Source organism: Myotis yumanensis, unplaced genomic scaffold (assembly GCF_028538775.1).
Source record: "Myotis yumanensis isolate MYYU_CA2020_CCGP unplaced genomic scaffold, mMyoYum1.0.hap1 SCAF_13, whole genome shotgun sequence".
Taxonomy (NCBI): Eukaryota; Metazoa; Chordata; class Mammalia; order Chiroptera; family Vespertilionidae; genus Myotis; species Myotis yumanensis.
The window spans coordinates 32,604,574-32,676,662 of record NW_027223764.1 but is presented as its reverse complement, the minus strand read 5'-3'; the positions used below and the strand labels follow the sequence as shown (position 1 = coordinate 32,676,662).

The 72,089-nt window shown below is 38.9% G+C and overlaps 2 protein-coding genes and 2 pseudogenes across 2 annotated transcripts; 1 reads left to right on the top strand and 3 right to left on the bottom strand.

The window, feature by feature from the left end:
* Nucleotides 1–8,917: 8,917 nt before the first annotated feature.
* Nucleotides 8,918–23,533, bottom strand: TFAM (transcription factor A, mitochondrial). The gene is made up of 7 exons (XM_070432790.1): nucleotides 23,303–23,533; nucleotides 22,573–22,691; nucleotides 20,569–20,639; nucleotides 20,021–20,170; nucleotides 17,341–17,436; nucleotides 12,547–12,603; nucleotides 8,918–11,872 (listed from the first exon to the last, which is right to left on the bottom strand). The coding sequence occupies exons 1-7, from the start codon at nucleotides 23,401–23,403 to the stop codon at nucleotides 11,729–11,731; spliced, it is 738 nt and encodes a 245-aa protein (XP_070288891.1). The 5' UTR covers nucleotides 23,404–23,533; the 3' UTR covers nucleotides 8,918–11,728.
* Nucleotides 23,534–36,997: 13,464 nt separating this feature from the next.
* UBE2D1 (ubiquitin conjugating enzyme E2 D1) lies at nucleotides 36,998–71,845 on the bottom strand. The gene is made up of 7 exons (XM_070432789.1): nucleotides 71,603–71,845; nucleotides 48,081–48,144; nucleotides 47,956–47,987; nucleotides 45,606–45,683; nucleotides 44,206–44,311; nucleotides 39,187–39,280; nucleotides 36,998–38,498 (listed from the first exon to the last, which is right to left on the bottom strand). Exons 1-7 carry the CDS (start codon nucleotides 71,624–71,626, stop codon nucleotides 38,453–38,455), a joined length of 444 nt encoding a protein of 147 aa, XP_070288890.1. The 5' UTR covers nucleotides 71,627–71,845; the 3' UTR covers nucleotides 36,998–38,452.
* Nucleotides 39,305–41,407, bottom strand: LOC139021931 (mitochondrial import inner membrane translocase subunit TIM14 pseudogene; annotated as a pseudogene).
* Nucleotides 48,470–48,880, top strand: LOC139022132 (phosphatidylinositol N-acetylglucosaminyltransferase subunit P pseudogene; annotated as a pseudogene).
* Nucleotides 71,846–72,089: the final 244 nt, after the last annotated feature.

Genomic DNA, 72,089 nt, shown 5'->3' with positions numbered 1-72,089 from the left:
ATACTAACTTTAAAAGTTTTCCGTTTTAGCCCTGGCCGGTATGACTCAGTAGTTAAGTGTTGGCCCACACACCAAAGGGTCACGGGTTCAATTCCTGGTCAAGGGCACGTACCTGGGTTGGGGGTTCCCTCCCCACACCTTAGTTGGGGTGTGTGTGGGAGGCAATCAAGTAATGTGTCTCTCTCACATTGATATTTCTCTCTGCCTCTCTTTCTCTCTCTCTAGCTCTCGCACTCGCTTTCTCTCTCTCTCTCTCTCTCTCTCCGTCCCTCCCTTCCACTCTCTCTGAAAAGCAATGGAAAAAAATATTCTCTGGTGAAGGTTAACAAAATAAAATAAAAATTAAATTTAAAAAAATTCGTCAAGTCTACTTGCATTCATTCCTTTTCAACATTTACTGAGTGCTGAGTGTGTGCCAGGTACAACAGGAAACCAAACAAAGCAGACCTGGTGGAGTTTATACCTAATGGCAATAAATACTAAACATAATGAGCAAATGACACAGTATTTAAAAGGTGTTAAGATCTACGGAATAAAGAAAAAGAAGAGTGAGCAGACGAGATGGGAGCATGAGGATGGAGGTTCATGTTACCATTTTAAAGGGTGTCAGGGAGGGCTTCACTGGAAAGATGACATTTGGGAAAAGACTTAAAGAAGAGAGAAGCATGCTGCAGGAGTGGGCACATGGCCTGGCAAGTGAGAAGTGGGTAAAATGAGCCGAGTAGAATAGGAAATGAAGTCAGACATGGGGGTGGAGGGGCGAGCCTACAGCAGCCCTATTATCTTTGGTTCGAAATTGAGAGATTTTTACTATTTTGAGTAGGGATTTATTCTTGTTCATATTTCCAATAAAATTTTGCTTTTTAGTACTTATAAAAACTTGGAACGTATTTTACTGACTTTATTGACATCAAAGGGTGGAGCAAAAGTGGGTTTACAATTGTGAATACATGAAACAGAGTTTATTCTTGTATTATTATCAATTATTGTATTATTTTCCATGCAAACAACTGCAAACCTGCTTTTGCCCCACTCTATATGTAATAATTCTATGAATTTTGATAAATGACTAAACCTATAAACTCACCATCTCATTGAAGTTATAGGACATTTTCATCGTCCGTAAGAGTTTTCTTATAACCTTTTGCAGTCTGTCCCTCCCTCCACTGCCAGTCCGTCAACGACCAGTCTGCTTTTTGTCACTATAGATTGGTTTGCATTTTCTAGGGTTTTTATATAAATGGGATCATATAGTATATACTCTTTTATGCCTGGCTTATTTCACTCAAATGATGCTTTTCAAATCCATCCGTGCTAATGTATATATATTTCATTCCGTTTTTTGTTGCTGTACATTCTATCATATAAATATACCATATTTAGTTTATTTTTCACTCATTGATGAAAATTTAGACTTTGGTCCCTCAAAATTATAATATATTAATGTTGTTTTTAATAATTGTGTTCTAATAGTTATTATACTGATCACACAATCTAGAAATTTTCAGTTCCTAAAGCCTCGAGGCCACAGGAAATTTTAAAATTTAAATATATTTTTGCTGCAGAGAATTATGAATGGTAATTATGAATGGTAACAAATAAAAGACAGTTAAGCATGAGAACATCTGACATTGGTAGGATAAAATTTTACAGGGGAAGTGGAATGGAGAAGAACGATGGGAAATGTCGCAGTGCTAAGAAGTTACATGGTAACACCGTGGTATTTACAGCCCATTACATACATTTAAAGAAGTCATGTGACTTTTATCTTTTTAAGTCAATGTGTACAATATGCTAGGAATTTAATGCTTTACAACTCATTAAAATTAAATTATTTTACACGTCAATTTTAAAGTGTGAATGTGAAAAATAAAAAATGAAAGGAGAAATGCTGGCGTATCCCTTTTCTCAGGCCCCACTCCCAGAGGCTGTTCTTTAATTGTTCTGGGGGAGGGGGAGCAGGAACATTATGGTGTTAAAAGTTCCCCAGATAATTCCAATGTGCAGCCAAAGTTCAGAACAGCTGGTCTAGCAACAGTAGTCACTCTCAACAGAATGACACTTGAAAAAACAACAAGCATGACACTTACCAAGGAGTAGAAAAAAAATGAAAGCGGAGTTGTTTACCACTTGCCTGGGAGTGTCAGGGATCTAGCAAGCAACTATTCGAAAGGTTTATAAAAACATCAACAGTCCTTATAGAAGTTAAGCACAAAAAACATGAACTGGAAACCATGGCTGGTCACTATGATGCCTTCCAATGATGAAATGCTATTATTTGCAAGGCACTGTGACAGTTGTTGTAAGCACATGGAATTATCTTCCTTGTAGATTGTTTCAGGCCTGGAACACTAAACCACAGAGTATGGTAACAAAGAAAGACCTCAGAAGGGTGTAATTATTAACTGGTAATTGCCCCTGGACTGTTCTATCGGCCTCCTTTCACAGCGGTATTTCTTTTTGCTTACTGTCAGAAGGTCGTCTGCAATTTAATTTTGTTTTCTACTTCCCTATTTCTCCTCTATTCTGTTTTTGTGCCTTAGCTATTTTTTCCTCTCACTCTTGTTTTCTGTTATGATTTATAGTATAGTGATAAAAGATGGGACGAGGATTTGGGCTCAAGGACAAATTTCACAATTAATTACACAGTGACCTGGTAAAATGCGGGTCATTGTGATACCATTGTAATTAGCTAGTTATTAATAATAAGAAGGAGCAAAGGGAAGGCCAGACATTATAGAAGAGAGACCAGACATGTCATTTGGAAGCTGCAACTTTGCACTCCCCGGGGAAACCACTGGCCCATTCCCTGCAGAATTACTGGGGGAAGGGGTCCAACAAAAAGGAGAGAGATGCATGTGCAGTGAAGCTGGGGTGACTAGGGAAGTTACTTGCCTGTCAGTCAAGCCTGGGGAACCATGCATTGGCCAGAATGGGCAAAGCCATTGCAAACCCGAGAAAATTTGTGACTACATAATAGTTCACTCTCTTGTTACTCTGGGCTCCCTCTTGGCTCCTCTCCTGTTGTCCTCTTGTGTGGCTCTTGGCTTGTGGGTCTCTCTTGTACCTGTTTCCTTATATTTGCCCCTATGGCCATCTGGACCGCACATGCAATGGACTAACGGACTGCAGCTAAGCTAGCCTGATGCTGGACTGGAGTGTGCAAATATGGAATGAAAATTCTGGACATTGGCTCCGATTTTAGCCCTGCTAACGGCAAAAAAGGACTATTTCCTTGGCGGGACTGGGGGAAATGAAACCTTTGAAACTCAGGGATTTGACACCACAGAAATAAAACTCTCCACTATATCTCATCCTCCTGTGCAGGTCTCAGGAATTTCTTTTTCTCAGGCTATCGCAAGAAATCCACCCCCACTAGCAACCGGTGTGTTGAAGGGCTCTTTTATCCTGTGTAGTGGGCCGACTGGTACCTCTAGAAGGAAATGTTCATCCTAATCCCTGTGAATAGTACCTTTTCCAGCAAAAGATGTGATTACATTAAGGATCTTGAGAGGAGAGCCTTATCCTGGGTTATCAGCGTGGACCCTAAATACAATCACATGAGAAAGGTGGAGGGAGTTTTGAGGCACAGACACAGAAGAGAAGGTGATGGGAAGACAGCACAAAGAGATGCAGCCACCACATGCAAGGAATGCCGACAGCCAACAGAAGCTGGAAGAAGCAAAGAACAGATTCTCCACTGAATCCTTGTCGTCAGACTTCTGGCCACCAGTACTATTATAGAGCAGATTTCTATGTGTAAAGTCACCAAGTTTGTAGTAGTTGTTACAGCAACGACAAGAAATGAATACTCTGGTAATCTCTCCAGGCAAAGAATAAGCTAAGGAATGTGCAAGCGCTTTGTAAACAGAAGTGCTACACAGATACAATCTCTCTTTACTGCTCTCTTTCTACATGGACCTCTAAGACCATGCAAATAGCCATCATGAATCAGTCTTCATGGAACAGATGGAAGGGGAGTTCCCAATGTTGGTGCTCCTTCTCCAACATTTCCCATCTTGTTGTCCAAAGAAATCTGGGAATAATTTTTTATATTTTTCTCCGTCTTCTCTCTCACACTCCATCAATTATCAAGTCCTGTGGATTCAACTTCATATGCATCTCTTGAATTAAGTTTATTCTTGCCACCCTAAACATAAGGCCTTTGAATGTGCTGTTTCCTTGGCCTTCCTACCAAACAGATTAGCTGCATAGTGGACATTTCACTGTTAGGTTAATCCATAATCATGCTTCAATTATGTAGATAACAAGTTTATATATCTGCCAGGTGCAAGTTAATATAAAGATGGCACTGATGACACAGAATAATAGAAACTAATATCAAAAAGCACCTATTTTACTGCAGAATCAATGAAATCCCTATCAGAATCCCAGCTGGCTTCTTTGCAGAAATTGACAAGCTGACCTTAACATATGGAAACACAAAAGATCCAGAATAGCCCAAACAATCTTGAAAACGCAGAACTAAGTTGGAGAACTCTCACTGCCAGTTACAAAACTTACTACACAAAGCTACAGTGTGACGACAATGTGGTACTGGCATAAAGACAGACATATAGGTCAGCCTAATAGAATTAGACTTCAAAAAATATACCTATGGTTAACTGATTTTTTTACAGAGGTAGCAACAAATGGTGCTCGGACAACAAATATCCGTATTTGAGAGAAAGGAGATGTACCCCTACCTTACACCATATATAAAAATTAACTCAAATGGATTATCAAACACTTAGAAGAAAACGGGGTAAATCTTCATGAACTTAAATTTGGCAACTGTTTCTTAGATATGACATCAAAAACATAAGCAACAACAAAAATATAACATCAAAATTAAAACTTTTGTGCTGCAAAATGATACCATTGAGTGGAAATGGGCTTAGTCTCACTATTTTCAAACTTTTTTTTCTCATCACTTGGTCTTTATAGAGAACAATGGCTAGTTCTAATTTATTTTTGTTCTTACATTTTCTTGTTTTTACTATTCAGCAACAAATTGAATCAACAATCAATTCCCATTTTTCATAAAAAAGGGGAATACTTCCCTTCTGAATCCAATATAACGCTTCAATAATAGTATTGGCTAAGGGTTGTGACATGTCTCATTCAAAGACATTCAGGTTCTTATTACAAATGCAAAGTAGAAGCCCTACAAAAGCAAAAACTGAGGGCTAGGAGATAGCTTTGGGGAAATATCCTGATGTTTTTTTTTCTGTTTCTTTTTTTTTCTCTTGATTCTAAAGAGAGAGGGAGAGGGATAGAGGAACATTGATCGGTTGCTTCCCACACATAATATCCTGAGTTTTTTAGGTCAAAGTAATATTTGATACTGTTTATATAAATTCAGATGTTATTCAAAATTAAGATAAAATTTCTACACTTTTAACAAATCTCCACTATCCTCACCTAAGTAGTCTTATAGTCAGGGTATAAATTCCAGCTTGGAAAAAACTACTGGGCATCGGTATGTACCAGTAAAATTCCTATTCATTTTAGTTACACAAGTATTGAGGATCTGTTCTGACTGGTGACCAAGGAGAAAAAATCCAAAATTGAGTAGAATGGTCCTAAGGCTTCAACAATTTCTGAATAATTAATTTTAAAAATTTGGAGCCCTGGCCAGTGTTGCTCAGTGGTTAGAGTGCAGGGCCATGCACCAAAAAGGGCCAAGGGTTCAATTCCCGGTCAAGGGCATGTACCTAGGTGCAGGTTGGATCCCCAGCCCAGTAGGGGCACATTTGGGAGGCAACCAATTGATGTCTCTCTCACATTGATGTTTCTCTCTCCTCCCCTTAAAAATCAATGGAAAAGAATCCTCAGGTGAGGATTAATAAAAAATAACTTGGAGCCCTCTTTTCATCACATAATCCTACTCATGATTCAATGCACAAAATTTCTAATAAATATACAACCTTAAAGATGGGTATAACCAAATCAAGTTTAATGTGAAGGCCAGTAGCTGACTAGATGGTAAGGTCAAAATTATGTATTCCCTTCTTCCCCTATCTTTTATACATGATGAGTGTGGGAGGAGGAATGAAATGGGCCAAACTTTAAATTAATACAGGCAAAAAAATAATAAATTCAAATATTTTCTTACACACCACTTATATAAATCAGAAACCATTATATAAGGATGATTTAAATATTAGGGCGATTTTTAAATGTTTATTTAAAATCCTTATTTAGGGCTAATTGTATTTAGCTCCTTAGCCAGTAAAATATATATATTCATATGTTTTAATGTAGTAGGCCCTCCATTATCTGTGGATTCTACATGCATGGACTAACTGCATTAAAAATATTTGAAAAGTTCTTGTTGCTGATGTTGTACTATGCAGTTATAGGCCTAGATGGGTGTGTATACTAAATATGTACAAATTTTTTGTCATTATTCCCTAAACAATACATTATAACAACTATTGAGTATAACTATTTTATATAAGGGACTTAAGCATCTACAGGTTTTGGTGTCATGGTGAGAGGTCCTGGAACCAATTCCCCACAGATATGGAGGGTCAACTCTCCTAGAAAATGTTTTGTTTCACGTATTTTCCATTAAATATAATTAATGATTTAATCAATTACCAAAAGTACTTTATTTGAGAACAATGTGAAAAGTAATGATACTAGCTTTGTACAGTTTTACTTTGTTTGCAAAGTCTTACAAATTCAAAGTGATAATAAATATGTTCATTTTCTTAGCCTTTCCTTCCCAAAGGTTCAATTTTAAAAAGAACATTACTGCTTTAAAACTTCAATAATCTGTGCTTATAATATTTTCAAATTTGTCTGTAAGAGCTTGGTGCTATAAAAAGAAGGGAGAGTGGCTGTGAGAGAGAAAGAACAGAAGAGAATATTCTCACAGTTAATATTGATAAAATTATGAAAATCAATGGGTACTGGGAGAGACCAAGATGGTGGCATAGGTAAACACCAGAGATTGCTGCCGCAAACAACCACTTCAAAAATACAACCAAAAGACGGAACGGACATCACCCAGAACCACAGGAAGGCTGGCTGAGGAAAGACTCTTCAACTAGAAGGAAAGACAACAGCATACCGAGGCTCAGAGGAGGCGCAGTGTGGAAAATATAAAGGTGCGGAGGTGCACGCGCAAAGCGGGCTGGTGGCTGAGGGCGCGGTTGTCGTTTTCAATCAGGAGGGAGTCTCAGACTCTGAGCTCCAGATCCGGGCGAGTCTCTAGGGACTCAGACTCAAACGGGAGAAGCGGGATTGTCTGGCATCAGTTGGAACGTGAGGGCAGTTTTCTCTCCGAGGTTTGCAGCAGTTGCTGGGGTTCTGAGAAGCAGAGCCTCTGGGAATGGGACTGAGAGCAGCCATAACTGCTCCCTCCGCCCGCCCTGTTGATCCCGTGCGACCCGCCCCGCCCAAGCCCTGCGCAGAGCCATTTGCCGGATAGCCTCAGGCAAAGGCTAGATTAGCACCTCTTCAGAGGAAGTTTTCCCGCGGCAGACAAAGCTGATTCTCACAGCCAGTCGGCCTGGTGGTCAAATCCCTCTAGTATCAACTACAACAATCAAGGCTTAACTAGAACAAGACTGCGCACAAAGACCACAAGGGGGTGCACCAAGAAAGCATAAAAAATGCGGAGACAAAAAAACATGACAGAAATGGAGGATATAGAGCTAAAAAACGCAATTTTGAGGGCTTGCAATAATGTGCTACAAGCTGCCAATAAACTTGATGAGAGCCTCACGAAATCTAATGAGACCCTTGATGGGTCTCAAAAAAACAACTAGAAATTAAGCATACACTGACTGAAATAAAGAATATTATACAGACTCCCAACAGCAGACCAGAGGAGCGCAAGAATCAAGTCAAAGATTTGAAATGCGAAGAAGCAAAAAACACCCAACCGGAAAAGCAAAATGAAAAAAGAATCCAAAAATACCAAGATAGTGTAAGGAGCCTCTGGGACAGCTTCAAGCGTACAAACATCAGAATAATAGGGGTGCCAGAAGATGAGAGACAGCAAGTTATTGAAAACCTATCTGAAGAAATAATGGCAGAAAACTTCCCCCACCTGGTGAAAGAAATGGACTTACAGGTCCAAGAAGCGCAGAGAACCCCAAACAAAAGGAATCCAAAGAGGACCACACCAAGACACATCATCATTAAAATGCCAAGAGCAAAAGACAAAGAGAGAATCTTAAAAGCAGCAAGAGAAAGAGACTCAATTACCTACAAGGGAATACCCATACGACTGTCAGCTGATTTCTCAACAGAAACTTTGCAGGCCAGAAGGGAATGGCAAGAAATATCAAAGTGATGAATACCAAGAACCTACAACCAAGATTACTTTATCCAGCAAAGCTATCATTCAGAATTGAAGGTCAGATAAAGAGCTTCACAGATAAGGAAAAGCTAAAGGAGTTCATCACCACTAAACCAGTATTATACGAAATGCTGAAAGGTATCCTTTAAGAAGAGGAAGAAGAAAAAGGTAAAGATACAAATTGTGAACAACAAACATGCATCTATCAACAAGTGAATCTAAGAATCAAGTGAATAAATAATCTGATGTACAGAATGAACTGGTGATTATAATGAATCAGGGACATAGAAAGGGAATGGCCTGACTATCCTTGAGGGGGGGAAGGGGGAATGGGAGATGCGGGAAGAGACTGGACAAAAATGGTGCACCTATGGATGAGGACAGTGGGTGGGGAGTGAGGGCGGAGGGTGGGGGCGGGGACTGGGAGGAGGGGAGTTATGGGGGGAAAAAAAAGAGGAACAAATGTAATCTGAACAATAAAGATTTAATTAAAAAAAAAAGAAAATCAATGGGTACTATCACTTAATATATAAAAACTTCCTGGTGGTGACTAATTTTATGTAAGGTAAATGTCAGAAAAAAATCAGTAAAATTTGCTAGTTACTTTAAATCAACTTATATTTTAATTCAGAATTTTAAATACACACATTTGTAACAACTATAAAAAATACACCTTGTTTTTTAAAAATGGCATTTTCAAGAAGGGAGTTTTAGCCAAAAGCAATAGCAAAATTTACATGATTACAGTAGGCTGAATCTTCACACAATATCCTTTAAACATCAGTAAGTAGAATTATCACACAACCCTCTCCTGCCATTAAATTATTTCAAACCTAATACTAGTCTAATGAACAAAAGTATAGAAATCTCTTTATGTCTCTGAACAGCATATGCTCAGAAAAGCATAAACACCACTTTCAATTCTTCAGCATCTTTCCCCGTAGCACACTCTTCTTTTAGCTCCTACAGCAATTACTCTGTTAAGTCAACTTAGGTCTAAAAAGTAAGGCTTTAGATGAGTGGCCACTGGTTATTGACCTAATTTCTTATTCTTCATAATAGAAAATTTGGACATACTGTTAAACTGGAAGTCATTTGGTATACACATACCCGTCTTCAACATGTACTTAAATTTACTAAGCAAGGCGTGGACTCGGATTATCTTAATATTTAAAGCATTAAAACTGACATTCTTTTAGAAAGAAAGGAAACCAAATAAAATTTGATGTTATCATAAAATGGTTTTGCTCTAGCTCTTTTCACACTTTTTTTAACTCATTTCTCAACCTCATCCATCCTACATCACAAACACTGACTCCCACATGCTCCTTGGGCTCATCTGAAGCACAGAACACAATATATGACTTGAATGATTTCTCCATTCTCTAAATATGGTACATAATCAGTACCATTCTATATGCCACAGGGAATTAGGGCTTAATCTCTCCCGGAAACCCCGTTGAGGAAGGCTATGATAGACACTAGCACAACTCTTCTTCTCCAACTCCTCTCCCCACGGTATCTATTTAACTCGTAGCCAACTTTGTCCTGTATTCATAACCACAGGAGAAAATTGTTTAAAAAACACCTAACTTCAAATATTTAAATCTTAAGCTTCCTCTTAAATTATATTTCTCTTCAGTACATACTTTTGTCAAGTTCAGTATAGAACAAGTCATGACTTTTTACTTATTTTCTATCCACAAAGAACAAAAATCCTCAAAATTTTTCTGTAGATCTAGAATCCAGAATTCCTAAATAGTTTGCATAATATAAGATACGTATAAATTTTGGGTTATCCTATTCTTACGAACTAATGATGAAAGATGAATTGTTTTGCTCAAAAAGGAAGTGTGAATTTTGAAAACTTTTGCTGACTCTCAAGAGGATAAACAAGTGGTAAAAGATGGAAAGGTTTTTGTGATATGTGCTAAATGGAAAACTCTTAAGATTCACTTACTAAGTCACTGGAAATAATTGAAGAGAATCTCATTCACACTAAATGGAACTCCATTATCATACAAAATAATTTGAAACAAGATTATTTTCCTTGCTAACACTGTGGAGCAACAGTTTGTTTAGCTTCTTCTGTGACTTGACCTTTTTCCTCTTAAGACAATGGTGACAAAGATTCTAAAACAAGAACCTCACAATCAGTTAAAAAACCTATCCCAACATATTATCATACTACACTATACTGTAGATCATGGGTTGGCAAACTTGTTCTGTAAAGAATCACACAGTAAAAATTTTAGGGTTTGCAAACTAGTTTTTGAAGTAACTCCTCAACTCGGTCACTGTTGCACAAAAGCAGCCATAAACAACAGATAAATTAATGAGTACGGCTGTATTTCATACTCATTCATTATTTATGAACATTGAACATATTAATTTTCATGTGTCTTGAAATATTCTTTTTTTAAAATGGCCAACACCATTCTTAGCTCATAGGCCATGAAAAGCAGGCAGTGGGCTGGATTTGGCCCATGGGCAGAGTTAGTTGTCCCTTAAATAGTCTTTTATCTTATATAAAATGTTTTAAAATTACAGGTTCTAAGTCTAAAGACTTTGGAAACTTGTTTCTGGATCTCTCATTTTAAAACTTACCAGACAAGTTCTCTCTGGATAAATATACTCACATGAGAGAGAAAATATAATTCAGAATATAAATCCCTACTTTAAAAAAAAAAAAAACAGAAAGAAGCTGTAAAACAAATGTTTTACCTTAAACATATAATTAGGAAACAAAAATTGTATTCTATGAAATATAAAACAATATGTATTGATTTAGTATATACTTCTTAGTTTTTTTTTACTTTAGAAAAAAAGACAATGAAGAAAAGGTTCACAAATCTCTCCATCTTTTGTACAAAAAATTACAACTGAAACCAGCAAGCCCTTGCCTGTAGAACCATCAGCTCTGAATATAAAGTACACCTAGGGATTGGAGCTTACCTAAATGAGCTCTGGGTGCTCTTTAAAAAATGCACAATTAGTCATAGAACACTCTGGCTCTAAAACTTGGGAAACTTCTGAATAGGAAACCCTGCCTCCAAAATATAAGGAAACAAGAATACTTTCCACAATCATCAAATACTATAAAAAAACTTCACAGTCTGACTCACCTTTATCAAAGGTAAAATGTTACTGATACATTTCATGATTATTTTGATCCTCAGTAGTTGCTAAACACAAAATAAATTTTGGATGAACTTTTCTATGTTTCAGTTTTCCAAAGCAAGATACCAATACAAAATGTACTGAACTGGCAGAAGTCCATGGGCTAAAGAAAAAAGAATTAATTATAAAATGTTGACCAGCTTTATCCTTTTAATTTTATAACCGTTTCAGATACTGAGACCTAATTGGTTTCTGGTGTCTATCCATTATGGACATAACTCAACCTTCTATTTAGTATTTCTCAGTGCTTTTTGATTGGGGTTTCACTTTGCGACGAAGAAGATCTTCACGTCCAACTTCAACCATTTGTTCTTCCCAAGATTTGATTTCACTGTAATAACGAGCTTTATCATCTTCAGCAAGTTGAATATATACCTGAGAAAAAGTGTAATTGTTAAAATAATTTCTTCAGAAGAATCTTCGCCATTGATTTCTGAAATGCTTCCATATATACTATAAAAATTACCTTCTTCTTCTACATGTGTAAAGGGGGACTGGAGAAGGAATGTTTTTGTGAGATAAGGTAAGAGATAAAGATTTGTATTAATTAAATTGTTACAATTTTAGGGCTTGAGATGTGGGGAACGAGCAGAGGCACAGTGTGACTGTCACTGCATACACTGGACACTGAATTTGGTGTGACATTGTTTTAAATATCAATTTTATTTGCAGTTAAAAACTACCAAAAGAAAAAAGGCAAATTGATTCTAGGAATATGAAATTATTTAAAAATACTTTAACTGTATTATAAGTAATATAAGGTCGTTTTCACATGAATCAAGCCTTGCCCTAATACAGCGGTTCTCAACCTGTGGGTCGCGACCATCAGAAAAACACATATAGCATATCAGATATTTACATTACGATTCATAACAGTAGCAAAATTACAGTAATGAAGTAGCAGCGAAAATAATTTTATGGTTGGGTGTCACCACAACATGAGGAACTGTATTAAAGGGTCGCAGCATTAGCAAGGTTGAGAACCACTGCTTTAATACATTCTCTCACAGATATTCTAACTAGATATCTGAGACTAAAACCATACTTACTTGCTTTTCAGCACTGGAGAGATTTTTCCAGCTTTCATGTATAGATTTCAGCCTTACCTGTAAAACAATATATGTTTAAATAACAGATCCAGGGACTTAAGTGATTAAAGAAAAATTTTTTTTTTATTACTCATTTCAAAAAAACTCAGATACTAAAAATCATCATTTTTACATCATTTCATACTCAGATATTAATGCCTTATCAATATCTTCTTTCTAAATTAAACTTAAAATATACAAAATGACTGGAATAAAGATACTTATCTTTTTTACTGAGATATAATTTTCATATAACATTGTATTAGTTTCAGGTGTACATGATTCAATATTTGTATATATTCTAAAATGATCAACACAGTAAGTCGTTAACATTTGTCACCATAATTTTTTTTTTCTTATGAGAACTTTTAAGATCTACTCTTTGAGCAACTATCAAATTTATTAACTCTAGTCACCATGCTGTACATTGCATCTCCAAGACATTTTTATAAGTGGAAGTTTGTACCTTCTAACCACCTTTACCCATCTCATCCACCCCCATGCCTGGCAATCACCAATCTGTTTCCTTATCTATGAGCTCAGTTATTTTTTTAGATTCCACATATAAGTAAGATCATACGGTATTTGTCTTTCTCTGGTCTGATTTATTTCATCCTATATAAGAAAAGCCTAATATGCTAAGTGTCTGGTTGACCAGTCGGCTGTTCAACCAATCAAAGCATAATATGCTAATGATATGCTAAGGTCACTCAACTGCTCGCTATGAGTGCACTGACCACCAGGAGGCAGACAGTCCATCGGTCGACCAGTCGCTATGATGTGCACTGACCACCAGGGGGCAGACGGTCAATTGGTCAACCAGTTGCTATGACGTGCACTGACCACCAGGAGGCACACACTCCAACTGCTAGATTAGCTTGCTGCTGGGGTCCGGCTGAGAGGAAGATGGTCCAGACATGCAAGCCCTGGAGCCTTCCCATGATCCCTCCCCAACTGGCCAACCTCCCGCATCCCTCCCCGACCCCGACTGTACACCGTGGGGTCCCTCAGCCTGGCCTGCACCCTCTCGCAATCCAGGATCCCTCGGGGGATGTCGGAGAGCCGGTTTCAGCCCGATCCTACAGGCCAGGACTAGGGACTCCACTGGTGCATGAATTCGTACATTGGGCCTCTAGCTTAGTATAATGTTTTCAGGATCAATCCATGTTGTTGCAAATGGCAAGATTTCTTTCTTTTTTTATGGCTAAATTACATGTCAGTATCTTTATCCATTCATCTAATGAACATTTAGATTGCTTCCACATCTTGGCTGTTGTAAATCACGCTGCAATGAACATGGGGGGTTCAGGTATTTTTTCAAGTTAGTGTTTTATTTTTTCATTGGATACATACCCAGAAGTAATATTGCTGGACATATGATATTTCTAATTTTAAGTTTTTCAGGAACTCTTTTGTCTTCCATAGAGGGCTGCAGCAACTCACATTCCCACCAACTATGCACAAGGGTTTCCTTTTCTCCATATCCACACCAACACATTACTTTTATCTTTGACAGCAGTCATTCCAACAGGTGTGAGGTGAACTGTGGTTTTGATTTGCAATTCCTTGATAATTAGTGATGTTGAACATCTTTTTCATATACCTGTTAGCCATCTTTATGTCTTCTTTGGAAAGATGTCTATTCAGATCCTTTGCCCGTCTTTAATCAGATTTTTTTTTTTGCTGAGTTGAATTCTTTATATATTTTGGGTGTTAACCACTTATCACATATATAATATGCAAATACAGTAGAACCCACCTACATAAGCACCTACACCACTCACGTGGAGCACATACACAGCAGTAATGAAATGAAACAGTAAAAAAATTTAAAAGATAACAATTCCTGACCTTTACTTGTGGTAAATAAATAATAAAAAACATAAAGCACATTATGTGCATACATCAAAATGATGGCATATTTCTTTTTATAAATAAATGGGAGATGGCAACGTAACCACAAAACGACATACATCAAGTCCGATGTAACCTGAGGACTGCCTGTATTTACTCCCATTCGATAGATTGCTTTGCATTTTGTTGATGATTTCCTTTACTGTGCAGATAAAATTTATCTTTTTTTAAATTCAGAAATACTAATATTCAAGTATATTATGTTGTAGTCTAACTTCTTATAGCTTAATGTTTTGTTCTAAAATGGGTGCCAAAGTGTTTAGGTGTGAATTCAAAAGAACAATGCAACACCAGTCTTCAATTCTACTTAGCTGAATTTAATTAAGTGACTCAGAAAAAAAAGACCTATTACCTCTCTTAGGCTTGGTTCTTCTATAAAATTAAAGGGATACAGGGACCCCATGGCTGGAAGAGAGGCAGAGACAGTCAGAGTCAGCGCACATCACGCTGCCTATGCTGTTGCTCCCAGAGCGCAGAGAATAAAGGGAAGGTGGGTGGGTGGCAAATGAGGGGCAGAAGAAGGGGAGTGTGAAGGAGAGAGGGCCATTATTTCTGAGCAGAACTTTGAATGAATTTTATTTTCCTATTGACAAAAACAGAGGTAACCTGCCCTGACCAGTTTGGCTCAGTGGATAGAGCGTCGGCCTGCAGACTGAAGGGTCCCAGGTTCGATTCCGGTCAGGGGCATGTGCCTTGGTTGTGGGCACATCCCCAGTGGGGGTTGTGTAGGAGGCAGCTGATCGATGTTTCTAGCTCTCTATCCCTCTCCCTTTCCCTATGTAAAAAATCAATAAAATATATCTAACAAAAATGAAAAATAAAACAAACAAAAAAAACCAGAGGTACCAGATAGTACCTCAGACTACATAACCATTATGTTTTGAACATTTTTAACTGATCTTCATAAACATTTATAATATTCAAGGACAGTTAATCATTAAATAACTGCTCTGACCCTTAGATTTGGAAGGAATTACTTTAATGCTTTCAATTTTTTCATAATCTTTTTCTTTTAAAAATTTTTTAAAGTTTTATATATATATATTTTATTAATTCTCACCCAAGGATATTTTTCCATTGAGTTTTAGAGAAAGTGGAAGGGAGGGGGAGATACAGAGAGAAACATCAATGTGAGAGAGACACATCAATCAGTTGCCTCCCCCATGAGTCTGGATCAAACCTGCAACAGAAGTATGAGTCCTTGACCAGAAGTGAACCCGGGACCCTTCTGTACACGGGCACTCTATCCACTGAGCCAAACTGGCTAGGGATATATATTAATTTTTTTTAATTGATTTCAGAGAGGACAGGAGAGGGAGAAAGAGATAGATACATCAATGATGAGAGAGAATCATCAATCAGCTCCTCCTGCACACTCCCTACTGGGGTTCAAGCCCGCAACCCAGGCATATGCCCTTGACCATATCGAACCTTCCTAAACCCCATTAAATGAGCCCTTCCACCACGTGAGGACACACTGAGAAGGCACCAGCCAGGAACCAGGAAGAGGGTTCTCATCAGTAGGCAACTGTGATGGCACCTTGACCTTGGATTTCCCAGCCTCCAAAACTGTGAGCAATAAATTTGTTATCTACACTAATAAAAGAGAAACATGCAAATTGGTGTCACTCCACTACACCCACCAGCCAATTAGAGCAACTATGCAAATTAACCCAACAAAGATGGCGGTTAATTTGCATATGCAAGCACGGAGCGAAGACTGAAGGCTCTGGCTGGAGTGAAGACTGAAGACTGAAGAGGCTTGGCTTCTCCGCTGCGGCCGGAGGGGAGAAGCCAAGCCTCACTGCAGCGGGAGGGGAGAAGCCAAGCCTTGCTGTGGGGCCGGACCAAAGGCCTGGGTCCCAGGTGCCGAAGGAAAACTGGTGCCAGCAGCCAGGGGAAAGGTCTATTGCACGAATCTTCGTGCAACAGGCCTCTAGTTTTAAAATAAAAAACATTAAATGAATAAACAAAAAAATTTAAGGCATAAACTCACACAGACAAAGAAAACAGGAGAGAGCACCATCAACACAAAAGTTTGGAAGCTGAAAAGCAGATGCAGCCATGGTTCCTGGCTTACCTAACTCATGAAAGCTATTCCCAAACCAGCAGTGGGGAAGCCAAAAATGCAAAGTGTTTTACAACATAGAATTCTGAGGTGGCTCAGGAATTGGCAGCACCAGATAGGTACAAAATAGAAGTACGGTTAGGAGGCCTGATAGAAAGTGTTTATAAAGAGGTTAAATTCCCACAGATTCTAGGACATTTATCCTCTCACAACAGTAAAATAAGAGTTACTCAGTGGATACCAGGTATAGTAGGGGTGGTGATACCATGCTGGAAACCGGGAGATTACATGAAAATGTATGCTGTATCCCAGAAAGAAGGGCAAAAAAGGCTAAGAAAAAACAATACAGAGAAGACAAGAAAATTAGAGTATCAATTCAGAAGATGCATAAACAAACAATAAAAGTTCTAGAGTCAGAACAGAGAAAAAAACAAAACAAAACAGATCACATTCAAAAGAACAATAATCAAAATGGCTTTATACTTCTCAAAAGCAATACAGAAGTTATAAAAGGAGTATTTTTTTTAAGTTTTCAAAGAACATGAAACAATTCTATGCCCAAACTATCAAGTGTGAAAATATAGACATTTTCAGACATGCAAGAACTCTAAAAACTAATCTCCCATGTATCCTCACTGGGGAAGACTCTATAACAGAATCAGTAAACCAAGAAAGACAATGATAGAAGAAGCAAAAGCACCCCTAACATTTCCTGTCTAATTATTTCTAAAACTAAAATAAACATTTAAAAAATAAATGCAGATCTATTTTACCTGTGATGAACCATTCTTAGCTCCCTGGAAGCATTCAGATATAAAAATGTTATAAGCTGAGCGAGGTCTTTTTGGTTTTCCAAGCAATGTTAACTCCTGAGGAGTGAAAATGGAAGAGTTAGATACAGTTTTAACATCTCTGAGACTTAATTTTACTTACAGAAACTGTATTCACTACTATGCATTATGCAGAATGTTCTTTAATGTGGATGTTCCGGTTCTTATATAAAGTATGCGATTATTCCCTCGTGAGGTCAGAATTTGATAGCATTATTTTGAAAAACATAATAGATTTTGAGTTATTTTCCCTACATTTCATATACATATTATTTTCATGGTCTCCATGAACTGAATAACTGAGCACATATGTACAAATCTTTTTTAAAAAATAAGACAATCCCAGTTTCATTCTTACAGGGCACTACCATTTCCTTGGCCAAACTACTACATGCTTCCACCACAGCTTGTGAAAACTAGACTATCTGTTTAATAATCTCTCATTTCATTTCCTTCCCTGAATGTCTCTCAATCTTTAACCCCCAAAGATGGGCTAAGAGAGAAACATGGATGTAAGAGAGACACATGGATCAGTTGCCTCCCAAACACACCCCGACCAGGCTGGGAACGAATCTGCAACCCAGGCCTATGATCACATTTAAGTATGATATTGGGAGATGTGGGAGAAACTGTTACTACTATAGAAATTGATGAAGAAATATATGAAGAGATATATAAATCAACAAAACGGAATATTCCAATGCTTTTTGCCCGGGGAGATGGTGTTGTGCTAGTTGCCCCTCCATTGAGAGTTGGTTGAAACAAAGAATATATCCTGTGTGGAAATTAGGACTTTATATGATTGTGTCTTTAAAGGTATAAGATATTCAAAGAGAAACCTGTATAAAATTTGATATTAAAAAATGACCAAGGATTCTTCTGCTCCTGAAATGAGTTTATTTGTACATAACTCATAAATTCTTAAGCTAAATGGCATTTTTAATTTTCTCTAACCCTTCCAATAAATGTGATCACCAAAACGCAAAAAAAAAAAAAAAAAAAAGAAAGAGAGACATGGGCTAAATTCTTTTTACTCAGTATCTAAAGTAGAGGAAGAAGCCCAGCAGACATGGTTGAGCATTGACCTATGAGCCAGGAGGTCATGGTTCAATTCAGCTAATGGGCTTGATCCCAGGTGTGGGGCATGCAGGAGGCAGCCAATCAATGATTCTCTCTCATCACTGATGTTTCTATCTTTCTCTCCCTCTCTCTTCCTCTCTAAAAATCAATAAAAATATATTCTAGAAAGCAAAAACACTGTAGCTGAAATAAAGGATGCCTTTGATGTGCTTATTAGACTGAACACAGCTGACCAAAGAACCTGAGCTACAAGACATATTAATAGAATCCTTGAAAACCCAAAAATAAAGAGAACAAAGATGACGTTAAAAAACCCAGAACACTCAGGACTATGGGACAACTAAAATAGGTGTAACAAAAACATAATGGGAATGCCAGAAGAGAGAAAGGAAGACAAGAAATATTTGAAAGGGAAACCCCTTCTGTCTAATCCTCATTCTGGTGTTCTCCACTCAGCATTGGCTGCATGCATTAAGAAGAAAGGGAGAGTAAACTTTAGTACTCACCCCTCCAAATACCATCCCTAAGGCAGAGGCTGTATTTCTCTCTATTGGTACTTTACTCAATCCTTTTACTAACTGGATCAGCAACCGTAGATTACTGACTTGAAATTGGCTGAGTCCTTAGGGGGACTTAAAACATTAGGATCAGGAATATATATCTTGGCATCTGACATTAAAGGTTCTAACCTACTTTTTCAGAGAAATAGTTTTAATTCTGATGACCATTTTCTATACTATATGAACTAGATAGCAAGCTGACCACTTCAAATCTAATACTGGTTTTATACAAAAATGTCTAATTTTCAAATGATGAAATTTATGTGGATTAATACTTAAGTTAGGAACCACAAAATTTGAACTATATGGGTTTTTTGGGGTTTTTTTTACTGATTTGAGAGAGAGAAAGAAACATCGATTTGTTGTTCCTCTTATTTTATGCATTCATTGGCTGCTTCTTATTTCAATTCCCAGTCAATGTGCCCTGACCAGGAATTGAATCCACAACCTTGGTGTATCAGGACAATGCTCTATCCAACTGAGCTATCCGGCCAGGGCCCTATGTAGGGTTTTTAATGAGAAAAAGTAGTATTTCATCTTAAAGGGACTTATTTGATTAGCTACAATAGGGACTTTTCCCTGACGTGCTAATAAATTTAGTCTATTCAGCAATATATAGAATCACATTCACTATTACCTTTAGAACAATTCAAATCAGTAGGCTATTCTAGACCAAACTCAGAAACAGAGATTTTTACTATCCAAGATTTGGCTGTTCCTACAGCTTTCATGCCAGTCCTAACTATGTATTTTAAAATCAGATACATCCCCAAGTGGCAACAAGAGTTCCCAAGACAGGCTCAATGACAAATGGTCCTAGTGGCGGAAGAGGATGATCCCATGGTTCCTAATTAGAGTACACCTGACATTCTACCATATAGGACCACACACATCATCAAAATAAAAGAAAGCTCCCTATATTCATATAGTTATGTAAATTTCAGTTCTTTGTTAAAGGAAAAGAATATTTCAATGATACTCACTCTCTTTTTTAATATCGATTTCTTTTTTAAACGTTTTTGCATCATTTCTTTTTCCAAAGACACTTTCTGACTTGGAGTTAGCTGTTCTTGAATTCTGTTTAGCTCTTCTTTGTATGCCTGCCAGTCTGCCTTGTAAGCATCTTCATATATCTATAAATAAAAACAGTAAGTCAATAAACTGTTGCTACCAAGGAAAGACAATTGCATGACTTCAGATAAAGACAGGCTGAACTATCATGTGGAAAATGTGCTCTGGAATCACATTATATGGACCAAAAACATGTTTTTTTCATCATCTACATGCTAACCAACTTGAGAGTCTAGCAAGTAGCCTTCAATTTCACATTGCTGCCAACCCTTCATCACCACCCCACACATCCATATTATCATCATTTATGTAGATCAGAAGGTATGAAGTTCCTTTGTTTATAATAGATATTTAAAAAACAAACAACAACAAAAAATCATCTCTGGGTCATCTGGTCCTTTAAAGGGCATTAACAACTGCAGAGTAACTGGCCAGCAATGTTGAAAACCTATATGCTTACCTTTTTCTCTGATTCAGGAAGTTCCCTCCATACCTCCGCGATTTTTTTAATTAGTTCTGAATTTTTCGCTTCTACAGATTGGAATGAGAAACGATGTCACAACTTTATGTCTCATGAATAACTCCTAAAGATTTCCAGGAAATCATAACACATCAGCTCTAAAAGTAAGTTTTATTAGACAACTCTATACCCCACACAACTTAATACAATGATTTAGCTTTTCTTTAACCAATTTAAATAACTTTAACCCTAGCCAGTTTGGCTCAGTGGATAAGCATCAATGCAAGGACTGAAGGGTCTCGGGTTCGATTCTGATCAAGGGCAATACCTCAGTTGCAGGCTAGATCCCCATCCCTGACTCTAGGTCGGGGCACCTGCAGGAGGCAAACAACTGATGTTCTCTCTCACATTGATGCTTCTCTCTCTGTGTCTCTCCCCCTTCCTTCCACTCTAAAAATCAATGGAAAAATATCCTCAGGTTAAGAATAACAAAAAATAAATATATAACTTTAGTACTTTATCCAAATTGTTAAAGTCTTTTATCTAATAACCAAGGAGTGTATCACATATCACCAAAACAGTCCTCAGAACTTGATTGCTAGTTTAAGCAGTTCAGTAATCAATTTCTTCACTTAATATTTCAATCAAACATTTTTTTCGAGCCTTTTAGGAATTAAGTTCATAACATCTGAATAAAGAACAAAATACAGTCTTGATTCATATACCACCACCTTGGATTTGAATTACAGAAATACCAGTTGCAAACAAACTAAACTTTTCTAAAATCAAGTCATTATTCCCCATGTCCTTCCTCATCTTAACTAAAAAGGGTACAAATGCTTTAACAAACCACTTATTAACTTCAACTCCTACATTTTAAAAAGGTGTGAGCACTGAATTATGTCTCATAAACCAATTCTTTATGAGAATTTTTATATCTCACTTGATTTTCAGAAGTGCCCTGTGATGTATTGTTTGTGAATGGGCTTTAGAAATCATAAGCAAAAGTTACCTATTATTAATTTAGTTATTATCCTTACACTACAACCTCAAATGAAGGCCCTATAGCCTTTCTAGGGAGTCGTCAAACATCCTACCTGGAAATCTTTCAGTACAAAAGCTCTTGCGTTAGCAGTGATTTGTATAGATCTTTACAGTTTACAGAACACTTCCACAGAAGTTATTTCACTGTCACTCCCATTAAAAATTCCCTGTGGCAGAAGGGGCTAGGCAAGAGATAAAATGATTCATGGTGGTCCTCTAAGCCAATGGCAACTAGGCCCAAAATTAAGCTTTCTCATAACTTCTTCCCTGGTTGCTTTGTATTCTACATGCTGCTATTTTTAAAATATCTTTCATTAGTGCCTTTTTTAAAAAATATTTTTTTATTGATTTCAGAGAGGAAGAGAGATACAAACATCAATGATGAGAATCACCTATAGGCTGCCGAAATTCTGGAATGTGCCCTTAACCAGAATCGAACCCGGGACCCTTCAGTCCGCAGACCAATGCTCTATCCACTAAGCCAAACCAGCTATGGCATTAGTTCTTAATTATATTTAAAATATTTCTGCCCTGCTGGGTTGGCTCAGTGGATAGAGCGTAGGCCCTGGGACTGAAAGGTCGTGGGTTCAATTCCGGTCAAGGGCACAGACCTAGGTTGCAGCCTCCATCCTGGCCCTGGTTGGGGGCGTGTGGGAGGCAACCAACCAATGTGTCTCTGATCTTCCTCTCTCTCTGTCTCTCCCCCTCCCTTCCACTCTCCCTAAAATAACAACAACAACAACAAAATCAATGGAAAAATATCTTCAGGTGAGGATTAATAACAACAACATTTCTACTTGGTGAAAAATATGTTAGACCTGCTATTTCACAGACCCTGAAATAGAAGGTTATGTTCCTGCAGTCAAGGGATGGTTGGCAGTGTACATCAAATTTACGGCTTAACTGCTCAGTGAGCTCTTCATTGCATCAGAGAAGGGCACAAGCCCCCCAACTCCTTACCTGGGTTCCGAGCTTTATATATGGCTAGCTGTTCTTTAGAAAATCGAACGTAAGAAGTCATTGGCTTCTTTGGATAACTACTCAAAGTGGATGAAAACCATCTGGGTATATACACAAATCTGCATGTAAGTAAAAAAAGAAAAGAACCAATGTCAAGAATTTAAGCGCCAATCGTATTAACATGTCTATCAATCAATAGGCCCCAAATAAGAGGTGATCAAGATGCTATATATCTGACACTTTCGACAAGACCCAGAGAGCTAGTGACATTGACAATCGTGCCCTAATCAGAGGGAAGAGCCTGCAAAACTGAAGTCCCTCCCCTCACCCCCCACCCCACCACGAAGGGCAGAGAGCGCAGAAAACATGTACTTCAGCTCCGGGGCCCCGCCTCCTCAATGCCTAGAAGAAGGCGGGAGACTGTCGGCGCGACTTTACAAAGAGCGGCCTGGGAACCAGGTGCTCGGCCGGGGAACCAGGTGCGCCGAGGCCGCATGGAGGGGGGAGGGCGACCAGGGGGGAGGGCGACCAGGGGGGAGGGCGCCGGAAGCAAGGCGCGGGGTGCTCCTCCTGGAGTCGGGCCTGCAAAGGCACCCTTCCCTTGGCAAGGTCGAGGTCTGACCACAGGGTCTGAGCGTCCCTGACCTCCTGGGAGGGACAGAAGGGGGGAGACACCGTCTGCATCCCGGCCCCAGGGCGCCCGGCCGCCGGGTCCAGGCGAGGGTCCTACCTGAAGGGTGCGCACAGCCGAGTCCCGCAGTCCGCGCAGAGCTCTGCTCCGGACTTCCCCAGGGCGCTCAGCACTCCCCACACGCCCCGAAGAAGCGGCATGGCACCCCGCGAGGCCGTGGCCGGACCCCAAGCTCGCAGAGCAACCTGGCACAACAGAGCCACCCCGACAAAGGCAACCCGTGTCCAACCTTCCCAGCTTGTTATCAAACCCCGACTCGCGAGGCACTATGGGAAGTTTACTCCGGTTGGTAGGTAGGGGACCGGGTGAGGCAGCATCGGCGCAGGCGCCGTAGTGACTTCCGCCGGGGGGCGGGGCTCCAGGAAAGGGGGAGGTGCCCGGAAGCGGAGCGGGGAAGCCGCAGCCCGGCGCGCCTGCCGGGGGCCTCGCCTCTAAGGGGCGCCGCTGAGCCGCCTCGGCCCCGGCCCCCGCCTCCGCAGTCGGCTCCGCAGCGGGGCCAGGAGGTGGTGGAGCGACGGCGGCGGCCTCACGCGGACTGGGCACCGCCGTGCGGCCGCCAGCGCCTGCCTCGGCTCGTGCGTAACAGACGGCTGTGCCCAGACTGCACGGCCTGCGCCCACGCTGCTCTGAGGTCAGATGGGCGGGCGTCGAGCGCCCTGCGGAGCCGCTCGGGGCCAGCAGGAGCCAAAAGTGCCGCGGAGGAGTGGAGGGGAGCGTGTTTTCCAACCTAAAAATGCGTGCTTCCGGACCGACCGACCGCAGCGCCTGACTCAGGGTGCCTGTGTGGTGCCCGTGAATCTGCGTTTTGTTTTGAAGATTTATGATTTATTGACCTTAGGAAGTCGGGGGAGAGGGGCATCGATGGGAGAGAGAAACACCGAATGGTTGCCTCCCGTGCACCCCGGGGATGGAGCCCGCAACGTAGGCGTGTGCCCTGAGCCGAACAGGCAGCCTCTGGTGCAGGGGAACCGCTCCAGCCCACGGAGCCACACCACACCGGCCAGGGCCGAATCTGCGTTTTTAGCCCGCACCCCAAGGTTTGACAAGTTCTGGTGCAGTGGTCACGGGACCACATTTGAAAGCCACGCTGGTCTAGACCGGCGTCCCATGTATGCGGTTAATGCAGACCTAGTCCTCCAGCCTGGCAGGCCACCTGCTGACTCTGTGGGGAGGCGGCTGGCCAGTTGACGGAAGATGCGAGTTCTAGCCCCAGCATTAACTCTTGGTCCAGGAGTGCCGCACCCCTGCTCTGAGATTCAGTCCCCCCCCCCCCCCCCCCCCCCACTGCAGATGAGGATCTGTACTAGGTCAGTTTTCCCAACCAAAGCCCCGAGAACTTGGGACAAGGACACTTGGAGATATTGATGGATGTGCTGTACTGTCTTGGCCTGTGTTGTTCAATGGTTAGAGTGTTGGCCCATGCACCAAAGGGTCTCAGGTTCGAATCCTAGTTAAGGGCATGTACTTGGGTTGCAGGCTTGATCCCCGGCCCAGGTTGGAGCACATGCAGAAAGCAACCAATCAATGTTCCTCTCTCTCTCTCTGTGTGTTCTCTCTCTCTCACTCCCCCTCCCTCCCTTCCTCCCTTCCACTCTAAAAAAAAAATATCAATGGAAAAAATATCCTCGGTTGAGGATTAACAAAATAAAAATAAATACTATGGTTTGGCTCAGTGGATAGAGCGTCAGCCTGTGGACTCAAGGGTCCCAGATTCGATTCCCGTCAAGGGCATGTACCTTAGTTGCGGGCACATCCCCAATAGGGGGTGTGCAGGAGGCAGCTAATTGAAGTTTCTCTCTCATCGATGTTTCTAACTCTATCCCTCTCCCTTCATCTCTGTAAAAAATCAATAAAATGTATTTTTAAAAAAAATAAATACTATGGTATGTAATGAAAAATTAAAACAACACATCCTTAGGTTGTAATCATATTTTAATGTTTTCAGAAGATTTTATATCATTTTATTTTATGATTTACATATTGAAGTAAAGCAGAAAAGATATCATCATCATGGTTCCCAATTTACATCTGAGAAAAATTAACTTCAGAAAGCCCAAGTCATAAGGTTACAATAGTTAGCATGGGGTGGTACTGAAAACCTGGTCTTCCAATTCATTGTCTTGCACTTTTCCCATTATATCAAACTATCCCTCAGACTCAGTCAAGAAACCACATGATTCCAGTCCATAATATCTTCCTTGGATCTTCTATAGTGTGTAAGCTTGTATTATTTACTTGTGATATATCATATACCACTTTGGGTTATAATGCTTTTTTAAAAATATAGTTTTATTGATTTCAGAGAGGAAGGGAGAGGGAGAGATAGAAACATCAATGTGAAAGAGAATCATTGATCAGCTGCCTCCTGCATGCACCTTACTGGGAATCGATCCCACAACCGGGCATGTGCCCTTGACTGGAATCGAACCTGGGACTCTTCAGTCCGCAGGCTGATGCTTTATGCACTGAGCCAGACCGGCTAGGGCTGTAATGCTTTTTTATGTGTACATATTTTTTCTCAATAGATGGTAAACTACTTGAGGACAAGACCAAGTGTTTTATTTCTTTCTTTCCCCTATAATACCTACCATGCGACATTGAGCATGACAGATGGAGAGAGGGAGGGAGGGAAAGAAAATATGAAAAAACTAGTGGCCCAGTGCACAAAATTCATGCATATTAAAAGGGAATTAATTAGAGGAAGTATTTTAATATTGCTATTTGCCCTTTCTCTATAATAGAAGTGTCAGAGATGAAAGAAAATTAGTAAAATGTATATGAAAATCTCCCTCCTGTCAGAGTCTGGGGTGTGCCGTGGGACCCAGAGACAAGTCCCCGCCCACCCGCACGCACCTAGAAATTACGTGAGACCCAGACCCCGCCGGTCCCACCCCCTTCAAGCCCTGCAGGGTGGGGAGCGCAGCCTCAGGTTCCCCGTCAAGCCCTGTTGGGTAGGGGGCGCAGCCTCAGGCCCTCCAGCCCAGTGCTGGGTGGGGGGTGCAGCTTCAGGTCCCTCAGTGCAGTCTCAGGTCCCCCGGCCCTGGCTGGGGCGGGGGTTGCAGCCTCAGGCCCCCTGGCCCCGGTGCAAGGGCGTGAGGACCATTTGCATATTAGGTCTTTATTATATAGAATTGGTTTCTGCACAAATTAGTTATGTACAAATTTGACCCCACAGAAAATAGCAACTATCTATTAAAAGTGTTATTTGCCCATAGAAAGCACAGTTATGTATGAAGATGGGAACCATGTGAATTTTTGGAATATACATATGAAAGTAATGAGCATGGTTTATTGATACTTGCACATTAGTAAAGCCGAAGGTAGCACCAATAAATAGCAGCAGCAGTCAGAGACCAAGGTAATTCCCTGCTGAACAAAGGAGTTTGGTACATAGATGCATAGCTATCACTGGGAGAAAAAACATTCCTAAAAGAAACCAGTAATGCTTTTGTAATTACAATGGATAAATAATTCAGCTATAATTGAAGCAATCACCTAATAGGTTTAACATGAGGAATATATGTAATTCTGAACTCCTAAGTAAAATATATTTCTAGAAATAAGATTATACTGAAAACACCATATTTAAAGACAATTTACACATCAGCAATTAAGTAGTACTGTGATAGGCACTGAATAAGCACAAAAAAGTAAGACATTGTTCCTGTGGGAACAAAGAATAAACATGCAAAAAATTACAAAAGTATAATAATTTATTGCAATAATAGAGGAAAAAATTTATAATCTGAATATTTCCTACCTTATCTTTCCTGTAAATTTTACTAAAATGTATGATTTTTTTCCCCTTCACTTAAGGTCTGTTATCACGGCCCCCGTGAGGTAGGGACGACCCCGGTCAGGTTGAAACGGCCCCGGTGTGGTAGGGACAACCCCGGTCAGGTTGAAACGGCCCCCGTGAGGTAGGGACGACCCCCGTGAGGTTGAAACGGCCCCCGTGAGGTAGGGACGACCCCGGTGAGGTTGAAACGGCCCCCGTGAGGTAGGGACGACCCCGGTCAGGTTGAAACGGCCCCCGTGAGGTAGGGACGGCCCCGGTGAGGTTGAAACGGCCCTGGTGAGGCTCAGACGGCCCTGGTGAGGTTGAGACTACTCCAGTGAGGTTGGGACAAATAAAGGGGACCAGTATGGACTGATGAACAGGGGTAGATACAGAAGCAGAGCAACATTGAACAGAATGTTAAACTACAGTGGGAAGCCTGGGGAGGGTTGGGGGGAGGGGATTAAGAGACCAACTGAAGGACTTATATGCATGCATATAAGATTAACCAATGGACACAAGACACGGGGCGGGGGAGGCGGGGGGTAGGGGCCGGGGGAATGTCAAGGGGGAGAAAAAAGGAGACATATGTAATACTCTTTGTAATACTTTAAGAAATAAAAATTATTAAAATATTAAAAAAATAATAATAATAAAATAAAAAAAAATAAAAACAAACAAACAAAAAAAAGTCTGTTATCACTTCATTGGAGTTTGCCTTTTAAATCAGTATACAAAATAGAGGGGGGAGGGGAAGAAAAGAAATAAAATCCATATACAAAAGGATGGAAGGGAGAGAAAAATTAGAGCTATCAGATGTTAATAGTTCCCAGATATTCAAATTAGTTTGAGTGATTTCTCAATTAGAACAAGTCTGCATGCAGCCTTAATTATTAAGAGCATGTCAGTTATTTTTAGACATTGCTGTAGCAGCATTATGCAAAATAAATATAGCTCTCTATTTTAAAGCTGATTCTATGAGTCAGCAGGAGGTAGGACAAGCAAAAAGGATAGCTATAATTTTATGCAAATTTATAAAACCCAAATTCATGTTGCTGGATATTCCTGAAAGCTGACTTAAAGAATGGAGAAATCCAGAATTATATTGATGGAATAATGCTATTAATAAACAGTATAACCTACAGTGTTTGCCCTCATGTTACTGTAAAACACCTGATCAATACAAATAATAAACTATATTTTATTGCTCAATTGCATGCCAAACATTTTAGTACATTACCTTTAATCCTTTTACACATCCTATGAGGATAAATTATTTCTATTGTAGAGATATGAAAACTGATATTCAGAGAGATGTAGAGGAAGAAGTAACTTTGTTGCATCTTGTTAAAAATATTTACCTATGAATCCAGTTTGCAGCCTTGAAATTATATTTAACTCTATGTAAGCATAGCATAGAGAAATCAGCCATGAAGTTGCAGTTTTGTTTTTCTAACACTTGCTCACATTATATTATTACTTTTCTATTCCTATAAAGACTCTTTCTTGACTTTAATGAGTGGATTGTTTAAATAACATCTTAAGTTCCTTTGTTCATTCATTCATTCAAACACTTAGGCTTAAGTTTTTAAAAATTACACTCACATATGCATGGGTGTGCTTGCATAAAAAGTGGGCAAGGTAATACACACAAAATTAGGTTTAATGGTAATTATACCTGAGTATTTCAGGAGTGACAGATGGTACTCATCTTTTACTTTATATAGATCTGTATTGTTTTATTTTTTTTTCTAAAATAAAACAATAATATTCATCTTTTGTCATAAATTTTAAAAACTCAGCTCCTAGTAGAAGCCAGCACAATAGTGTAATACTGTTCTAAAAATACAAGAATGACTAAGGTCTGATCCATCTGCTTGAACCTGCCTAGGAGAGTAGAGGGTGTCTTCATAGAGTAGGTAACATTTGAACTGGTTTGTGGTTTTTCTCAAATGGGGAAGGGTGGAGGTGTTTTCCAGAAAAAGGGAACAATATGTGCACGTCATAGATAGATATAAGAACAAGGTGTACATATACATATATGTACATATATTCATGTGAAAAGGAGTGATATAAGACAAATCCAAACAGGTTGGGTGGCATTAGGTCGTGAAAGGCCTTGTATAACATGCCAAGGAGTTAGCCAAGACCAGCAACTTTTTAGGCAGGCTAAACTTGTTTTTAGAAAAATCTGGTAGGAGCACAAAGAGTGGGGGCGGAGGAGACTATTAAGCTGAGTTAGGCTACGGCTATAATACAGGGAAGAGAGGCTGAAAATATGAACTAAGATACTGGTTCACACTCCAAAAGCCTTTCTAATTTTAATCAGCAGAATTTCATTGACCAGTTCAGCACATGGAAGCCAAGAATGACTCTGAGGATTTCTAGCATGACAGATTATTTCCATTCAAATTCTCTGCTGAACAAATATCCCTAAACAAATGCTTTCCTCACATCACTTTGCTGGTTAAAAACTTACTCTGAGAAAGTAGAGGCTATCAAATCAAGATTTCACACCCAGTAGATCTGCCTTTTCCACCTAATCTTTTCTTTCATTAATTGCACACAGACCTACCAAGGCTATTTTTACTTTTCTTCTACTTTATTATCTTTGTGTGGTTTCTCTCATTTTAATTAATGTCTTCCCACTTCAGATCCTTTTTTTCCAAGGCCTAGATCATTCACTTATTTATTCAATAAATACTTGAGTTCTTATGTGCCAAATACTGTGCTAAGTCCTAGGGAGTCAAAAACAGGAAATGCAAAGGATCTCACAATTAACGATACTGACAATACAGCATGGAAAGGGCAATTACACACACTGGGGGTAGAGTGACATCAGTGTTATGAGAGAATAAGCTACCCCTCGTTCATGCTCCGCTCCCAACAACCTGGCATCCATCCTCAGACACAAATGCCCTGTGAGAGCCATGGAATCTAGCACCAGATGCCAAGGACCCCAGAGTCTTGCCCACCCACGCATTTGGTAATAGGCATACAGGTTTTGGTCCTGCAGTGGCCCGTAAACCAGCTCCAGTTCCCTCTTGTCCAAAGTCCAGGAACCCCTGCAAAACACTCACTGTCTTAGACAATCATTTACAGATGAAAGAGCCATTGTGGAAGTCCATGTTTCCAGCAGAGAACTCCAGGGCAATGCTGAAGCAAACTTAAGTGTAGACACACTGGAGAAGGTAAGACGAACAGTTTGACGTTACCCATATCACCCATCTGCCAAGATGGCACAGCTTAAGGCCGAGAGACGATCTGAGCCTGTGATTTCTCCAATGAGGAAAAGTGAGAGCGTGGGAGTGAGCACCCAGCTTCCCCAGCTGTGGGGAACACTGCAAAAGGGGCTCATTTCTCTCTTAGCCCATCCAGAATGTCAGGAAACGGTTCTAAGAGGGAATTTTATAGTGATAAATGCATATATTAAGACAACAGAAAGACTTCAAATAAACAACCGATCTCAGGGAACTACAAAAAGAGGAACAAACTAAGTCCAATCAAGATACACTGTCAACACTCAACCTAATGAGGATAGAGAGAAGGCATACGAGCTTAAGAATTCTGCCACAAGAGGGAGCAAGAAGCATGGAGCAGGTGTGCCCAGAAGGTCTGAGAAAGCCTCAGAATCCCTAGCAGAGCTGATGGAAGTTTCCTCTCTCCTGAAGGCAACTAGTCAAGACTAGAGGTGCTACTTTAAATCAAGGAAACATGATGCCATCAAGGATCACATTCTTCCAGGAACCCATCTCCAAACATAGAGATCTGAAATTTATCTGATAAAAAATTCAAAATAGCTGTTTTAAGAGAACTCAGTGTGCTACAAGACAATTCAATAAAACCAGAAAAACAATACATTTTCAAAACAAACAGCTTAACATAGAAATACAAATATTAAAAAAGACTAAAATTCAGAGCTAAAGAACTCAACGAATAAAATACAAAATGCAATAGAGAGCATCAAGACAATGGAACAAGCTGAAAAAAGAATCTGTGAGTTAGAAGACAAGAACTTTGATATTATCCAATCAGAAGAGAATAAAAAAAGAGAATGAAAAAAGGAGTAAAGAAAGCCTATGTGATCTACAGGATAACACAAAAATAAACCATATTAAATTATTAAGTTCTCTCCCCCCCCCTCCCACTCTCTCTGAAAAATAAATGGAAAAAAAATATCCTCAGGTGAGGATTAAAAATAAATAAACACTCTAAATATAAATGGATTACATCCAATTACGAGTAAAAGACATAGAGTGGCTCAGCCAGTGTGGCTCAAAGGTTGAGCATTGACCCATGCACCAGGAGATTGTTGGTTTGATTCTGGGTTAGGGCACATGCCCAGGTTGCAGACTCGATCACCAGTAGGGGTTGTGCAGAAGGCAGCCAATTGATGATTCTCTCATCATTGATGTTTCCATCTCTCTCTTTCCCTCTCCCTTCCTTTCTGAAATCAATAAACATTTTAAAAATAAAATACATAGAATGGTTAGATGAATTTTTTTTTAAAAAAAGACCCTATTATATGCTGCCTAAAGAGACTCACTTCAGCCATAAGGATGTACATAGGCTCAAAGTGAAGGGATCAAAAAAGATATTCTGTGCAAGTAAAAACCAAAAGAAAGCAGGGTAGCTAGTTATATCAGAGAGAAACTTTAAGCTAAAAACTGTAACAAGAGACAAGGTCATTGTATAATGATAAAGGGGTAAATTCATCAAGAATATATAACAATCTGAAATATATATGCTCCAAACACTGGAGTATATAAATATATTAAGCAAACACTAACAGATCTGAAGGGAGAAATGGACAATACAAAGATGGTAGAGGAATTCAAAACACCACTTTCAACATAATAAATAGATCTTCCAGACAGAACATCGTCCAGAATAGATCACATGATAGGTCACACGATAAATCTTAGCAGATTTCAGAAGACTGAAATTTTACCCAGGATCTTAGACCACAATAGTATGAAACTAGAAATCAATAACAGGAAGAAAGCTAGAAAATTCACAAAGATTTATAAATAAACAACACACTCCTGAAAAACCAAGGGTCAAAAAAAAACCAAACGTGAAATTTTAAAATATCTGAAGTTAACAAAAATGGAAACAGTTCTAAGAGGGGATTTTATAGTGATAAATGTGTATATTTACACAATAGAAAGACTTCAAATAAACAACTCATCTTTACACCTCAAGAAACTACAAAAAGAGGAACTAAGTCCAAAGTTAGCAGAAGGAAGGAAGTAACAAAGACTAGAAGTAAATGAAATACAGACCAGAAAATAATTTTTTTTAAATCAATGAAACTAAAAGCTGCTTTTTAAGAAGATATTAAAAAATGACAAACTGGCTTGGCCAATGTGGCTCAGTGGTTGAGTGTCGAGCTATGAACCAGGAGGTCACGGTTTGATGCCTGGTTGGGGCACATGCCCAGATGTGGGCTCGATCCCGTGTGGGACGTGCAGGAGGAGCTGATCAATGATTCTCGCTCATCACTGATGTTTCCATCTCCCTCTCTGAAATCAATAAAAAATATACATCTATTTTTTAAAGAAGCATTCATGACCATGTGTGGCTAAGGGAAATAATCAAGACACAAAGTATCCCGAGAATGTTAAACTGCCCAGAAGCAGCCTCTTTGAGCCTCTAAGTATGTCTGGATGATCAGGTTCAATGGAAGGAAATGCCCATAATTATTACTGTACATGATATTGAGTTAATTCAGCTTTCATTTGGTGGGCACCACAATCCAAATATTTGCACTGTGGGTCATACCACTTCTCTCATGAACATAGATGCAAAAATCCTCAACGAAGTATTAGCAAATGCAATCCTAAAATACATTTGGAATCGTCGACACAATATCGTAAAAGGAACAAAGTTGGAACACCCACCCCTTCCGATTTCAAAAGTCACTACAAAGCTACAATAATCAGTGCCAGCTTGGTACTGGCATAAGGTGTAGAAATCAAGAGAACTGAGAGTCCAGAGATAAACCTCTATGGTTAGTTGATTTTGAAGGGGGGTACCAAGACCTTTCAGGGGGGGAAATTTGTCTTTTCAACAAATGTTGCAGACCTGACCTTTAGAAGACTTTGCTTCCCAGGTGGGCCCTCAGCTGGAATCTAGAAACTTGGCTTTTGTCACTTTCCCTATGTGACATTGTGTCTGCTGTGCTGACTATAGACGTTTTAAATAATGTGACTTATGAGGAACACTTACTTTTCTTCTGAAAGATTAGAATTTTGAAGGGCACAGTATCTACATGATTTAGTCCCTCCTTGCCCCAAACCACCCCCTCTCCCCCCCAAAAAAAACACCAAAAAACAAAACCTGGACTTAGCATCTCAAACAGACTTTCCTGGACAGAAACAGTGTGCTGTGTTATTGCATTTCAGAGTCACTCTCTGTGCCTCTTCAGAGAGAACATAGGAAGCCTGCACATGGATTCCTCCAGACTCTGCCTTATCTCTGTCCCCGTTACTGATCCATCCAGCTGTGTGTCTTTGCTGTGTCACTACAATAAATAAAACTGTGAGTGCGACCATATGCTTAGTCTTTCGAATTCTTCTACGGACATAACGAATGCATAGGTGGTTGTGGGACGGCCAAAACAAGTGTATCTGAAGTGATAACACAAGTGGTGGTATCTGTTCCTCACTTTACATATAAAATATTTCATACAAACTTACAATGATCTTTTGCACTAGAGGGCTTAAACAATCATGTACATGATATGGGGAAAGCATAGCTCGGACCTTGTGCCAATAAAAACAACTTCCTCCCGAGGTAAGAAAGGCACGTCCCTCCCTCTAGAACAGTAGAACCTAAGGGAGTGTTAAAATAAATTTTGAAAGAAATGTATCTTATTATACAAAAAAAACCCCAAATGCTAGTAATTTGGGATGAATATTCCCTCTTCTTATTAGTTCAGTTCATTTTATACCTTAAAACCACATTCCTAACATAACAGGACAATGGGAGCAGAAATTTCCGTGCGACATAAAACCACCACGACTAATACATTACAATTTCTTTCTACAACCAAAAATATCAGCTGCCCACTCATGTCCAGTTACCAACACTCCCAAAAAAACTCCTGGTGAAAGTGCATCAATTACAGTTTAAGGGAAGTTTATAGCTATCATTCCATGTCAAAAAGAGTAGAAATGACAATGCATAGGATTTTTCACAAGTGAAATGAGATGAATCTCTACCTGCTGCCTTACATTTGTATCATACAACTGTCATAACAGTAAAAGGGAAGCCCTATAAAAAACAAGAACTTTCACAAATAACCTGCATTACACTTTAGGGCTTTTAAATTGCAATTAAACTTCTGCTTTAAAGAAAATATTTTTGAAAGTTCTAGTTTACAGTTAATAGTTATAGAACTGAACTCTAAAAATTCAGATGTTATTGTTTTAATAATCACTTGAAAGTTGTAAATAAACTTTTTTTTAAAAAAAGCAGTGCTCTGTTATATCTTAACAGACCAAGGTCAACAGTTTGAGTCCACTGAAGCCCTGTTTATATGGTCATGGCTAAAGCATTAACCACATTTTCCGTGGTTGGTCCTAATAAGAATAAGAATAGGACTGATGATTCTACTGCAGAACTCAAATTTTAAATCATTCACTGGACTGGATTTTGAGTCTATTTCAAGTTGACTACTAATAAATAAACATGATATAAATAGCCTGAAGACCAGGAATTTCTTTTAATCTTAGAGAAAGGAATTTGCCTGTTTCCTTTTTCTTTTCTAATCCTCGCCCGAGGATATTTTTCCATTGATTTTTGAGAGCATGGAAGGGATGGGGAGAGACAGAGAGAAACATCGATGTGAGAGAGATGCATTGATTGGTTGCCTCCTGCATGCACCCCGACTGGGGATTTAGCCTGGGAGCGGGGATTGAGCCTGGGAGCGAGGTATGTGCCCTAATGTTTCCATTTTAAAATGGTGTCAGATAGGTACTAGATTTACTGGAGTGATCACTTCATAAGTTATTTAAATGTCTAATAACCGGGCTAAACATCTGAAAATAATATAGTAGTGTATGTCAACGGTAATTGAAAAATAAAAACGTTATTTAAAAAAATACAGAACTGTGAGAGGGCAGGATCCTGTGAAATATCAATGACTGAATAATGTACAAAGATAAATGGATCATCCTATCTAATAATAGACAAACATGGTAATTGACCATACCTTCACTATGCTTCCCATTGGCTAATCAGCGTGATATGCAAATTAACCGCCGACAAAGATGGCGGCTAATTTGCATACTGCAGACAGGGCAGGCCAGTGTGAGCCGCCATCTGGGCCCCCGTGTGCCGCCTAAGCCCCGCCCCCAGCCGGGACCCCCGTGTAAGGCCCTGGGCGGACGGGACCCCCGTCTGCGGCCCTGGGTGGCGGGGCTTGGCGGAGTGATCGGCGAGAGGAAGCCCTATTCTTGCAGGAGTCCTCCTGCAACAGGCTTCTAGTTGTAATAATAAGAGCAATGAAAACAATATGTAGTACTGTTTCTATCAAGTTTTTTTAAAAGTCACTCATAAATATTCTTAGGGTTGCCTTGTGTACTATTTATGTGTGTCTACTTAATACCTGTTGAACCTTTGAAATTGATCAGTAGTTGATTTAAAAAGAAAAATATTAGTTTTCCCTAACAAAATTTATAGTAGGATGGGCAGTTGGGGTGGGGATGGGTGGGTAACTTAAAGCAAAAATTAGTAATATATGGTTTACATAGGCATGTGTAAAACCCATATTTCAGAAATCATATGCTTTGAAGATAGTTGGGGGACAAGGGTGAGGTTGCCCTTACAACCTGTATTGCTGATTGAGTGTATGGGTCAATTACAATTTAACTATAGTTTCCTTTTTTTTCTTTTCAATATATTTTTATTGATTTCAGAGAGGAAGGGAGAGGGAGAGATAGAAACATCAATGATGAGAGAGAATCATTGATCAGCTGCCTTCTGCACATCCCCTACTGGGGATTGAGCCTGCAACCCAGGCATGTGCCCTTGTCCAGAATCGAACCCAGGACCCTTCAGTATGCAGGCCAACGCTCTCTCCACTGAGCCAAACCAGCTAGGGCTTAACTATAGCTTTCGACTAGATCTCGAAGCATCCAGGACTTCGAGTAGGATCCTAAATCTCCAAAAGACTACTCATTTCCTTCACTCCAAGGAGGTCCTTAAGTTAATGGTTATTCTGTGGAGGAAGGCCCCTGGCTTGCGATTTACAGTTATAAATGTTAATTGGTGTACTCTTTGTTAGAATTAAGCAAAAACAATGTACCAAATGGTGATTTGACTGATCATTATGCCACCGATGAACCCTGAAAATTCTAGTTAAGAACTTGTGCTCACTCCTCAGGAGTCTGGCTGTACCATTCAGATGTAAGCAAAGGCAAACAAGAGTTAGGCAAGTTTCAAAAACTTTAATAAAGAAAAAAAAGACACTTCCAAAAATAAATGCCACACAAATGAAAGTTTATAAAAAAGTGTAAGATATTCATGAAACAAAATCCCTATCAAAATATCCTAAATACTAAAATCTAATGATGTTGAGTGTTCAAATTTTGGGAGAATGCAGCTTATAATAATATAACTGGGAGTGTTCTTCATAATATGCCTGTTTCAAGACATCACTTAATATAATTACTTTTAAACCTATATTTTCTTAAACATCCATTTCACAATTCATTTAAATATTTTACATTCATTTATAAAAACACACTTTCTAACAACGGGTTATTCTGTGTTTTAATAATAATGAACCATGGTAAAATACTTCAGTGATTTAAATGTCTTGCTAATGACTACATCCGTCACAGATTCTTGCACACTTATATAGCTACCGCATAATCAGAAGAGCTATCACTCTTCTTAAAAATGACACTCATCCAAGTTTAGTAAACATGCTAATAATTAGAGATGTATTTTTCCCAAGTTAAAATACTTTCAAGCTTTCTTTAAAATCTGCAAAGATAACCTGCTTATTTAACTACTTTTTATTGGCAATTTATAAAGCCAGGAGAAGCATCATTTTAGAATTTTCTCCCTAATTTCTATAGTAAAAAAGAAAAAGAAAAAAAAAGGATGTTCTTTTTCAAAGTGGATGGCACTAAAATTCTATTTTGGAAATTATAATTTTAAAATGTGAAGAAATGCAATGTCAGTTACATCTAGAGTGGTATTTTAATGAATTAACCTAATTATTCTTGAGGTCTCTACAGATTTTTCTTCAGTGTGGGTGACACTATCTTATACGCACACATCTTAGTACTTCAGTAATTAATCCATTTTAGTTGTGATCCAAGACAAACACTAACTTATTCTAAATTCTCTTCTATAACAAGGGACCAATCTATATCACCTTTAGACTGACAATTTAGTGAACAGATAAAAAGCTAAAGCAACAAAATTTATATAATTAATGATGGTTAATTAGCCAAATCAACAGACCTTAGTCTCACAATTTGGAATTAATTTTCATGCAAAATTTAACATAGAGTTTTGATCCTTTACTTATAAAGTATTATTTTATCTTTTTAAGTAATCAAGACAAGTAGTAGAAAAAGCATTTTATTTATATGGAAAAGCTACATTAAGATCTGTAAAAGGTGTCATTATAATATTGCCTATACAGAAAAAAATTCAAATGTGAATAACAACAAATAAAAGTTACACATCTTCCTACTTAGCAGTGCAATTAATTCACATTGCAATAAAGTTAAGTCAAGTATAACAAAATCAAAACAAGTGTTTCTCCATAATCAGTATACTGAGAATTACAGTGTAAAGATCATTCAGGTTTAAGAAATCTGCAATTGATCTACACAGAAAACCCTAAGACAAGGGAGACAGACAGTTAATTCATTTAATTATCAGCTGTTCGGTTTTTTTCAATACTGTTCACAGGAAAAAAGTAATGAGTTGACATACATGTAAATAGAATATATTTAGTCTATACAATAAAAAAATACAAATTATAAAGTGAGCTAACAAAGAATGAAATCTGAATAGATTTATAAAACTGACGACACAGACAACACATACAGTATTTCTCATGTAAAAACATCTAATTTCAGCAAAAAATAATTTGGTTACTTTTCAGATGTTTTGTAGATCTTGTAAGCTGAAGATGCAGATGTCCAAGTATCTTAAAATCCATAATAAATGTCTTTCTCAATGCATACAAAAAGACTCTCATCACAGTCTTAAGGGTATTTTTGGAAGTTTGTTTAGTCTTGCTTCAGAAATACATTTAAAATGGATAAAAATCAAAGGATTTCATGATACAATGAAACAGTAAACAGTGCTCAATTTACTGTTAATATTGAAAAAAACCTAGATTTTACAGTACTCTGGTATATATGAAATTTATTTTTATTTTACATTGCATATTTCTGAGTCCATTCTCTTGCGTGTCTGTTGTATCTGTAGGCATACAAAAGGGATATAGTAAAAACATACAAATTGAATCTTGTAGAAGATCTCTCTACATAAAACAGTATACTCTACCCTCCTACGCTTACTTGCAGTAATCATACATATACCAATTATGGGTTCAATGTGACTTCGCCTTATGCACAAATAAAACAGAAAACTTAAGACAAATTTTTACCTGATGGATTTGTCTACAACCTATATGAAAACATACCTAAATTATAAATAACAAAATGAAAAAGAAAACAATTTATGGTAATAATCTATAAAAGGCAATGAGCATTACTTGTAAATTGCAAATGAATCAATGGTACCAGTAAAATGAAACAGCTTGAAAACTAGGTCAGTTTGGGTGGATTAGGGATAACTTCTTTTCCTGGGAGATTAGGAATATAATATCCAACACTTCCCAATCACCAAATTCTTTCATTTTTAAATTTACTCCCTAGAATTATACATAATTCTTCCCTACCAAAAACATAACCTACTGTGCAAATACAGAACGTGTACTATTAAAAAGTAAAGGATTGAACAGTATGTGAAAAAGAACGAGATTTTTTTTTGTAAAAAGACAGAGTTTAAAAAGAAAGGTTTACTACACTGGAAAGAAAAACAAAATCAATGTTAAGTATAATAAGCATAACTAAATGTACTTATTACATATATTGGTAATACTTACTTTTCTTTGTCTGATTTATAGATCTGTGCAATATCTGGTACTAAGGGGTCATCTGGATTAGGATCACAAAGTAGAGAACATATGGACAATAAAACTATATTGAAAAGAGAATACCATATTAGATAATGATCTTTCTTTATACAATTACATATGTGAAAATAATTTCACTGAATATAGACAATTAACTTACAAAGAAAACAAAACATTAAATTACATTTTAGACTATAGCTGGTAGCAAGTATTTTTAATTTTTAAAATTATGAAATTACCATATAATATACATAATATGCACAATTATAATTTTTAAAGGTTTACATTCTATTTGAATTTCTATTTATTTAAAAAATGTGGACCTCTAAAGTAGCTATTATAATCTTTAAACTCAAGTGTTTTCTACAAAAATATTTTGGTAACACACACATACCCCAAATGATACATAATAAAAAGCTTTTTAGAATAGCATCCTAACTTTAGATGTCTCTTAGAGATACTTCTGTAGAGGAAACTGTCCATTTTATTCTATTTTAATACAGAAAATCTGTGTTCTAATCAATTCAAGGTAAATCAATCAAATTACAGTTAATAGTCCAAACCATTCGGACATTGTGCTCATGTACTTTTATACTCTGGCTTAGTGATATACAGTGTCCACAAAGAAGGAAGATTTGTAAGATTTTTCTCAACGACTCTTTTATTCCATGTATATTATTTGTATCGCATGCATGGAAAAACAATGTGAATAGTTACTCTGTAACTTGTATATTTTTAAATATAGATGAAAATTTTAAAAGTAGTTGTTTCTTGCCACATTACGTCAAATATAAATACAAATAGCCACACACACACACAAATCTAAGTATATGAAAAAAGAGGGAACAAGACTGGTTCCTCTCTTGCCTCAACTGCATGCCACCACTTCTGAGGGGGTCTGTGGAATCTTTGGAACAACCTTGCATCTTCAGCCTCCTCTACTATGTTCCCTTATCTTTTCCTATTCTTCAAATTCCACAGGTGAATGTATAAAGCAAAGTTGATTCTTACATGACACGAAAAGTGGGTGCTAAGAGCACTAATATTAAAACTAATACTTATCTTCCTTAGCTTCCATTGTATATTAAACCTAGGCTAATGTCTCCAAAAAGTTTCCAGATAAAAATCAAAATAAGACATTTAAAATAAGACATTAAAATAGCTGTATTTTTAGGTAGCAGGTATAAGCTACCTTACAAAATAAGCAAGAGGCAAGTTCCTCATCTCCACAGGCCTGCTGCCCAGCTACAAGCCCTGATTTCACTATTATGCACAAAATCAAATGTTTTAAGATAAGTAAAACGGAATGTTGACACTCACTGTGTGCTTACTGTGTGTCAGGTGCATAGTGACCCTATATTATTATAATTCCCACTTTACATATGAGGAAACTGAGGCCATTTGAAACTGTTACTGAAGACAGTTACCAGAAAGCATCAATACTAATTATTTTTTTTTTTTAGTTTGTGCTAAATCATTTTTAAAATGTGTAGCTTCAGGACATTTATTATAAAAAGCTGTTTTCATATACATGACTAACAACTTAAAATTCACCATACATTTACTTCATTTTTTGGCTTGACCGTCTAGTAAATCTTTAGCTTCATTGATTTTGGCTGCTATATAAGGAGATCCTCCCTTGTCTGGGTGATTTAAAAGCATAATTCGTCGGTGAGCATCTCTTATTTTTCCTTTATTGGCAGTAGGGCTCTGTAATAGCCACCACTGAAGGCAGATTTTGGTAGACTTTGAAACACTTGTTTCACTTGAGGCTCCATATGCTTCATGGCTTGCAAAACATAACGGCCTGCAAATCCTACAGCAGCAATGGTCAATCCAACTGCTATCACTGTACTGGTCATGGCTCCGGCTCGGTTCTCCTGCTTCCGCCGAGAGTGCGGTTCATCCCAGCCCGAAAGGCCACGGACACCAGCTCCCCGCCGCTACCAGAAAGCGAGGGCGCCGCCAGCAGGGACCAAACGTCCACACTCGGGCGCCCAGAACACTCGGTAGCGGCCAATACTAATTATCCTAGCTAATAAAAGAGAAACATGCAAATTGACCGTACCTCCGCTACACCCACAAGCCACACCCACCACCCAATCAGGAGTGGGTATGCAAATTAACCCAACAAAGATGGCAGGTTATTTTGCATACGCAGGCACCCAGCTGCCTAGGTCCTGGGAACATCCTAAGGACCCAGGCAGCTCAGAGCCTGCAGGCCCCAGCATAGGCCCTGAGCGACCTTGGTCCCAGAACACCCCTGGCCACTCCTGGTCTACTGACCTTGGCGCCATGGGGGTGGGGCAGCAGAGGCTTGAGCAGGGCCTGAGCGGAGGGGAGGGGAGGTGGCCTTGCCCAAGCCTCGGGCAGAGGCTTGAGCAGAGCTGGGGGGCCCTGCCTAAGCCGCATTGGAGGCTTGAGCAGTTGCGGAGACAGGGGATGTGCCAGCCTAGGTTTGCCAGCAGTCCTGCCTCTGTGGGTGAGCTGCAGGGGAAACACCTTTTCTGACAGCTCATTGGCTAAGCTCCCTGTACGCCACTGGTAATGTTCTTGGTAACTTGGGTAACAAGAATCCAAAAAGGTGATCTAGGGTTTTTTCACCTTATTCCTACAGGAAAAAATGAAGGTCTGCTGCTGGAGGGCTAAGAATCGTCATGTCCTGCCCTAGCCAGTTTGGCTCAGTGGATAGAGCCTCAGCCTGCCCACCACAGGATCCGGGTTGATTCTGATCAAGGGCATGTACCTAGGTTGCAGGCTCCTCCCTGGCCGGGGCCCAGGTCAGGGCTCATGCAGGAGGCAACCAATCAAAGTGTCCCTCTCACATTGATGTTTCTCTCTGTCTTTTCCTCTCTCTTCCACATTCTCTAAAAATCAATGGAAACATATTCTCAGGTGAGGATAAAAAAAAAAGAAAGAAATGTCATATCCTATGAAAGACACATCTTGAAAATGCCTAAAGAAAGTTGTCATTTTTTTCATGGTGAAGGGACTGGAGCCCATGTTGATGAAAACACCTTGGTAGCTGCAGTGGCTGACAGTGGCTGCAGCAGCAGGGTGATGGGGCTGGCGCCTTCCCCTAATCAGCCGGGTCGCCTCCCATGGAGGGAGGTCAGACTGCGGCTTAGGCCTACTTTCAGCGGGCCTAAGCCATCAGTAGGACATCCCCTGAGGGCTCCCAGTCTGTGAGAGGGGGCAGGCTGGGCTGAGGGAGAACCCCCCCGCACCAGTGCATAAATTTCGTGCACCAGGCCCCTAGTTCTTTATAAAAAGCTATCAATATCAGAAGATAAATGTTCAACATCTGGCAGTCTGCCATTTTTTTTTACCAGTATATGTGTAAGTATTTAGCTGCTTATGCCAAATGAATTATATTTTCCAATACCATTCCAGGAAAGAACATATGAATTTGAATAACCCTTTGACACAGAATCTTTCCTACATGTAGTGCAGCTACACTACCATGTGTAAGATTTTTTAAAGGACAATGAAATCTACATGAACATTTTATACAAACATTTTAGGTCAGAAAAACTGCCATTCACAAATAACTAACTGACACAAAGGGCTATTATTTAGCTAATATTTGAAAAAATTATGGCTGTAGACTCTGTTTCCTATAAACCTCATCACTTTTAAAAACAAGTCATATATTCAGATAGCATTTATTTCTTTTGTTTTAATTTTTAAATGACCATGGATCTCTCCGTGAATCCTTTAAGAGAAACAATTTTCTTGAATTTTATAAAAGGAAAATCTACCAAGTTACTTCAGGGGCAGATGCTTCTAACTCAAAACAATATTTTCCAACTGTCAGGTGCTCTTCTGTTTAGAGAAACAAGACTTGATTTAAGAGGATTCACACAGCAAATAGTATTTGCTAAAAAAACAAAAAGGGCTTCAGATGTACACATCTGATAATTTAGCAAAGAACAATGTTACAGATTACGTTAAGAATCCACATGGCGTATGTATTAGTCATTATGATAATGCTATTGATTACTCAAAGTTTAGAGCAGTGATTTTCAACTGGTACGCTGAAGAATTTTAAAACACACAATACCAGAGTATTTAGTCAGGGGCACTGACATCTTTTTCCTTAGATTATCAAATAAAAAATGACAACAGCCAACACAACTATATGTTGTGTTGAATGAATCAAAATTATATGTATTTTTTCTCAGATCAGGAAAAATAATATTTTTTGGTGTGCCACAGGATTTTAATAATTAGTGTATGTGTGTTGTAAGATGAAAAACGTTGAAAACCACTAGTTTAGAATAATGTTAGATGTACTGCATCATTCTAAAATGTGAAATATGTTTTAAATCATTTATCAACCTAATCTGATATTTCTTCTTAGATGAAGTAAAACAAATGTAAACCTTTAATCATTATGTCAGTAATTCCATCTAATAAATGGGACAATGGGCCCTGGAATCATATATTTACTTCTCTCTTCTTAAAGATAAGCTAAAACTAAAGGGTAAAATGTCGAGAGGCTTATCCCCAAATTTCTAGCTCTAACATTTTAAATTTCTCTTACTTCATCATTTAGATTTGCTTACCAACACCACCACCACCAAATTAACTGTTAAAGGCTAAAGAGACCTGGCTGGTGTGGCTCAGTGGTTGAGCATCAACCTATGAACCAAGAGGTCATGGTTTGATTCCCAGTCAGGGCACGTGCCTGGGTTGTGAGCTTGATTCCCAGTAGGGGGCATGCAGGAGGCAGCCAATCAATGACTCTCTCTCATCGCTGATGTTTTCATCTCTTTCTCCCTCTCCCTTCCTCTCTGAAATAAATAAAAACATATAAAAAAAAAGCTAAAAAGAATACATATAAGAGCTATGAAAGCAAAGCAAAATCAAAGCAGGATAAAACACAGTAGATTGTTTTGTTTTTTTTTAAACTTTGGGCCTTAAATACTTCTGTATTTTTCCTGTTTCACTATTATCAGCTGTCATATATCTGATAAATGAAATTACCTTTTGATACAGTCAGAGCTGGTGACCATTGTGACCTCAGGATATCAAGACAAATACTTCCATTACTGTTTATGTTTGGATGATAAATTTTTGTTGTGAAAGCAATCTAAATATAACACAAAACAAAATAAAAATGTGACAATCCATGAACAATGAGCATAACAGAACCAACTTACTCTAGGGTAAAATGTCTTTAAATTTAAGCACCCTAGTAGAGAAATGTATTCAACACAAATTGAATGAACATCCACTTTGTGTGCACAAAGTTTTAGCTACTAGGCATGTGAAAGCAGATAAAGTAAGTTTTCCCACTCCCCCGCTTCCCCCACCGCTCTCCCCCGCCACCTCCAGCAAGAACCTGAGAAGTATTTTGGAGAGTGCAGTATGAGAGCTGATATGACTGCTGAGTAGCAGCTGAAGTTATTAACCATGGCTTTGATGATTCCCCAAAGTAATCCTTTTCTTCTTTTGCTTATCAAGGATACCTGGAAGTGACACTAGGGTCTAAAAATAGGGTGCTGACCCTGTTCTGGGGGAAAGTGGAGGGGCCGGAGTTTGTAACCTGTCCTAAGAAATCCACCAGGAATCCTAATCTCCCACAAGACTTTTTGTTATACCATTTCATGTGTATATAACGCTATTCAGGTATTTTTAAAAATCTAAAATAATTATTTGCTCTTCCTCTCCGAAGCACACCGGCGCCTTTCCCTGGCCCTTCCGCCTCCCCCAGATGTGTTACATCTGCCTTTCTCTCTCCTAAGATCCACGGGCCATCTTTTGCTCCTGTAAGTTGTTTCCCAAACCTATGCAGCCTGGCTGGCTCACTTCTACTACCTCTGTAATTTTCTAAATAAGCTTCTCTTATAATTTGAAAAAATAAAATAAAATGAAATAATTGTTTCCTGAATGATAGCAGTTGTTAATGATTTTCTCCCTCCTGATATCCCCATCATTTGTTCCCTCTTTAGATCTAATTTAAATTAAATTGAATAAGAACATGTTTTTATCCCTCCCACCACACTAAATAAAAGGCCTGTATCTTATTTACTTTTGTATTCTCCAATATCACAGAACATGGTAAATGTTCAATAAATTTGAATACTTAAAACTGAAAAAAAAGAGTCAACTTTGGAAAGATAATCCCCTAAGTGGAAAAGTCTGATTCCTGACCATAAAACCCAAACTACAGAGATCTAATGAAGAGGAAAAGAAAGGAACCTAATTTACAGCATAACAAATACTGCCTTTTGTTTTACAAATGTAATACAATTGTTTGAGTAAGAAACATACTTTAGACTCAGTAGTTTTACAGAACAGTTGAACACGCTAACCTGTCTTGGACATAATAAAAATATCTCTGGATATACCCCTTTTGTCACCAATCACAAAAATAAAAATACCTTTGGTGGTTTAAAAGGATAGTCTGTTGGAAAATGTACAGTGAGAAAGAAGACTCCACCTTGATATGCGCTATCAGGCTGAAATCACAAAACATTTGCATCAGTGTTTGATTACTACATTTATTTAATAACCTCAAATGAACCCCCTCCCCACCAAAATATGTCAGTTTGAAAAACATGCCATCATTTTGTCAAAAGTTCAAATCATTTACCTTGAAAACAGATTTTCTTTTGCACGTATGAAGGAGGATTTTCCAACTATCATGTCAACATCATAGAGTTTAAAGCAAATAAAAAATAGGACACACACACAGTTGTGTGACTTGCCCAATCAAATCTGTTTACGAGTATAGATTTTTAAATATCAGTATACACACAAGACTGCTGTAAGAAAAGAATAATTTTCTGTGGCAGTAATCAGTATGAAAAAAAGGGCTGGGGCTAGTATTTACCTTCTAATTTATGAAACTTAAGTCCTAATAGTCCTCTATGGGGCAAAAGAATGGAGATGAACCCAGCAGTGTGGCTCAGTAGTTGAGTGTCAACCTATGAACCAGGAGGTCATGGTTCCACTCCTGGTCAGGGCACATGCCTGGGGTTGAGGGCTCGATCCCCAGTGTGGGGCGTGCAGGAAGCAGCCGATCAATGATTCTCTCTCATCACCAATGTTTCTATCTCTCTCTCCTCTCCCTTCCTCTCTGAAATCAACAAAAATATATTAAGAAAAAAAAATAATGGAGATGAACTGAAGAGAACAAGTTATGAAAAGGATAGGCTAAGGGACAGCATTACACAATTTAAACCGCAAATCTTCACTCAATAATAATTTTTAAAATAATGTGAAAAGGTTCCAAACAAAACTAATAAATTCAATATTCATGGAATTATCAAATTAGGAATCAACAAGAAGAATCTACATTTGGCCAGGAATCTTTATGGCAATTAGAAAATATGCTACAAGCGAGGGAAAAAAGATACTTTTTTTTAAAAGGTAGCAAACAATAGCTAATATTTTATTTTAATTCCCTTATATTTAATTAAATTTATCATGTTATACTAACATTTTGGTTATAACAGCAAGCCTATCATTACTTCTTCCTTAACTTCTGCATATATATTAGAGGACTGCACTGTATAATTATTCTTACTACATGTATTGCTTAATTCTAGTTCATAAAAAATAATAAGGAATGTAGAAAACCTAAGTACATTACAATTGACAGTCATGGTCTGCTTAGATTTTCAAGTAATACGACAGAATAACATGTTTACATTACTAAAATAAAGGGACTATGAGTAACATAATTATAACCATTTGCTACATGTAATTCACCTAAGAAATATTTTTGAAGGGCTATAATTCAAGTGGTAAGAATGGGTCTTTTAAAGATAGTATTTTGAAGGTTCTTAGTAAGCAACGGAAAACAAACAAATAACCAGATTCTTAAACGCTGTTTAAATAAATATGCTGCATTTTACCCTTTAAAAGGCTAACCTAACAATTTAGCAACTGAGATACTTGACCAGTACTCCTTCTCTGAAAAATCAGTAATTGTTTTGTTCTTTTACGTTAAAGACAAGATAAAGCTCTTTGCGGGGAAGAGGAGAGAGAAAGATGTTCATGGAAACATGTTACTATGTTTCCCGGAAGGCATCTTTGAGCTATCAGTGCCCATTCTTATGCAATCAGATTTTTGCTCATAGAAAGGAAAGCCTCTTTCTAGTCATAACTGCCTCTTGGGTGTAGAAACAAATAATCTTAACAAAGGCAGTTAAGTGTTGAGAAAGCCACTCATAAAATAGCAGGTAATTTTGACTTCAGGATAATCTAAGAAAACTGAAAGCAGCAAACTCATGAGGTGGCAAAGATAGACCCACTACAGTATTTTATCAGTTCTCTCTCACAAATAGGAAGTGATAAAACTTAGCACAAACTGGTATTTGTTACTTATAGGAATTCATTATTGGGTTACTTACACTTATTTCTGACCTACTAAAACTGTTGATGTGAGAATAATTATGCTTAGTTCTGAACCAGTTTTTTTGTGTTAAAAAAAAAAAAAAAAAAAAGACAAAGGAAACACACAGCCTGGTTACAAATTGTGGGTGATCCAGAACTATACGTAATTGATCAAGGATTTGGCAAAGGAAAACACACGACAACGATCCTAGAAGTATTTGCCATCAGTGCTGTAGACAATTATCATAAACCCTGTAATTACATTTTGCTTCCTGGGTGATTCAGATACAAGAAAATTCAACCTGAGCCACAAATATCTGATCAAAGGTGAAACGGCAAGAATTAAGTATAGCTGAGGGGATTAATTTCATATATAGGAATCATACTTACAGGTCCCATAATAGTTGCTTGCCAGTGGAACACTGAAACAAATAAAGGAGTTTTGGAGTCATTAACAAATGTTTGAAACTGTATTATTAACTGTAGCAAAATGCTAGCAATAAAGCAAAGCTTACGGTCGTCTCCCACAGGTCCGGCGGAGCAGTGAGCAGGTGGGTCACGCTGTAGATCGCTTAATTCCTGAAGCGAAACAAAATACTTAAGGTTAATTCTTTTTCCAGTAAAACAGCATAATAATCCATGAAGACACAAATTATCAACCTCACTATACAACCAGTTTAGGCACCTAGTTCAATTCAAAATATAAAAACAAAATGTGGCCTAAGCCCGGGGTGGGGAGTGGCGGCGGGGTGTGTGTGTGTGTGTGTGTGTGTGTGTGTGTGTGTGTGTACCGTGGCCACTGAGCCTCCCGCTCAGTGTTTCTTCTCTCGCCCCTGGGCTCCAGGGTTGGGGGGTCCGTGCCTGCGCAGGGGTCTCCACACTGATTACCTAAAGTCACAGAGAAATGGTGGAAAATCCACCATCTCCATTGCCAGAAAGATCAATTTATGGCTTTGTTCCTTTAAGCTCTGAATTTGGCTTCATACTATATCTCGTACGGGCTTTTATTCCTGAATCTTGGCCAAATTCCTTAGGCTGAACCTATTGGCCTCAAAAGTATTGGGCAGTTGCACTGCCCATCTACCTCCTTATTACTGTAGTAATCAGTCATGTACTCTTATTTGGAGTAAATACGATGAGTACCTGGCCACAACTCCATTCAAACAATCACAGATAACTATGCCAAAAATCAAGAGCAGAAGAAATACCAAAAGAGACCATCCCAGCATTAAGAGATATTCCTATCAGTGAAGTAAACCAAATGTTCTATCTTATAGTCAAAGAACTTTACATAAAAGTATGTAGATTAACGTAAGATTTTATAATTTTTTATATACTTTTTGAAACACGTTGAAAATGTTAAGTTGAACTTCTCTTAGACTAAGTTCATTAATACTGTAAATGTTCTCAAATATTAGTTATTAATGGACAGAATAAACAAAACATTGCATTAGCATAAAAAAGACAACAAAATGTACTCTGTCACTCATGGGAAGAAGAGTAATTCATGACACAGCTCCAAACCTTGAAAAGATTAAATGGATTAAAATAGTTCTTTAATGAGTATCTACTATAGGCAAGGTAATTTATATAAGTACTAGGTATATAATGTATTTGAAACAGGTCTTACTTCAACAGGTTTGTAATCTAATGTGAAGAATGAAGGCTCACACAGAGATGGCTATTAAAGGAACAACCCACAGGTTAAATGAGAAGAAGGCCACATTTTGAAGCCTCGCACGTTGATTCATATTCTCTTTTTTGCCATCCAGGAAGCAAAGGAAGGACCATGGAGATGGCACAGCTTTAGGTCGGCCAGTTCTGGATTGGCATTCCAGTTTTACCACAACTAGCTCTACGACCTTGGAGAAATCACCTCATTCCCTTACCTTCACTTGGGGAGGAACTGGTCACCTCCAAGTACAAAAAGTATATATACATTATAAAGAACTATGCATTATGCCCAGCCGGCACGGCTCAGTGGTTGAGCATCCACCTATGAACCAGGAGGTCACGGTTTGATTCCCGGTCAGGGCACATGCCCAGGTTGTGAGCTTGATTCCCGGAGGGGGCATGCAGGAGGCAGCCAATCAATGATTCTCTCTCATCATTGATGTTTCTACTTCTCTCTCTCCCTCCCCCTTCCTCTCTGAAATAAAATAATTTTTTTTTTAAAAAAGAACTATACATTAGGACTGAAGAACCTAATTTAGTTTGGAAGATCAGGGAATGTCTCTGAGGAAGAGGGACCTAAGCTGAAATCTAACTGAGTGGAGGGATCTGAGATATTCTGAAGGATCTACCTACCAGAGGATGTGATGATGAATTAATTACATGTGCAGAGTAAGGAGAGAGGTCACAGATACACATTATGGTCAGTGGCAGCTAGCATTCACTCGATGTTTTGTTGTCCTCACCATCAATCCTCAGAGGTAGGTGTGATAACACTCCACACGTTACAGATGAGGAGCACGGTGACTCACTTCACCGTGTGTTCACAACACTGGTCTGTAAGGGGTGGAACTGGGAGGCCGAACTTGTGGCTTTTCAGTTCACAAATGTACTAATGTAGGTGCCGTTTTCTGAGATGAGGGAACACTAGAAGACAAGCTGACTTGGAAAGCAGACATAGAATCTGTGACCCCAGAGACAGCAAGGGAAATTTTATAGGACTGGAGCATAAAAGAATACTGGACTAGAAATTGGAAAATCATTGTCTATACCTGGTATTTAAAACCATGGGGAAGATGGAAACATTTTCTTGGGAACACATGTAAAACAAATACTGCATCTGGTCAAATCTAACATGCCACCATAAGTCACATCCTTATTTTAGGCACCAATAATTAAGGAGGAATGCTGCCAATTAATTTTACGATAAGATGCGTACTGATTCTACTTAAAATAAAAAGGATGTGCACCTTAGAATCATTCCAAGACGGTGATTACTGCAGTGAGTTCAGCATTCTAGTAGAGACAAACAAGAGGAGGACGTGGTAGGGACAGGCTTTCCGGAGAAAGTGATATGAGCTAAGTAACTGAGCCAAGTGCAAACTCAGGTCTCCCTCTTCCAAGTCCTCCAGCCCACTTGGGTACTTTCATTTTTGGTTTCGTTGCTGTGGTTTCCACAGCTGGTCAGTGCTTCTCTTCCCGACAAGAATTAACTAACAGAGTTAGCAGTTCCTTCCGTCCAGGTATAGTTAAGCAATAAAGAGGAAGATTTCAGTCTCTGATTACGCAATAGCGGTTAAGAAGCAAGGCTGTGAAGTTCAAGTCCAGGTCACACACCTGCCGCGTGACCTTAGGCAAAACACCTCCCCCCCCCCCAATCTCAGTTTTCTTTCCTGTAAGGGATACTGCTGCTTTCATCCATCATTTCTATGACCAACAAGTGAAATGACACATGTAAAGTGTATAGCAGTCTCTGGCACACAGGAAGCATTCAAATAAATGTTAAAATCATGTAAAATTGGTAAGAACCATCCAATTCTCTTGAAGCAGACTATAACTATTTAACTAGTTTAAATGACTGGGGGAGGAGCAGTTCCCAAGTCACAGCCCCATTTTAGAAGGACTGTGCTTTATTTAAGTTTTCTAATTTGGGCTCTCAGGAGATTGCTTCTAAAAATATTCATCACGTGGCGTTTTATAAACATTAGTATATATGGGTAAATGGGATTTCTTTGCCCTTATTTTTAACTAGAAAACTAGTTCATTAGAAATACAGTCTCTAATTGTGGTTTAAAAATTAATGATTAATATATACACACACACACACACACACACATACATATATATTACACAGATAATGCATGTAAATAAATCATACATCATACATAAGTACATACAAATTTATTTTGTTTACTAACAAAAAATAAAACCCAAACCATATTTTAGTCGAATCATGTTCAGATTTCAAATTCGAAACAGTTCTTGAAATCCCATTAAAATATTGCAGAAAAATACAGGTTATCTTGTTCTTATATATATATATATTTTTTTTTTTTAAATATATGTTATTGATTTTTTACAGAGAGAAAGGGACTGGGATAGAGAGTTAGAAACATCGATGAGAGAGAAACATCGATCAGCTGCCTCCTACACACTCCCTACTGGGGATGTGCCTGCAACCAAGGTACATGCCCTTGACCGGAATCGAACCTGGGGCCCTTGAGTCCGCAGGCCGACGCTCTATCCACTGAACCAAACCGGTTAGGGCTTGTTCTTATATTTTTGTGCCCTGATTCTACCTCCTCTGTAAAGAGAAGTTAGAGCTAAGGACCAGAGAGAAAAATCTAACAGTGGAACTCCTGCAAAGGCCCGGTTCTTAAGCTCACTTATAGGAAAGAGGCAGCTGATGGTCCATCAAACATCCTTAATAGTCACATTGACCATTACTAATAATGGCACTAATGCTTTGGTGAGGAACTTACACATCCTAGACTTTGTAGGAGGGTCTCAATTTCTAATATTCATTCCCTTTGTCAAACCATGCCTGGAAATATGCCGTTACACTGTTTGGAAATATGTAACTAAAACTACAGTGCGTAGGTACAGACAGAATGACCAAAAAAAAAAAAAAAAAAAATCAAAAGGCACAGTATATATATAATACTCACCCTTAAAAATACAGATATTGAATTTGAAATAATAAAAATAAAGAATTCTGAGATGTGCTAGGAAGGTAAAAATATAAAACAAACAAAAACTCCAACCAAACAAAACCCCACCTTTTTGGCCCTTAGTCTGCTGAGCAGCCAGTGTATTTTTAGATAAGACTTAAGAAATCAAGGACCACACCCAGCCAGCGTGGCTCAGTGGTTGAGCGTCCACCTATGAACCAGGAGGTCACAGTTTGATTCCTGGTCAGGGCACATGCCCAGGTTGCTGGCTGGATCCCCAGTAGAGGGTGTGCAGGAGGCAGCCAATCAAAGATTCTCTCTCATCATTATATCTCTCTCCCTCTCTCTCTGAAATCAATAAAAATATTTTATAGTTGAGAAAACATAAATCAGATAAAGTAGATTCTGAAAACCTGGAATAAATGTATTAAAAGGGAGAATTTAATGAGTATAAGTGGTCCTTGAAATCAAACTGTGATCTCCTGGTTCATAGGTCAATGCTGAACCACTGAGCCACACCGGCTGGGCATAACTAGCATTGTTATTTATTCAATTCTAGCATCACAGATAGAGTATCAAAAATAATTCAGTGATTCTTATGTTATTCCAGAAGGAAATGTTAGGATAGTAGTCCCTTCCTCTGTTCCTCTCTCCACTCTCTGTAAGAAATAACCCTGAATTATATAAACTGCTCAAGTCCATAGGATCCTTTATAAGAGCCAATGATGAACTCCATTCTATTCACAACTAATGGAAGCCCCTTCCAAAGAACAGTTCATGACACTGACACTCACTTCTCGAACACTTCTTACTATCCCACCACTACCCTGAAATCCAGGATGCACCCCATAGATAGCCTCCAATAACTGTTTCGCTAACCTCTCGGGCCTCTTGTCCAGGCCTTCATGGCCATGCTTTTATCCCATGACTGAAAGTAAAAGGTCTCAAAGACAAAATCTTTAAACTGGTTAATTTTTCATTAAGTATTGTATTAGTGTGTGTTTGTTATAAAAGCAAAACCGTGTTTTGTAGGGGGAAAAATTGGAAGAGCAATGTATAAATAGTCAAACCCCCACGAGACCACTACCCAGCCAAATCATTGCCAACCTATCGGAACACTTTCATCCACAGCTCTGGTAGGAAAGAAGCATGCCATGGACTGTTGGAGGGAGTGTAAGTTGAGATACAACCTTTTGGAGGGCAGTATGGCAATAACTGTGAAAGTCTCTGACCTGGTAATTCCACCTCTTAGTAATAATTGTCCAAATAGCCCAAGATACATACATAAGAATGTTTAGTGAGGCGTTTTGTATAATTATGAAAACCTGAGAATAACCTAAAGGTCCATCAATAAGGAAAGGTTTCATGAGATAGCCATATTAGGAAACACGGTGCAGTCACTGAAGAGAATGAGCAAGATCTCTATATATTGACATTAAAGAATGTTGTGTGAATATCATATAGTTTTATATTGAAAAATACGAGTTGCAGTAAAGTATGCCCATTAAATTCCATAATATACAAACATATTATGAATACACAGGAAATAAATAATACACACCAAATTATTAACAGCAGTTATCTCTGGGAGTGGGTTGTCACTTTTTATTTACGTCTTCTATGTTGTTTCAGTTTTTTACAATCAATGTTTAACATTTAAAAAAATAATGATTTTATTCGGGCCCTTGTGTGTTTTAAAAGAGATGCAATGATACTGCTTTCTTTTTAAATCACATATACTATAAGCATCTTCTCTTTCATTAAAAAATTTTTATAAGGCAAGGAAAGACTAAGGAATTGTTACAGATTAGAGGATACATGTACTAAAGAGACACAACTAAATCTAACACGTGATCCCAAACTGGATTAGGGGTAGGGTAAAAAAAAACTAGTGAAACCTGAAATAGGTCTATAATGTATATCATTGTACAATGTTACTTTCCTCATTTTGATAACTGTACTATGGTTATATAAGTTGCAGGATGCACCCCATATGCAAATATCAAGGGAAATTAGGTGAAAAATACATGTAAACTTTTTGTTATTTTTTCAAAACTAAAATTATTTCAAAATAAAAAAATAATATAAAGCTTTATATATGGTTTAAAACAATTCATTATTTTCTTTCCCCAACTTGTTTCTTTCCCTATATCTATTAATGAAATACTAATCTCCCAATCACCAGGCTCAAAATCTCAGGATTTTTTATTTTATTTTATTTATTGACTAGAGGCCCTGTGCATGAATTCGTGCACTGGTGAGGTCCAGCCGGCCTGCGCCAATGCGGGGGAGGGGGCTGATCGGGAGCAGGATTGGCTGACCGGCCTTGCCCCCTGGTCAAACTCCCGGTCCAGGGGACAATTTGCATATTAGGCTTTTATTATATAGGATTTTAAGGAAAGGGGAGAGGGAGAGGGAAAGAAAGAGAAACACCAATTTGTTTTTCCACTTATTTAGGCATTCACTGGTTGATTCTTGTACGTGTCCTGACTGGGGATCAAACCCCCAACATTGGCGTACCGAACAACACTCCAACCAACTTAACTGCCCAGCTAGGGCAGCACTGATTTGATTCTTCTCTTTCTGACTCTTATATAGTCAGATGAAGAGTACTACAATATATTTACTTCAATATCCATTACATTGCTTACCATAGTAAATTAATTGTATTTCAACTATAACTGCTTCCCATTACTCTATGCATTACTTTCATAATAATCTTTTAAAAGCACAGCTCTATTCATTTCATTATTCTACTTAGAAATTTTCAGTGGCTCCTCATTGCATATTAAAGATCAAACTCAACCAACATAAGTCTTTTCATTATCTTGTCTCAACGTTACACTTTCAATTGGGTTCCCCTCACAAACGTGCCCAGTATTTTCCAAAGAACCCTCTTGGGTTTTCTAAAACACTTTTAGGAGGTCTGTAAGATCAAAACTAATTTCATAATAAAACTAAGAGGTTATCTGCCTCTTTTACTCCCAATATCTCATGAGTATACAGTGGCATTTTCCAGTTTAATGACATGATATAGTAACACGGAATGTAAAAGCAGATGTCAGAATCCAACTGTCACTATAAACCTAATGATGAGATCTGAACAGGTATAAAACAATGCAACTCTACTTCTTTGTTGTTGTTTTGGAAAATATAGTTATTTGTAATAAAAATGTTATTTAGGTTAATATGTGATGGGTTTATCATTATTTCTAAATTCTAAATATATTTAAATTTGTTTTTAGTTTTCATATGGCAAACCTTAATGCTATAACCCACACAAACTCTTTGGGGCCCTCAATACTTTTAATATAAGGGGGGTCCACAGACCAAAATGTTTGAGAACCCTTTTGTGAAGTCAATGTTTCAATCTCACATCTATGTTTTTCTCTCTCTCTTTCTAAAAATAATTTTTAAAAATCTTAAAAATAAAATTCATGCTACTGCCACAACTCTTTTCAATTTACAGAATGTATGAGATTCTGTTAGAAATGTTTGTTTGGTTTTTCCAGTTTAGAAGACCTCAAGACTCTAAATAGTCTGTCTTTATTGTTTACTTAGGATGCTGTGACCTGCTTTCAGGACACAGCTTTGGGTTGCTTTTCTTAGAGGAGTTAGGGGTTTGTGCTGAGCTGACCCAATCTTCCAACCACGGGCAATCCTTGGTGACAGAGCTGCAGTTTGTGACACAGAGGTGTTTTGTTGCTGTTGTTGTTCCATGCTCAGTTTAACCAGCTGCACTAATCATAGCAGAAGTTAATGAAGCACTTCCAGATCCTTTCTAACAGGGATCAGTATTCTGATTTACACTCTCATCCCAACTCTACACTCCCCTATATTGCAGAGGTTTAATTTAATTGTATCCGATTATGATGCTAATAAACATTCTCACAAATCACTGGTCAGGCACATTTTGTTGATGATTAAACTGGGCATGAAATTCAAGGAGAACTGATTGGGGGGGGAAGAGGGTTGGGGGGGGGGGGCATAACTTCCTAAGATGTGATTTAAAAGGTATAGGAAAGAGGCCCTCTGGATTCTTAGAAACTTAAAAGTAATTGTATCTCCAAGAAAATACATTTAAGAGAAGCTATAAACCCTAAGGGTCATCATTTGAATGTGTTCATTACAGTTCAGATACTCTAGGGAATCCAGGAAAGAAAGCTCCCCCTAGGATAGAAATGTGATGCAGTAAAAAACTGGTATAAATACCTTCACTGACACAAACTACCTTCTAAATAAAAAACACACACAAATACAAAACATTAAAAAGTAAAGTTATCAGATATGGTCAATTCCGAAAAGCCACACGGGATGGCTCAGAATTCACTTCCTACTCTACCCACACTACACAATACCACCCTTAAATAAAAACAACTCGTATTTGTTAGCAGGTAGATTGCTGGAGCACAGTAAACGTTAATAATTTTTTTTGGTATTTGCCAATTATTACAAAAGCATCCAGGGCTGCTGCATTCTGTCACACAGGATGTGTGCGCCAATTCCAAGGGGTGCCATTCAAACAAACCTCGATGTGAGTGGGGCCCTCTGGGGCTCGACAAAGCTCCATTACTGAAAACCACACGAAAAAAGAAGTAGACAACATAACCTTTAAACCCAACCTAGGATAGTATCACTGTTTTGAATGAACACATAGCACTTTTGATGTAGAAGCAAGTGACAGTGTTTGACATCTGAGTGGGGAATAAGCACTTATTTTAACTTGATTTCATCAATGTGCTGAGAATGGAAAGAAAACAATGGCAAACGTGGAATTCAAAAATCAAAAGTGAAGACAATGACATTCTAGTGACGGAAGAAGGAACACTTTTTCAGTACATGGTGTTAGGGTGACTGGGTATCCATATGGGGGAAAAAAGTGAACCTTGACCTTCCTCCCTACCTCAAATCATACAAAAAAATCAATTCTAACTAGATTGTAGGTTTAAATATAAAAGGTAAAAAAATAACGCTTTTGAAAGAAAACATAAAATATCTTCATAACTTTTGGGAAGGCAGAGATTTCTTAAAGAGGACACAAAGTACAATAATCATGAGAGAAAAGTGGAAAATTTGGACTTGATTAAGATTCAGAACATCTGTTCATTAAAAGACACATTTAAAGTGTGAAAAGGCAAGCCACCAAATAGGATGTATCTGACAAAAAAGAATTCCTGCAGATCAATTTTTAAAAGGCAGACTTGAATAGGCACTTTACAAAAGTGCCTATTCAAATGGCTAATACACAGGGTTTGGCCGAAGTATGCTTACAGTTGTTAACATTGAAAATAATACAAGAATAAATTGTTTTTGCATACTCTCAACTGTAAACCTACTTTTGCCCCACCCAGTACATATCGGAAGTGGCTCAGCTTCATAAGCCATCAAGGAAATGCAAATTAAAACCAAAATGTTATGCTACCACATATCCAACAGAATTGTTAAAATGAAGAAGACAGAAGATTTTTGCACAGCAAAGACCATCAACAAAATGGAAAGACAACTCACTAAATGGGAGAACATATTCAGCCAATGATACATCTGATAAGGGGTTAATATCCAAAATTTATAAAGAACTTATACAACTCAACACCAAAAAAACATCAATCCAATTAAAAAATGAGCAAAGGATCTGAACAGACACTTCTCCAAAGAGAACATACAGATGGCCAATAGACATATGAAAAGATGCTCAATGTCACTGATCGTCAGAGAAATGCAAATTAAAACCACAATATCACCTCATACCTGTCAGAATGGCTATTATGAATAAATCAAACAAGTGTTGGCGAGGGTGTGCAGAAAAGGGAACCCTTGTGCACTGTTGGTAGGAATGCAAATGGTACAGCCACTGTGGAAAACAGTATGGAGTTACCACAAAAAAAAATTAAAACTAGAACTGCCTTATGACCCAGTAATTCCACCTCTGGGACTATATCTGAAGAAACACAAAACACTAATTCAAAAAAATGTATGTGCCCCTATCTTCATTGCAGCGTTATTTACAATAGCCAAGGTTTGGAAGCAGCCCAGGTGCCTATCAGTAGATGAGCAGATAAAAAAGCTGCAGTACATTTACAGAATGGAATACTACTCAGCCATAAAAAATAAGAAAATCTTACCATCTGTGACAGCATGGATGGACCTGGAATGTATTATGCTAAATGAAATAAGCCAGTCAGAGAAAGACAAGAACCATATGATTTCACTTATATGTGGAATCTAATGAACTAACAAACAAAATAGAACAGACTCATAGATACAGAAAACAGACTGACAGCTGTCAAAGGACGGGAGGCTGGGGGGCTGGGTGAAAAAGTTGAATGGTTTAAGAAAAAAAAAAAAAGAAAAAAGAAAGAAAGAAAAAGAAGAAACTTATAGACACAGACTACCGTTTGGTGATTGCAAGAAGGGGGTGGGGGTAGGTAGAAGAGGGTAAAGGGGGGATAAATGGTGACTGAAGGAGACTTGACTTTGGGTGGTGAACGCCATACAATATACAGATGATATATTATAGAATTGAACACCTGAAACCTATATAATTCTATTAACCAATGTCACCCCAATAAATTAAATAAAAATTAAAAGAAAAAGACAAAAGAAAGTACATTTACAGAATGGAATACTACTTGGTAAAGATGTAAAGCAACTGGAGCTCTCACATGCTGCTGGTGGAAGAGGAAAAGTTTGACCGTTAACACTAAATGTGAACATAGGGATACTCCACGACCCAGAATTCTACAGCCAGGTACATACTTAAAAGAAATATGTAGAATTCATGTACTGTCAAAGATGGCTATCAAATAATGAGACTAGTCTAAATCCATATAGGAAAAGGACTTGTTATAGTAAACACACTGTGTATATGTACATATATTGTGTGTGTATGTGTGTATCTGTTTTATTTCTAGTGACTTTTAAAATCTAAAGTGGAAATACATAGCTGATCCAATTTCTTCTTCTTTGAGATAAAGTAAACTTAAAATCAACCAACTTTACGCCTAAACATAGATCAACCAATAATTATCATCAAAGTGGAGAAAGTATGCCCCAGACAAAAGCAGTCTGTGTCAGTGAAGCAATTTGCTATTCTAACGTGATTAACACTCAAATAAAATAAAATAGAAAACTAATAGGGCATTTAAATTTTAAAATATATATATGATGTAGTAATTAAAAATAGATTATAAGTTATTGTCCCTGAATTAGAACCGGGACCATAAAAGCACTGTCAGTCCTCAAAAATGTGTACTTCATGGACTGTTCTAGTTCAGATTTCTATAACCAGATAAACACAAAGAAAAGTACTGAAAGGTCTGAAACTGAATTTTAAAATGGCACAGATGGCATGTTTATAACACCCCCCACAATATGCTGAGTGTTCTCCATAAAACCAACCTAGACACAGTCCCTGCCTCCGGGGACTTAAAATCTAAAAGTAGATGAGGCAGTCTAATTCAAAGAAAGTAAACAAATAAAAGGAAACAAAGAAGGGAATGTCAGAGAAGAGAGGCCTGCATTAATCTCTCAGCTCCCAGAAGGGTAACAGTCCAATCTGAACAGTGGAGAATGAAAGCTAACAAGTCAGACTTCGTATGACACTATCCAGTAAATATTCTCTAAAAAACCATGCTGACCACACTGAAAATGCTTTGTTGTTCTGTAGCTTCAGCATTCAGAAGGTCTAAATCTCTGCAGTAGGTAGACTATATACCCCACTGGGTGTGTGGGAAGGATGTTTAACAGCCCATGCAGAGCGAATGATTTACAGTCCATAATCTAAATTACTGAATCCAAAGCACATGAAGGCATTATTTCAAAAATCCTGGCTCAACAGGCAATTAATTAATATGACACAACCATCAAAACTCCTAAAACAAGGCAGTGATTCTTACTGGACTGCATTTTTGATGTGTCTCTAAAGGGACATATGAGCTATATTTGGTTGTCTGTAAATAAACATTTCATGGGCCTACAGCTCAGACTCTGATCTCCTTATCCAGTTGACTAGAGCTATTTAAATAGAAAGATGTTCAACAATTGCCTAACACAGACCCTCTATAAGGCCTTGAAGTAAAGAACATCTTTGTTTTAAACCACGTAGATTCTTCCTGGAAGACTTCAAAATGCTGACGACATCCAATTAATTAAGTTATAGGAACCCAACTCCCTTCAACAAGCTGGTCCTGGCAGCTTCACTGCCTCTTTGGACCCAATATCTCTGGAAAAGACTGTCTATTAAAAATAATAATAATGATGATGATGCAGCCAAATTCCACACAAAAGAAAGAAGATGGAGGAAGCAATGACGCTATTGACTTTGCACATCAAATTAGTATCTATTGAATCTGAACTATAAAGAGCACAACTTAGAACAATGGTTTGAGGTTAGGATTAGGGACATTATCTCCCCAAAGCCTCAGACCTGTAGCCACTTTCCCCCTGGTGCTCTCTACGGCAGCCACAGTGACTTTTCAATTTCCCCAAATAATATCTTGCCTGTAATTTATTTATTTATATATATATTTGTTATTGATTTCAGAGAGGAAGGGAGAAATAGAAACATCAATGATGGGAGGCTGTCTCCTGCACGCCCCCAAGTGGGGATAAAGCCCACAACCCGGGCATGTGTCCTTGACCAAAATTGAACCCGGGAACTTTCAGTCCGCAGCTCTGATGCTCTATCCACTGAGCCAAACCAGCTAGGGTTTGCCTGTAATTTAAAACATGGCTTCCTTTTAAAGAGAAGATTCTCAAATTACCTCTTTTTATATATAATACTAGAGACCTGGCGCACAACATTCGTGCACTGGCTGGGGGTCCCTCAGCCCATCCTGCACCCTCCTTAGCATTGCTGTGGAGGTGGGAGAGGCTCCCGCCACTGCCACTGCGCTCGCCAGCTGTGAGCCCGGCTTCTGGCTGAGCAGTGCTCCCCCTGTGGGAGCGCACTGACCACCAGGGGGCAGCTCCTGTGTTGAGCGCCTGCCCCCTGGTGGTCAGTGAGTGTCATAGCGACCGGTTGTTCCACCGGTCGGTCAATTTGCATATTAGCCTTTTATTATATAGGATTTCCATCACAGAAATTACATAAAAATATACCTTACACAAATCCAGGATATTTCAATAAAAACTGTATTTGAGTCTACTTTATTAAGTATTATAGTAAAAATGCACTTGATCCAGTAACCCAAACTCTAAACCTTGGACTCACCATCTGATTCCTTCTTCCCTCCAGGTCCCACCCTGCCTTCCCTCTTCCTCACATTAATCAGTAACCAGATGTTCAGATTCTCCTTCCATCCAGATCCCTCACACTGAAAGGGTCTCAGGAATAAGCCCATCACATAGAAAAATCAAGGTCCACTATGAACCTGGAGGTCACAGTTCAATTCCCGGTCAGGGCACAGGCCTGGGTTGTGGGATGGATCCCTGTGTGGGACATGCAGGAGGCAGCCAATCGGATTCTCTGTCATCACTGATGTTTCTCTCTCCCCCTCTCCCTTCCTCTCTGAAATCAGTAAAAATATATTTTAAAAAATAAGTTTAAAAAAAAATCGAGCAGTCTAAGTGTCCATCAGTAGATGAGTGGATTAAAAAACTGAGGTACATCTACATAATGGAATACTATGCTGCTGTAAAAAATAAGGAGTTCTTACCATTTGCAACAGCATGGATGGAACTGGAAAGCATTATGCTAAGTGAAGTAAGCCAGTCAGAGAAAGATAAATATCACATGATCTCACCTATTTATGGAATATAATGAACAACATAAACTGATGAACAAAAACAGATCCAGAGACAGAGAAACATCGATCAGACCATCAAACCTCAGAGGTAAGGTAGGGGAGAGTGGGGGTAAGGGGGAGAGATCAACCAAAGGACTTGTATGCATGCATATAAGCCTAACCAATGGACACAGACACCAGGGGGGTGAGGGCATGAGTGGAGGGGGGGGATGGGTGGGTAATGTGGGGATAAGGACACATATGTAATAACTTAATCAATAAAGAAATTAAAAAAAAAAAAATCGAGGTCCAAAGGGCAGAAGAGTCTGAGAAAAGCCAGGGGAAACACATTTCAGGCTAAGACAAGACAAAGGTTCAAACCAGAGAGACACTATTACAGTGTCTGGGACAGACTGGAGAAAGAGTCTGAAGAGACTGCCCAGACCACTGAGCCTAGAGACTTGACCTAAAGTCAAGGATTGGGTGGGTCAGGACAATTCAAAAAGGCTATGTGGAACAAATACACTATTATTTTTCTCACATACCCACCCCTCTTTCCAAATATCCTCTGCCACCATCCTAGCTCACACCCTCTTTAAATCTCACTTGAACAAATACAATGACATCTTCACTGACCCTTTGTCCTCCCATATCTCTACCAACAACATACTGTGGTCAAAATCATCTTCTTAAAGTACCATGTCAAAAATTTTCAATGTTTTTCTTTAAAAATAAATACACACACACAGATATCCTCCTATACAATAAAAGGCTAATATGCAAATTGTCCCCATGGGCGGGAGTCTGACCGGGAGTTAGACGTGTGCTGACCACTAGGGGGCGGCGTGGAACATGGCGGGCGTCAGCGACACAGTGTGCAGCAGTGGAGGCGTTCATGTCCCATCTTAAACATCATTTCCTTAAGTAGTTTTTCCTTGACCCTCTTCAAAGGGTCCCTGCTATATTACCAGAGTACTATGCTACACTTCCCTTTTCATGGCATTTATCAAATTTATAATCACAAATAGCAAGAATGCATACCTACACTGTGATTACAGTAAGAATGTTACTTCCTTATTCAAAAACCTTCTGCTGGCTTCCCCAAACTTCTGCATTAAGTTCACATTTCTCAGCATGGATCTTTCAAGGCCTTCCACGGTATAAACTTTTATGGTCTACTATTCCCAAAAGCAGGATTATCTGTTTCTTCCCAAATAAACCACATACTCTCTAGTGCTGTCATTTCTGTAGCTTTCTCTATGAACCTGGTTGTCCTGTCTTTAAAATCGCTACCCTTTCTTCCAAACCCAATTCCATCTTCTCCATAGAATTTTTCCTTATTTTCCCAAATAACTTTGTCTCTCCCACCTTTGACTACCTTCCTGCTCAAATATGTTGTATTTTCCTTGTGGCACTTTCCTAAAGCTGCATAGTTGTTATGGTACTCTTCTTACCCTTGTTTTCTATTTCTTAGGTAATGCTGGTTATGTTATACCTTACTTTTCTATATATCTCATTTCATTTTGTATAGGCCTTATATACAAAAAGTGCTCCATAAATGCATTAACTTGTATGGCAGTTGTCTAAATATATGTATAAAACAATCTTTCAAGTACAAAAGACACCTGCGAAACAGATGGAAGCTAAATGGAATTAGAAAAGGATGTAACCAGTACAAAAACAGAAATATACCTTATTTGCATCACAAATCATTGCTCTTTAATCAGAGAGTAATACATCGTTACGGACTCATTAATCTTATACATTAAGACGTCAACATTTATTTCAATTCTGACATCTCAGAGTAAATAGAATTTTAACTCAAGTTTCCTACAGCAGCAGACACAGTGCCACTGTTCAATGTTTATTTTGTGATCATTTTTCTGCTGTTGGCTGAACAAAAACAAATAGCCAATAACATTATCTAGGTGTGCCTAAAATTATAACCCACACGAATTATCTAGTTCATTAAATTTCTAGATCAAGAAAATAAAGACAATGAGTTTCATGACCAAGGTCACAAAGCTAAATATAGGACAAAGGCCCAGGACCATCTGACTTGCACTGCAGCACTGCTCCCACCCAAAACAATAGTCACCTGAAGGCTATAATAACTAGAGCACATTATTCTCAATCAACATGAGAGCCAACAGTGCTCCAGTACTGAATTACGGTCATTTGCACATTTCCAGCCATGCTCAAGAGAAACAAAAGTGTGATGAGTGAAGGAATGAAAAGGAATTCTTTTTATCTTTCCCAGGAGCCTTATAACCTTTTAAAGGGTTAGAAATGAACACTACTTCCTAAGTTCCTGAGGAGTGTGTTTGTGTTCAAAGACCTCTGAGAGGCAAGAAAAACATGATAGGAAATTACATAAAACTTTTCAAAATACATAATAGAATTTTGACACATAACAGAACATGCAACATACAGCGTTTTGAATGAAACATTATCAAAAGTTACTATTTACTTCATAGTAACCAAGAAAGGTGGTGCTTCAGAGAAAAAAGAGAAAAGAAAACGAAAGAAAAAAAGCTAACAGGCTATTTCTTAAAACCTACTTAAAACACAAACAAACCTGCCAATATTTAGCAAATATTTGATAGTAAGTATCACTTCTTATAGCTCTAGTCCTAATAACTGGCATATAATGGTCATTTATAAGCATAATAAATTAATTAATCTCTCTTAGTATCACCCAGTACTATTCTTGAATACTATAGTTTTATATCAGTGACTGTAAACTACTGCTACATGTAGTAGAAAGGAACTGGCATTGACAGTTTGTATCGAACAAAAATGTTCCTAAGGCTAGAACATTTTACATTAAGCGTATGTATCTATGTAAGTATATAAGTGTAAGTGTGTTTGTGTGTACAAATATGTTCATTTCCTCTCTCTATATACATATATGTATAAATATATGGAATGTGTTTTGACAATATTGATTTTAACTAAGGAACTTATGTATGGAACAGTGATTTTCAAACTTTCCTTATAGCAATTCATAAATAACTAAAACAAAAGCTTCATGAGATAACACCACCCTTACTACACCCAAAGCACTACTATTTTCCATTCCATTTTTAAAAATGCTGTTTGTGATCCACTAAACTGACTCTGTCACCCTGTTCTGGAAGCTCATAAAAGTGCAAAAAAGACGCTGGGTAGGTGTAAACCTTAGTGTGGCCTTCATGCCTTAGAAATAACCTAGGCCCCATAGACAACAACCAGAAACTGGCAAGATGAAGTCTAGAAATTATTTAATATTATTCATTCAAAAGCTATGTTGAGCACCTGAAGGGCACTATTGTTAAGTAAAAAAAAAAATACAGACCATATTCTGGGCCATAAAACAAGTCTCAAACATTTAAAAGGAGTAAAATGATAACAGATCTTCTCTGATAACAGGAGAATTAAATTAGAAATCAATAACAGAAAGCTATCTGTAAAATCCCACATATCTGGAAAATAAATAATATACTTCTAAATAACTGAAGGGCTGAACAAGAAGTCAAAAGGGAAATAGAAAGTATTTTTAACTAAATAAAAATGAAAATACAACACATAGTGAGGGAAGCAACATCACAGCAGAGTGCTACTGGTTTCGAGGAGAATGGGCCCAGCCACCAGACCTGCTTGGTTCCTTCTAGAACAATCCAAACTGTTCACATAAGGAGGGTGGCCACTTGGAGTGAAAACCATCAGTTATTATTACTGAAGGTTAAGATGAAAGAACCAGCCCTAGCCAGTTTGGTTCCATGGATAGAGCATCGGCCTGCAGACCAAAAAGTCCCAGGTTCAATTCCGGTCAAGGGCACGTACTCTGGTTGCAGGCTCCTCCCTGGCTAGGGCTCTGGTCAAGGCTCGTGCAGGAGGCAACCAGTCCATGTGTTTCTCTCACATCGATGTTTCTCAAGGTCTTCCCCTCTCTCTTACACTCTCCCTAAAAATCAATGGAAAAATATCCTCGGGTGAGGACTAACCAAAAAACAAAAAAGAAAAAAGAAAAAACCAGTCCCCCCATCTCACCCCTGTTGGAAAGGGTTTCCTAAATCTGAAAGGAGACTAGGACTCTAATAAGCAACCTGGTGTCACTGCAGGAGGAGACACCCACACAAACAGGGTAATCTGACTAGAGAGCAGTGGGGGGCACATCCGGAAAGAGGCAAGAACAGAAGCTACGGCGCGGGCGCGGCGGTGAGCTGGTGGGCAGCACCACTCTGCAGGCTTCAGGATGGTGGCCTCCTCCCCACACTGAGGACAGCTCCTGGAACACAGTGCCTCTTACTACTGTCTACTTGAAGCTTGTAATTGAAGCTTCATAGAGTCACCCAGAACCAAATTAAATGCAGGAAAACCTCAGCTTCTCAGAGGCCAGCTAGACTAAGACAGGCCAGAAAGAGAGCCTCTTCTGGCCTCAGGCAGATGTTCTGAGGTGGCCAGAGGACCCGCCTCCCCAACCCCCAATCTTGCAAATCTGGGATCTATTATATATCCCAGTACTTTTATTCCAGCATCACAGGGATAAGAGAAAGGGCCGTATCTCAATACCTGTTTTAATTAAATAAAATATCAGTTCATCCACTGTTTAGAAAGGGGTTGGGGGATAAGAGGGTGTAGACAACCATTAACTCAGTTGATGGGGAGTATTAGGCTTACCATTTTGATCAGTGGCATTCATTAAATATGTTTTCTCTGTGTTTTTTTCAGGGAACTAAAGTGAGTAAGGATGCTACTTTGCTCTTCTGAAGGCAATCCCACATCCTGCTAGGCTTGGTTTTTCTAATATGTGCTTGGCTTCCTAAAACAAGCATAAAACAACCTTATTTAGATCTATGCTATTTATTTCCACAGAGAAGGAACCTCAGAACTTCTTAACTATTAATAGGCTATCTCGTCCTTTTACACCTTTTTTATGTTAAAGAAAAACACACGGTACAGGGGGAGGGGGATGAAAGACGGAGTTTAATTGCAAAGATTTAAATGCAGAAAAAGTCACATAGTGGCTTTTTAAAAAAAGAACACTTCCTCCCCCCTCCTTTTTTTTATCTACCAAGAAGCATAAATACTATGTTACTCCTTTAAAAAATATTTTTTGAAGTTATATCCTTCTTTATTGAAAGACCCTAGAGTCTTAGATTTAACCTTGTAATCTGAAAGTCTTTCTAACATACATGCGCAATTTAAACAGTTGACTACTACTCAAAGCCACCATAGGAACTAAATAGCTATGTAAATTCATAAACAGTTTCCTCAAATGAAAACCCCACAGAAAATGATGCTTTTGACAGAACATCTTTTCTAAATCCTTTTGGAGGAGAAAAATTTTAAGTGATGGAACAAAGTGAACAAAGTTATATTATTTATTCACCATGTGAAAAGATCCAGTGTACATTACTTCAGAACAGAGATTTACAATGTATAATCAACATACTGAGTGATGAGCCAGTGAGAATGATTAAATATGCCAAGGTCTTAATTATAATACCACTTTACATCTGAATAGAACAGTTTGCAAAGCACTTACATCCATAAACTCATTTGACTGTATGTCCTTCAATTTAAGTACAATAGATATAAGTCCATCTGAGTAAGAGAAGTTATGCACTGAAATGTTTAAGAACATGGAATATAGAGCCAATTGCCTGGTTTGGAATCCTAGCGTTGCTGTGATTCTGAGTACATGACTCAACATCTCAGTCTCATCATCTATAAAATGGGGGTAATAATCATTTCTACCTCTTGGACCCACTAAGGATTAAACCAATGAATATATGTCAAGCACTTAAAACAGTGTCTAGCACAGAGTAACCATTATGTATCATATAGTGTAATTGTACTTATCAGCAGCATCATTGTATGAACAAGGAAACAAGCCAGTAAAGTCACACACAGAGCCAGGAATAGAAACCAAGTCTTCTCCTATCTGAAGCGTCATCTAGAGAGCGATGGGTTTGTTGTTGTTTTCAGGTATCCTAAGGTTTTTCTACACTGATATTAACAGTTTAATGTGGAATTATACAAATCAAAACAATTCAGGAGCTCAAAATATTTATAAAGTTGTGTTATAGTCTATGTTTATGTATATTTTAAGTTAAACTTATTATTTAAAAAAACAAATGTTTCATTTTGGGGACAGCACTGTACATTAAGGAATAGTTATGTGTTGCTCTATTTGCGGAACAAAACTTTTGCTTCACTTTTCGAAACATGGACCAAAAAGGCAACAGTCTATCATATCATATCATGGACATTAATTCAACTTCTTTAGCAAATAAAAAATAATCTAGAAAGAAATACAATTAACCCTTGAACAATGCAAGGGTTAGGAGCACCAAACCCTGGGCACTTGAAAATCAAATGCACACATGAGTTCTGACTTTCCCAAAACTTATGTTGTCCCTCAGTGTCCACGGGGGATTGATTCCGGAACCCCCCACAATACCTAAATCCACTGATGCGCAAGTCCTCTATATAAAATGGCATAAAGTCGGCCCTGCACATCCACGAACCCCTAACTGTGGATCAAAAACATTACAGTATTTATTGAAAAAGAAAAAGGAAACCCCGCATATAAGTGGACCTGCACAGTTCAAACACACGTTATTCGAGGGTCAATTATATGCTAGGACGATGACAATGTCTATACTATGATTTCCTTTTTCTTTCTTTCTTTCTGGTTTTCAAAACATGAAGTATTGTGATGAAAAATGATTTTTAAAATGATTTCCAAAAGAGTTTATCAAGATTTTAAAATAGCATTTATAGAACAAACACTTAGAAGTTAATTCTAGAAAATAATAGATGGCCAGGTGAAACTGCCTCTTTTTTTTCAGACTTGTTTTAGGTGTCTTTCCTCAGACTTTGTTTAAACTTTTTCCCTTTAGGGATTTAGGTGACTGTGATAACATGTTCCACTGGATCTAAAAATAGGGCATGGGTGTGTAAATTCATAAGCTGACATGCAAAACTGGCACTAGATGTCCAAATTAGAGCATTAAATCATTTAGCATATACTCTAGTATAAAAATGTACTTTAAGCATTGATACGCACATGCTTTGTAGATACTGGATATACAATTTTAATTCAAGCATATTTAATATTTGCTTGTGAAGAGCTATGAAGTCACAAACATTTTAACATTCTCAAATACGTCAAATCACTCCTGAAGAGATTAAGTTGGACAAAGTACTCCTCCACTCCAGGCCTCTGACTAGCACATCTCGGGTTCTCAACGTTCTTTCACCCCAACCCATCTGAGGGATGCAGCTTCTCTCCATTTGCTGCAGTGGGGACAGCCTGAAAATGTCCCACAAGTGATCATATACACCACCCTAGAAGCTGTGCCCCTTGCCCCGCCCTCCACTCCACTCCTTTCCCTTCCACTCCACCCACCCCTGCAGAGTTCTCCGAGGTTATGGCACAGCTCCAATGTCTGCCACTTTATGTACAGAAAAATCATGCCATGACCTGGAATGTATCTGACAGTGTTACTTTAAAACGCTTATAAAGAAGCGCTAAATGTTAACATGCATCTTCTTTTGTGGGAACACGCAAGGTTCAAACAAGAATCTGTACGCTGATGATATCAAGGAGGGCTTCATCACTGTGCAAATGGCAAACGACACACCTGCCCTGGAATTGGCTTCGAATCAAGGAGGGGGGTAAAGGGAGAGGAAAAGTAGGGAATCAAACAGAATAATGCCCCCTCAAGTTTGGGGAAATGGTTGGAACATGTGATTAAAGGAAAGGCGGTTTGTGTAAGTCAAGTTTTCTGATAACAGAAAAGGAATGCCAAAATACAGCACAGAGATGTGATGCTATATGATCCCCAATTTCTTCTTCCAAATATCAATTTTTGCAGGACTGACATCAATTCTAAGTGATTTTTTAAATCAGTCACTAATACTAACCAATAGCTATAAAAATATGGTTTGGGCATATGATATATTATAAATACAAGTCAAATACACTGGCTCAGCATGATTAACAATGAGCCTGTATGGTATTTACAAATAGTGTCCTTTTTCTTTGAAGGTCTACTTACTGTGGACAAAATCTATACTATTTAAAAGCTATTGTATGTGCAAAGTCTTTATGAAAAAATCTCATATCTAGAAAAAAAGGAAATGGAATTTTACAAGTTTTGGGGGAAAATGTGTGTTGTTTAAGTGTCAGCCGATATGACATCATCATTAATAAGTATAGAAGGCATGGCAAAGATTCCGGCTGGGGCTTCGAAATTACAGTTAATTATATGGGGAAAAAAATGTGTAACGGCATCATCTCCAAACCAGACAACATATTCACCAATAAATGCTGATTATTAGCTATGTTTTATAATAAGAGAATCTTTAAATGGCACAAAAAATAACACTGATCCACAGGTTTGAACAACAACAAAAACTGACTAGGTCTGAAAGTTGCTGTCCTCTGTCCTGGAAGATGCCACGAGTGGTGACTGAAAATAGAACCTATACGTCTCTGTTCACTGCGCGATTGATTCGTGCCAGAAAAAGTTGATAAAATGTTTTGGTGGCCATCAATTTCTTCTGAAACCACTGACAAAGCATGCTGTCCATTGTTGGCTTAACTCGCTGAACGCAATTTAAAAAAAAAAAAAAATTCTCAACGTTCTCCACAGGAACAGGAACTATGAACTGTAAAACCTAAAACTTGTGTTAAGGGAACAGACCGGTAACTCAGCAAGAAATAAAACTGAAGAGAAAGAAAATGCCCCGACCCCAATTTTGTAAGCTGTTCACATTGGAAACAGTAGCAATAAATACTGTGCGAGAGGACAATCCCTCACACAGAGCTGGAACGGATAAATATTTCTTGAATGAATATATACATTTCTTCCTCATTCTGCGCCCATGTGTCAAAGCATCAAGCAATCTAATTTGTGCCCGTTTCTGTTGTGTCTTGAACTTTATATATAAGTTTTATCATGAGGGGGGTAGGAAACCTGTTTGGCTTGCCTCACCATGAATCACAGCCAGGAGGTCATCTTGTTGTGTACCAGCAACTATGTTTTCACTACAGCTATGTGACCTAAAGTGGCAGCAGGAGAGGCACCAAAATAGAAGGAGCAGCAGGCTTCTCCTGGCTTCTCGGCCCCAAACGGGCTTTTCCAGCCCATTCTGGTATCCGAGCAAGAGCCAACCGCAAAGGAGAGAGAGAACAAACCCAACAACAGCTCCGAGGGAACAGGCTGCAGGCCCACCACACACCTCCCCTGCCCTCCCCGGGAGCCCGGGGAAGCAAGAGCAGAAGGGGAACGGGCTGAAGAAACAGCGAGAAGACCCGGTGTGACGGGGGCCGAAACCAGCCCCGTGTCGGGCAGAAGCCCAGCGATGACCGCGAAGCACAGATTCCGGGCAGATCTGGAGGCGAAGCGGGATCTGCCTCCCCGCGGGGGCTGGGAGCGCAGGTCCGGCGCGAGCACAGCGGGTCCCCTGCCCCCTAGCACCTCCGGCACCGGGACCTGCCCCTGCCCCTGCCCCTGCTCCGCCTCACCTGTCCAGCGCCCGCTGGCCCGGCCCCCGTCTCCCGCCGCGGGTCCCGCCCCTGCCCACTCGCCCATCCCGCGCCCTCCCGGTGCGTCGCTGGAGACCACCGCCCGCGCCCGCGAGGGAAGGGGCCGCCGCCCGCCCCGCTGACCCGGGCCTGTCCCCGGCACTCACTTTCTGAATCCGCTTCAGCGCCATGGGTCAGGGAGGACGGCGGGGACACCGGCCGGCGGGGGGCGGCTGCGGGACTCGGGGGGCGGAGGTCGTCGCGGGCGCGGCTCGCTGGCTCCTCGGCAGGCTCCGCGCGGGGGGTCCCCGGCTCGCCGCTCGCTGGCTCGCTCCGGGCGCCCGTGCCAGTTCCGTGTGCGCCCGAGCGCGAGTGTGCGCGAGTGTGCGGGCGGGGACGCCGGCGAGACTCTTTTGTTTCCGCTTTTGCTTCTGGGAAGGAGCCGGGGCCCTCCCCGCCCGCGCCCCGCCCCGCCTGGCACACTGGGAAGTGTAGTTCCAGGCCTGTCCCCGCGGCCAGCCCCGGGCGGGGTCCGGTGACTCACCGCTGACCGCCACCCCGCAGCCCGGCTGCCCGCCGCCAGGGGCCGGAGTGGGTCTCTGCAGGCTGATCCGGGTCCAGATGCTGAACACGGCGTGCCCAATCTGTAAAATG

Excerpts from the sequence above, each read along its gene's own strand:
- TFAM (XM_070432790.1), bottom strand. The coding sequence starts at position 23,403 with ATGCCGCTTCTTCGGGGCGTGTGGGGAGTGCTGAGCGCCCTGGGGAAG. Across the intron at positions 20,640-22,572 it reads ATATAAAGCTCGGAACCCAG|AAGCGAAAAATTCAGAACTA; the intron begins GTAAGGAGTTGG and ends TCCAATCTGTAG. Across the intron at positions 12,604-17,340 it reads CTAAGAATGGTTCATCACAG|GTAAGGCTGAAATCTATACA; the intron begins GTAAAATAGATC and ends ATTGTTTTACAG.
- UBE2D1 (XM_070432789.1), bottom strand. The coding sequence starts at position 71,626 with ATGGCGCTGAAGCGGATTCAGAAA. Across the intron at positions 48,145-71,602 it reads CGCTGAAGCGGATTCAGAAA|GAATTAAGCGATCTACAGCG; the intron begins GTGAGTGCCGGG and ends GTTTCGCTTCAG. Across the intron at positions 47,988-48,080 it reads CGGACCTGTGGGAGACGACC|TGTTCCACTGGCAAGCAACT; the intron begins GTAAGCTTTGCT and ends TATTTGTTTCAG.